At 35.6% G+C, this 51,512-nt stretch overlaps 9 non-coding genes across 9 annotated transcripts; all 9 read left to right on the forward strand.

Moving 5' to 3' along the window:
• Positions 1-13,937: 13,937 nt before the first annotated feature.
• TRNAW-CCA (transfer RNA tryptophan (anticodon CCA)) lies at positions 13,938-14,009 on the forward strand. Its single transcript has one exon. It is a non-coding gene; the product is annotated as a tRNA-Trp (tRNA).
• A 242-nt stretch (positions 14,010-14,251) lies between these two features.
• TRNAW-CCA (transfer RNA tryptophan (anticodon CCA)) lies at positions 14,252-14,323 on the forward strand. The gene has a single exon. It is a non-coding gene; the product is annotated as a tRNA-Trp (tRNA).
• A 255-nt stretch (positions 14,324-14,578) lies between these two features.
• Positions 14,579-14,650, forward strand: TRNAW-CCA (transfer RNA tryptophan (anticodon CCA)). The gene has a single exon. It is a non-coding gene; the product is annotated as a tRNA-Trp (tRNA).
• Positions 14,651-14,869: 219 nt separating this feature from the next.
• On the forward strand, positions 14,870-14,941 carry TRNAW-CCA (transfer RNA tryptophan (anticodon CCA)). The gene has a single exon. It is a non-coding gene; the product is annotated as a tRNA-Trp (tRNA).
• An 8,469-nt stretch (positions 14,942-23,410) lies between these two features.
• TRNAW-CCA (transfer RNA tryptophan (anticodon CCA)) lies at positions 23,411-23,482 on the forward strand. The gene has a single exon. It is a non-coding gene; the product is annotated as a tRNA-Trp (tRNA).
• Positions 23,483-24,019: 537 nt separating this feature from the next.
• On the forward strand, positions 24,020-24,091 carry TRNAW-CCA (transfer RNA tryptophan (anticodon CCA)). Its single transcript has one exon. It is a non-coding gene; the product is annotated as a tRNA-Trp (tRNA).
• A 2,237-nt stretch (positions 24,092-26,328) lies between these two features.
• TRNAW-CCA (transfer RNA tryptophan (anticodon CCA)) lies at positions 26,329-26,400 on the forward strand. Its single transcript has one exon. It is a non-coding gene; the product is annotated as a tRNA-Trp (tRNA).
• Positions 26,401-27,701: 1,301 nt separating this feature from the next.
• On the forward strand, positions 27,702-27,773 carry TRNAW-CCA (transfer RNA tryptophan (anticodon CCA)). The gene has a single exon. It is a non-coding gene; the product is annotated as a tRNA-Trp (tRNA).
• Positions 27,774-28,857: 1,084 nt separating this feature from the next.
• On the forward strand, positions 28,858-28,929 carry TRNAW-CCA (transfer RNA tryptophan (anticodon CCA)). Its single transcript has one exon. It is a non-coding gene; the product is annotated as a tRNA-Trp (tRNA).
• The last annotated feature ends 22,583 nt before the right edge of the window (positions 28,930-51,512 follow it).

Below are 51,512 nucleotides of genomic sequence, written 5' to 3' on the forward strand. Positions count from 1 at the left end.
ACTGTGCGACTCTTATTGATATTCCGAGATGTTTCAATTATCTGACAATTTAAACGCGTTTACGCTGTTATTTCGGCATCCGCGGAATTATTTATATGGTTTTATTGGTGAAAAATAATTAGAAAGCCCCGCTTTATCGACTGAAAGGAAATTCGGCGTTAATATCTCCACAATTCACGAAAATAAAATGACTGTTCTATCCTGATGAGCGAAAATAAATGCCTATTTTTCATAGTACTATCGGAAAAACGATCAGAAAATCATTTCGCGAAAAGCTAGAAACATAATTGTTTCTGTGATTGATACGGAACATCATAGGCTTTAAATCCCTTCAAGATTAAAATCGTAGATTCATTCGTTTTGGGAAAAATACGCTAACAGTAACAAAAATTTAGGTGTTCTATTCTACTGACGTGGAGTGTATATGAGGGAAATCAAAAGTTTCTTTTGGTTATCACTCACATTTCACACACATACAAACAGCATTGGATACAAAAACCAAAATGTGTTTTTGTGTGTAACAAAAACGAACGAATCGGAAAATTTGAGTTACAAAAACTGGCTGTAAAACTCCCAAGCGGATCAACCGATTCGAACCAAATATTGGGTATCGTAATATTTTGCCTAAACTTAGTTTAAGTTTCGAAAATGTTCAAAAAACTTGTGCGAACGATAACTTTTGCAGGGAGTAACCGATTTAGTCCATAGGATCCAATATGGACTAAATCGGTCCACTCCTTCGGGTACCTCCCACACAAAATTTCGGAAAAGTTCAGTTTAGGACCAGCTCACGAATCGCTTTGATTTTTGTTATATCAACTTGTATTCACTGCCCCCCATACGACGGTACAAGTTTCGTCAGGGGCAAGCCTATTCTGCCTGACAAAATAGCCTGAAAATTACAAACAACTCCTATGACACCATGTGTTGTTGTTGGAGCGTAAGATAACTCTCGAACGGATCTGCCGATTCGTCCAACATTTGGCCTTCGTAATATTTTGTCCAAACTTAGTTTAAGTTCGAAGATAAGCCATATCGGTTCACTCCTTCAGGAACCTCCCCCATAAAAGTTCAAAAATGGTCGGAAGATTGTGGGCACGATAACACTTGAAGGGAAGGACCGATTTAGTCCATACTTTACGCATACTAATATAGATATATATCAGGTTTGAATATGGACTATATTTGTCAATTCACAAAATTTCGGATAAGTTCACTTTAAGACCTGCTCTTGACTAACTTTGATTTCTGTTGAAGTAACTTGTAATCGCTGTCTCCGTCGCTAAGGTAAAAGTTTTTTTCAGTGGCAAGTCCATACTTCTTGGGAAAACAGCCCGAAAGTTGTAAGAAAACCCCTATGGCACCGTATGTAGTAGCTGGAGAGCACAATAACTCTCGAGCTGCTAAACCGATTTCGTCCAAAATTTGGTCTTCGTCATATTTTGTCCAAACACTTCTAAAATGTCCATATCGGTCCTCTCCTTAGGATACCTCCCCCACAAAAGTTCAACATTAGTGTCCAAGTGCAGTTTAGGGTCAGTTCGGAGATCCTTTGGAAATTTATACCGATGATGTTCTTTGTTGTCCTTTTTACAGCCATATGTTTTCCGTGGACTAGTCCATGCTTCCTGGCATACTGGTCAAACAGGTGTACTATAACCCACTGAAATGACTTGTGGGCGCGATATCTATCGAAAAGATATGACTCTCAAAAAAGATCCACTTCCGTAATGCGCTATGTCGGTCCATTCCCTCCTCCGCAAAACTTTTGAACTTTAATCCTAATCCACATTTAAAAAGACCCTAAATACAATCGATCTGTCCGTAGAAGAATGGCAAAGAATGGCAAAGCCGACTGATACTTGTTTTAATGGAAATCACGTGGGATGGCATGCTAATAAAGATTGCGATTAAGTATTAAAAAAGCTAAACGGGATAAGAAATTGTAGGTGTAGACATGTGATGTTTGTAAATTTTAAACGCAAAAAATAGGGTTTTTTGGAAAATGTACGCACCAAATTTTGGACTTTGAACTCCAATTACTAGGATGCTGTATGGAGCACACTTATGAGATTCACATCAAACAACGTGAAATCACTAGTTCTGTAATCCTATAATAAGTTTTGAATATTTTACGACGCGCATCCGCATTTAAAAAAAAAAAAGAAAAAACCGGCTCCGGCTTCAAACTGTCAAAAATCGTACACTAGTAACATGTTGCCCCTAGAGTATTCTTTGAGTCTTTCAGTGGTCAAGGAACTTCTACACTAAAAATTGTCAACAAGTTTTGGTAGAGCCCCAATATGACTGTACCTTCCGATTTTAGGCATTTTGAGAAGTCTAGATACATTTTTAACATAATAGCGGCACTTTGACATTTGAGGGTCCGAGTGGTAGCAACAAACAAATTGTCAACATAGCTCAATGTTTTGGTATAGCCGCCACATAACGGTATCCCCGATGTTAGGTTATTTGAGGAGATAAGCTACTTTTAGTTTAGCGAACTATCTGTAATTTGACATTTCAAAACATTTGACCCAGAGGTCGCAAAACTTTTCCTCCAAAATCTTTCAAAATGGGTCCGTCCATGTTTTGATACAGCCCGCTCTCCTGCTTTTCGGTATTTTAAGGATTTTAGATACAATATTCAACTGAACTAGCTGTGTATTTGCCATTTGAGGTTCATAGTGATCACAAAACATCTCCACTAAAACCTGTCAACATAGGTCCATGTTTTGGTATTTCACCCATATAATAATACCTCCAGATTTTAGGTGTCTTGACGACATTTTAGGTTAATTAGACATTTGAGGTTCCCGGAGGTCACAAAACTTCTCCACCAAAAATTGTAAACTTAGGTCCACACTTTGTTATATGCCCTATTTAAACGTGACGCCCGATTAAAAACATTTTTATGTATAGATAATTCAAGATAATGTGAAATTTTCCACTTATACATTAAAACACATCGTTATAGAGGGGTAAAAATAGGTGAAAATGGAAGAAAAAAAAGTTGTGTTTCCGAGTTTTATTCGTTGTAGAGAAAAATTAATTTAGGCTGAAAAGTTGCCTTTAAGAAAAGTGCAAAAAAATTTTTGCTATGTCCTGATTTTCACCTCTATCAGGGCAACGCCGTTAAAGACTAGCATAATATAGGGCAAGCCTGGCTTATACAGGGCTTTCCAAATAACATTAAATTGTTTGTACGAACCTTACTAGGCGTTTACACACAGACAGTATTGGCAAGACAATAGCAAAGTTACAAACCATTTTCACCAATACATTCATACTTTTCTCTACAAATATTTAAAAATTTATAAATGTATTTGTGAAAAAGGTTTGTATTTTTGCTATTGTCTTGCCAATACTGGCATTTGTAAACGCAGGGTTAGACATCTTAATGGTTTTTCATAGTAATTTTTTTGAAAATAACTTTAAAAACTAGAAATTTCTAGCCAAATTGCCTGCAAAGGGGCATTAATTACAATCATACAAAAATTACATCAGGAACGACATTTATTCTATAGAAATCAATATCAAAACTACTGATAACGATAGGAAACCAATTATTTCACCTTTCTGATTAATAAAATGGCATACAAAGTCCGTGTTTAGACACACAAATTTCTCGGGAAAGTAAATTCAGTTTTTAGGCAATAGGGGATAGGAAAGAGTACTGAGGAGCTCTTTCCTCTCCGCTCTCTCCCAAAAAAAAAACTCAACTTACTTTCCCGAGAAATTTGTGTGTCTAAACACAGACAAAGTGAAAAATTTGAAAATTATTAATCGATTATAGTGGTGCAGCCTTTTTAATGCTCATTTTAAAAATGCCCATTTTTGTTTTCTGGTAAAATTTTAGTATAACGGTACTGTAAATGGAATATTTTTGTATGCCATCTTAAAGCCAACTTTTCAGTCTACAATATTGTTTTTTGAATTGTTAAAAAATCTCAACTCGTTACCAAGTAATCCACGCCTACATGTTTTAATTCAGGTTGCATCATTTTCAGTGACAGTCACTGTAATTTTACGACAATTTTCTTGCAAATAAAAACTTTTATTTGGCAACACATACATGAAATACAATATGTAAAGTATTATTTAGAGATTGGGAAAGTAATTATTCAGCTAGACTTTGATATTAACGAAATAGACCTCGATGACTTCAGTGTTGTTGGTCAGTGTCCGTACGGCAAAACCGAACCAAATAAAAGACCCCACAATCATTGCACACTAATGTCATCTTAATCTGAAATTTTTTTTCGAACAATAAAGAAGAACCATTCCTTTGTCCATATTTGATTAGGCTATGACCTAATGGAAGAAGCATTCCGTCATCTATATTTAATTTGTCTATGAAATTAGTATCTACCAGCGACATCTATATGCGAAATTGTTTGTTTTCGTGGAACATGGTTTTTTCAATGTTTCCGCCTTAAATTATGCTTTACGGAAAATCTAATGTGTGGTTGTGTTCTGAATTTGTATTTAGCACGGACTTCAATCATAAATTATTTGTCCTACAGTTTGAAAGCAATTGGCTAGTATTTAAATCAAGGGATTACCACCAAAATGGAAAAATATTGTGATAAAAAAGTTGATTAGAACAAAATTGAAAGGGAAGGAACCGTTGTGTTTTGTATTTGATTTAAACGCGAACGTGAAATACCAGTTTCCAAAACCCCGTCCAAGTGGTATTCTTGCATTTTATCCTCCCACATATGCTAATTATATTGACCAACCAAACGATTATAAATTTTATTCAATTATTTTTTCTTAAATTAATTACAAATTGTTTGTTTTTATCAAAAAAAATTATAATGAAAGCTTCAGGTTGAGTTAGTCGAATATTATAACAAGGCAAATACGATAAACGCACCAAAGCTTGTACAGTGTACACTAACTAGTTTCATGAAATTTGAATAGTAAGTTTTGCAAATAGTATAAATTTAAATGGTAAAAAAACGTGTTTTCAAAGCGATGCTGAAACATTTTTTAACGAATATCTTTGGTAACTACGCCCATCTTTCACCTAATCAGTTGGAGCAAGTCGCAGATGAGATTGATGTTGAGTATGGCAATTCTTCATTCACCGGAATGTTTCAATTCCCAGGTTTACAAAGAAACCAAAACCCAGCTGTCACTCTTCATGGCATATTTCAATTCTATAGTTCTGAGATAACTTCCAATATTTGATTTATGAAGTACGTAAAATAGCTGAAACAGAACCACCTTCGTTAAAAAGTTCTAAAAGATCCTCAAACAACCCTTAAACCGCACTTAAGCGAGAATTATGAACTTTGGAAGGGAGTTATGTTGTAGGATGTAGGAAGAAATTTAACCATGTGGAATATTTTGGCTAAATCGGATACTCAATTCCTAATATGCTAGGGTATGCTAGACCAAGCAAATCCAGTCGATTTACGTTGTCATTTCCATACAATATACGTCAAATAAATCGAGATAATGCACTTAATCATCGTATAAGTTCATAGTCTAAACCAAGTTTTAGTTATCGTGCTCATCAGTCATTTTAGTTGGTGCCGACAGGGATATTTTTTGCATTTTTGGTCCATTATGTCAGGAAATATGGACTTGCTCCCGAAAAATTATTATTGTAAAACAATCCGAGAGCTTTTGCTAAAAATTTTGAAATGTGGTGTAGTTTCGAATCCAATCTGTGTCAGGGAGAAATATTACGATTTGCAAAACTTGGACCACATCGGTTACTCCCCACGTTTATAAAAGTACTAAGCTTTGTGGAGATTTTCTACCCATTGAGAATCTGAAATATCAAGTTACACTCAGTACAGTAAACTAATCCTTTAAAAGACAAATCTGAGAACCCGCAATACCTCTCAGATAGACAGCCCCTATCTATTGAAGCGTGCATCCATAGCCCACAGAGAGGGCATGCTTTATACCCATAGCGAATATTTAATACGAAATTTCAGTCATTTCAGTCAGATAATGTGGCTAAAACCTTCAAAGTACCGAAAATTGGGAGGTACCTTTCTATAGGGGCTATACCTATACCTACAATTCTCTGCTGGAATGTTGTACATATCCAACGAAGACTATATACGGAATTTTGCCCATTTCTGTAGGATAATACGATTAAATCTTGAAACTACCGAAAATCGGGCAGTATCTTTCTATGGGGGCTATATCAAAACGTGAATCCTATACTGACAAATTTCTGGGGGTAAGTTTTGTAAAGTGACGTCATATATGGAGAACTGTGCCGCTAATTCTTACAGGGGCGTCCTCATTGAACTTGCACAACGTTGAGCTGTGAATCTGCTCACCCAGCACTTTAACCCTCTGGTCATTCCCGCGGACGGAATGTCACAATTCATGATCAACATTGAAGACCCCCCAGGCCAATCGATTATGACTTTATAAAAGCGGGCTAATTTAGGTAACCGGGAGTACAGCTATTTATCGTCGGGATATATACATACGTTAAACAACTGTACCTCGGTAGTTCCACACCTGACCGCCGCCCCCATACATTCCATGTGCAGGTCACTAGAGCCATGATCAAGCGAGATAAGTTTCTATTGAACAGACTGGTGCATTAGAAACGATAATACCCCACCTTCACTTCTGGTGCGATACTGCAAAGAGGATGCATTTCAAGGATTGTTACTGCAACGAATGGGGGGCCGTGTTCACGCAGCATCACTTTTTGGTTTAAATGAAACAAGTGAGCAAAGGCTATAGTCGGGACGGGGCCGACCATGTGATACCCTACACCACTACCCCTGTGCATAAGCTTTTCAGTGGTAAATATTTCTTTTAGGGAATATAAACCGACTACCACAAAAAATAATATGACTCTTTGTCTTTGGGACCCCCATAAGCAACCAAAATTTCGTGACCATCCGATCAAAATTATGACCTGTAGCTTGATTGCAAAAAATGGAAGAATTGGATGCATTACCGACTATTGTGGTATCTCCCTTGTTTGACCACATTCGCCAACCTGCTTTACATCAATGTAAAGGTAATATTTTCTTCTTCCATTGACAGGCTTTGCCGTTGGAATACCCCTGCTAGAAGCCGATATATTCACAAAGAATAAAACTTTGAATTTGTCTCCAAATGAGTTTTTCCCCATTCCGACCCCTAAATATTATCCGACTATCACCAAAATCAGTAGGCTTCTTCCTCTGTGGGGCCCGCATCAACTTAAATTCGTGACGATCCGATTAAAATTGCGACCTGTAGCGTGATTACTAACAAATCGGAAAATGGGATGCATTACCGACTATTGCGATATCTCTGTTGTTTGCAGCTACGACAACCTACTTTACATCGTTGTAAAGGCGATATTTTCTACTTTCCTTGCCAGGTTTTGCTTTTGATATACCTCTTAAAGAAACAGAAATATTGGCTTTGAAATAAAACGTAGACCTTTTCTCCAAATAAGTTTTTGCCCATTCCGACCCTTGAATATTATCCTACCATCATTTAAATCAATAGGCTTTTTTCTTTTTGTGACCCCCATTAACCCCCAAAATTTCGTGACCATCTGATCAAAATTGCGACCTGTAGCGTGATTACAAAAAAATCGGAAAATGGGATACATTATCGGCTATTGCCATATCTTTGCTATTTGACCACCTACGACAACCTGCTTTACACCGTCGTAAAGGTGATATTTTCTACTTTCCTTTCCAGGTTTTGCTTTTGATATACCTCTTAAAGAAACAGAGATATTGGCTTTGAAATAAAATGTTGACTTTTCTCCAAATAAGTGTTTGCCCATTCCGACCCCTAAATATCATCACCAAAATCAATATGCTTCTTCATCTGTGAGACCCCCATTAACCCTGAAATTTTCGTGACAATCCGATCAATATTGCGACGATTTCCAAAAAATAGAAAAATGGGATGTATTATCGAATATTGCGATATCTCCGTTATTTGGTTACCTACGCTGACCTAATTTGCATCATTGTAAAGACGGGATCTTCTACTTTCATAGTGAGGCTTTGCTTTTGGAAATTTTACAACTATAGCTGTGATATTTGTCAATATAATTAAAATCGCAAAAATGAAAATTGGGGTTTTATTTGCTACTATTGCGATATCTTCGTTGTTTGATCACCTACGAGCACCTACTTTACATCATTAGAAAGGTGATATTTTCCGCTTTCATTGTCAGGTTTTGCTTTTGGTATACCCCATATAGAAGCTGAGATATTGGCTTTGGAAAAAAACGTTGTATTTTTATCCACCTAAGTTTTTTGCCCTTTCCGTCCCCTAAATATTATCCGACCATCTCCAAAATCAATAGGCTTCTTCCCCTCCGGGACCCCCATCAACATCCAAAAGGTTTAGATGGACAGACGGACAGACGGACTGACGGACGGACACACATAGCCAGATCGACGCAGCTCGTCGAGACATTCATTTTGATATATATGTATAAGTATGGGTCTAAGACCATTATTTCGATGCGTTACAAACTTTTTGGCCAAAACCAACTTATAATACCCTGCCCACATAGTGGTGTAGGGTATAACAAAAATATATTTAAACTAGATCCATAATTTAAGGGCAGATGACGTTCAGAGTTGAGGCAAACATCATATTCAAACACCTTAAGGTACTACATTTTTGTTTTTTTTTTTGAGGATTTTTCTAGGTAAAGTACGACTTTTTCGTACTTGAATATCCTTGCGGAGGCCTCTGTTGTTCAGAAACATAAAACTTAGTAAAGTTAACGATGGAAATATTTAACAAATTTAATTTATGGCTAATATTAGCTGTTCTATGACAAAATACGTGGTCCTTATTAAAAATAAATTGTGCCAGCTCATGAAAATTTAAGCCTGTCTAAGCTTATCGTAGGATATTTCTCATTTATACGTGTGAAAATGAACACGTATCCTTCACTAAGTGGTCCGAAATTCACGTCACTGCAATAATTATGGAAAATCAATAGGCAAATCCTGGGTTTAAATGTCGAAATGCAATCTAAACAAAACTTATTCACTCTGTCTGGGATCCAAGATATTTATTCGCAATTTTTTTCATGCTTATGAAACATTTATGTTTATTTTTTATTTTTCTGTATCTAATGAGTTCTATGTCCTCAATATTATGACCTGATTCCAATTGCAATAGTTCTTCGTCTGTATACTGTTCACTCTCTGAATTCAGCAAATTGACAATATCACTTTCGCTCAAATTTTCAAACCCGTGATTCACGGCTATTCCTAATATGTTCATGTAAATTTCAGAGCCGGAAGCAATATCGATTTCATATGTTACAACACACTCAGGCCAGGCTGATTTCCAAGCCCTGTTCAGTGTTGTTGATTGTACCTCGTTCCAAGACTCATTAATATTTTTAATGACATCCTTGAATGTATAATCTTTTTTTTTTTTGCAAACAGGCTTTCACTTCTGAACAAAAATAATTGTTGAACCAATCCTCAAAAAAATATTTAGTTATAGAGAAATGCCGTAAAAAGAGGGGCCGTATAAAGAGGTATGAGTGTACTCTAAAATTATAATGAGTTATAAAATTAAAATTTTAATGTGTTATAATGAGTTTTAAACCACTTAGTGAAGGAAACGTGTTCATTTTCATACGTGGAAATTAGAAATGTCCTACCATAAGCTTAGGCAGGCTTACATTTTTATGAGCTGACACCATTTATTTTTATAAGAACCAACTATTTTGTCATAGAACAGATAATATTAGCTAGTTTTAGCCATACCAATCCAAAATTTGCCATTACTGTTCATTTCTTTAACAATAATGCTTAGTTTTGTAGAAAATTTACAATATTTTTAAAACAATTACATTTTTAAAAAAGTTCCAACTTTACTAAATTTTACGTTTCTGAACATCAGAGACCTGCGCAAGGATATTCAAGTACAAAAAGCCTAGAAAAACCCTTCAAAAAAGCAAAACGGTAGTGCCTTAAGGTGTTCGAATATGAATTTTGCCTCGACTCTGAATGCCATCTATCCTTAAATGATGGAACTAGTAAAAATATAATTTTAGCTCTGTTCCAGAACTAAAAAGTTTTTAAAATTTTTACCACTTTTACACATTTTGCGTTCCGGTACACAAAATTTATATGAAAATCGTTTACGACTGTTACAACTTTTACGATAACTTCGCAAGTAATAAGTACTTGCAAGTACTCAACAAGTTCTGGGTAACTTCTCTTTACTAATTTTACTCTATTGAAGCTAAAAATTTGCAGAATTTTATCGAACAACAATTTGCAAAAACTTGCAAGATGTCAGAAGATTTGACAAACAAGAAGTTTGGAGATAAGATTTAATTTAAAAATCGAAGGTTGTTTACGAAAATTATTTGAGTATTCATTGCTACATATCATAAATTAACGGCTAGCCGTCCACATAGTGTTCCACCTGCTCCATGGATGCCCCGCTTTGTGCTGCGATCTGATACCTTAGAAATAAAACAATCACCACAAACTAAAAAATAAGTTATTTTACAAAATAAGTCGTTTTCCATAATTTATTTAGTTATCTCTTCTCTTTTTTATACCCTCCACCATAGTATGGAGGGTATATTAAGTTTGTTTTTCCGTTTGTAACGCATCGAAATACTCATTTGCGACCCTATAAAGTATATATATTCTTGATCAGGGTAAAATTCTAAGTCGATCTGAGCACGTCCGTCCGTCCGTCCGTCCGTCTGTGGTAATCACTCTAGCATCCACAAAAATGGAGATAGGACGCTGAAATTTTGGGAAAATGCGTCTTTTGTTTGCAGGCAGGTCAAGTTCGATGATGGGCTATATCGGTCCACGTTTTGGTATAGCCCCCATATAACGGTACCCCCCGATTTACGGTATTTTGACGTTTTTAGCTACATTTTCAGACCGATTTGGTTATAATTTGACATTTAGGGTTCTTAAGTATCAATAAACATATATAACAAAACTTGTGGACATGGGTCCACGTTTTGGTATAGCCCCCATATAACGGTACCCCCGATTTACGGTAATTTGACGGTTTTAGCTAAATTTTCAGACTGATTTTGCTATAATTTGACATTTAGGGTTCTTAAGTGTCAATAAACATATATAACAAAACTTGTGGACATAGGTCCACGTTTTGGTATAGCCCCCATATAACGGTACCCCCCGATATACGGTATTTTGACGTTTTTAGCTACATTATCAGACCGATGTAGCTATAATTTGACATTTAGGGTTCTTAAGTGTTAATAAACTTATATATTAGAAGTTGTGGACATAGGTCCACGTTTTGGTATAGCCCCCATATAACGGTACCCCCCGATTTGCGGTATTTTGACGTTTTTAGCTACATTTTCAGACCGATGTAGCTATAATTTGACATTTAAGGTTCCTAAGTGTCAATAAACATATATAACAAAACTTGTGGACATAGGTCCCCGTTTTGGTATAGCCCCAATATAACGGTACCCCCGATTTGCGGTATTTTGACGTTTTTAGCAACATTTTTATACCGATTTAGCTTTAATTTGACATTTAGGGTTCTTAAGAGTCAAGAAACATATATAACAAAAGTTGTGGACATAAGTCCACGTTTTGGTATAGCCCCCATATAACAGTACCCCACGATATACGGTATTTTGACATTTTTAGCTACATTATCAGACCGATGTAGCTATAATTTGACATTTAGGGTTCTTAAGTGTTAATAAACTTATATAGCAAAAGTTGCGGACATAGGTCCACGTTTTGGTATAGCCCCCATATAACGGTACCCCCCGATTTGCGGTATTTTGACGTTTTTAGCTACATATTAAGACCGATTTAGCTATAATTTGACATTTAGGGTTCTTAAGTATCAATAAACTTATACATTAGAAGTTGTGGACATAGGTCTACGTTTTGGTATAGCCCCCATATAACGGAACACCCCTATTTACGGTATTTTGACGTTTTTAGCTACATTTTCAGACCGATATAGCTATAATTTGACATTTAGGGTTCTTAAGTGTAACTAAACTTATATAAAAAAAAGTTGTGGACCTAGGTCCACGTGTTGGTATAGCCCCCATATAACGGTTTCCCTGATTTACGACATTTTGACGTTTTTATCTACATTTTCAGACCGATTTAGCTATCAATTGATATTTAGGGTTCTTAAATGTCAATAAACTTAGATAACTAGTGGACATAGGTCCATGTTTTGGAATAGCCTCCATATAACCTTACCGCCCGATTTCAGGTATTTTGAGAATTTTACCAACAAGTTTTAACCGAATTATCTGTAATTTGAACATTTGACATTTGAAATTCTTAGTGGTCACCTCACCTCTCCACTAAAAATTGTCAAGAAAGCCCCTATATAACGGTACCTCCCGATTTTCAGTAATTTGATGATTTTAGCTACAATATTAAACCGAACTAGCAGTAATTTGACATTTGAAGTTCTTAGTGGTCACAACACCTCTCCATCAAAAATTGTCAACACAGGTCCATGTTCGGATATAGCTCCCATGTAACGGTACCTCCCAATTTTCAGTAATTTGGCAATTTTAGCTACAATTTTTAACAGAACTAACTGTAATGTGACATTTGAAGGTTGTAGTGGTCACCACACATCTGCATCAACAATTTTCAACATAGCCCCAATATAACGATACTTCCCGATTTTCGGTACTTTGAGGATTTTACTTAAAATGTTTAACCGAACGTAGGTCCATGTTTTTGTATAGCCCCAAAACAAACCTCCCGATTTTCCGTACCTTAGCTTTATTTTTGGACGAACTTTCTGTAATTTGAAATTTAAAAGTCAACAAAAATTCTGCAACAAAAATTGTTCATTTAAGTTCATATTTTCGTATAGCCCAGATACCTCCGAACTAGCTGCTAATGGCATTTGAAGTTCCCACGTTATGTACCGATTTTTGATATTTTGAGGATTCTTGCTAAATTTTTTAACCGAATTAGGAGTTATTTGACATTAAAGGCTCCCATCAAAAACTCTCAACATAGACCCATGTTTTATTATAACCCCCATATAACAGTACCTCCCAATTTCTAGCCCACCAAAAATTGTCAACAGTTAGATATAGGCACCATAAAAAAGGGCCTCCCGAATGAAGCATTTTATGTACATTATCTGACATTTTAACGTACTCACTTAAAGTTGGGGACAGGAATGAATATTTTATGGTGGAGGGTATGAAAAGTTCGGCCCGGCCGAACTTAATGCTTTTTTACTTGTTAACTTTGAATTTTTGTATTTCAATAACTAAATGTTTATGGTTTTGCCAAAAATTGCAAAGTCCGCCACAAAACATTCGAATTTAAATCAACTGATCAAACTTGCAAATTCTTACAAGGAAAATGTTGCTTGCAAAATCTTGTAATAGTACGGTTACACTAGAGTTTTTTGCCGGGTTAACCCACTTCGAGAGGATTTATTTGACGTTTGCGCTATGGAATTGACATTTGAAATCCAAACCCACTGGGTTAATTCGGTTAAGTGTAACCGGGGTGTAAGTTCTCAGTCACAAAACTCTCCAAAATTATCTCCCATTCTCTACCCGATAAATGAATATTACAATTTTTTCTGCAATATCTGCTATAAATAACGATTTTACTCATTTTTGAAGGGTGTTCGAATCATCTTCGCTCCTTTAGTAAAAAATGATCATACCCAAAATATCTTTCTTATCTGAATACCTACATAAGTTTCAATTGGTGGTTTATTTAATCAATTCGAAAAAAAAAAAACATTTAGCTAATGGTTGAACGTAACGTACAGAATGGGAAAGAACCTCCGATTGATTAACAGCCACTCGCCAGTTGCAGGCAGTACAATCACAAGTGTGAGCTATAAATAGCACAGCGCACAACAGAACCCCCAACACAGCGACTACAAAAATAAGTAACAATGCATGTTCAACAAAACATAGAAGGTTTTCTTGGCGAACGTTAGACTCCGTGGCGCAACGGTAGCGCGTCTGACTCCAGATCAGAAGGTTGCGTGTTCAAATCACGTCGGGGTCAAAATTTGATTTTTGAGAAAAAGGGCGTTTTCTTAAAAATTGAGTAATGTTTGTAGCAATAATTTGCCGGTCATTTTGAAAAATATACATAAAACAATGTCTCTCTACTCTATAGAAATTCTTGTTCCGTGCAAAACCGAAAAGAAATTTGAAAATGGTTTTTTGCGATTTGTAACTTATTTTTAACCTGGGTTTGGTAAAAGGTAATTTGTATGGTGTTTTTTGAAATACATGTTTTTGTATGACTCCGTGGCGCAACGGTAGCGCGTCTGACTCCAGATCAGAAGGTTGCGTGTTCAAATCACGTCGGGGTCAAAATAAAATTTTTGAGAAAAAATGCGTTTTCTTAAAAACTGAATAATGTTGGTAGCAAGCAATCATTAGCCGGACATTTTGAAAAAATATACATAAAACAATTTCTCTTTCTCTCTACTCTATAGAAATTCCTGTTCCGTGCAAAAACGAAAAGAAATTTGAAAATAGTTTTTTTTTTGCGATTTGTAACTTATTTTTAACCTGGGTTTAGTAAAAGGTAATTTGTATGTTGTTTTTAAAACAATTTTTATGTATGACTCCGTGGCGCAACGGTAGCGCGTCTGACTCCAGATCAGAAGGTTGCGTGTTCAAATCACGTCGGGGTCAAGTTAGAATTTTTGAGAAAAAAATGTTTTATATAAAAACTACATACGTACATAATTAATAAATTTAATTTCATTAAAAATGTGCAACGAAATTCCTCTTCCCTCAGAATTGGCAGCCCGTACAGAAACGAAAATATTGTTTTTTTTTTTGCAATTTGTAGCTTGCTTACAATACAGGTTTGATTCAAAACAATTTATATGATATTTTTTTAAATCGTGTGACTCCGTGGCGCAACGGTAGCGCGTCTGACTCCAGATCAGAAGGTTGCGTGTTCAAATCACGTCGGGGTCAAATCGTGTTTATTTTAAATTGTTTGTTTTCTTTTTAATAAACATTAAAAAATCTTATTACTGTCGTATTACACTATGAAACACTGAAAATGCAAACAACTTCTAGTATGCATTTTTGAAAGTACATATTGAGACTACAAAAACCCTAGTAGGGTTTTGTCCTGTCAGATCCAGTTCGGATTTTATGGCCTGATATAAACCGGGGTAAAACTACAGTTTTTTTTGCATTTATCGGACCTTTATCTCAGAAACGATTAGGAATTTGGCCATGCTGTCTTTGGCAATATTGTAGCCCTAAACTAGTAGAACTTACATATATTTTAAACAGACCACATAAAAAAGGGCATCAAAATCTAAACAATATAGACAATTTTACATAATTGATGAAATTCTGGCCAGTATGAGCTGAACTATTGGGAGTTTAACTAAATAACCTTTTGCAAAAATATTCCAAATAAAGTTCTCAGCAATTCTTCAGAACATTCTGAAACTCAAAAATGCTTATTTCATGTGGTTTCAGCGGTATTTTGCATCATATCTTTTACAACACGTATTTCAAACAAAGTTCACACCAACAGTTTATTCTCGCATTTCGGTTTTAACTACATTTTTGACATATTTATTAAGTCGTCGTTGAAAAATATACTAAAATCAACGTGATAGAGCATTACAAAAGTGGTATGTTCTGAAAAGTTGTGTATTACATTCCAGCGAACATTTTCCCAAAAGAAAACAGTAAGAAAAAATTAACGGTTTTAAAGATATGGTGCGAAATGTATACAAATTATGGAAATTTTATAAAATTTGAGACAATAAATGTAATTTTTCGAGTTAATTATTTCTGCAAATATTTTACTCTTGCACTTATCTACAAATTTGCTTCAGAGGTCAAATGAAGATTCACATAGATTTCAGAGATATAGCCCAGAATTGCTTTAAAATGTCAATATTTAACCATGTTTAGATGGGGCCATAAAATCCAAGCTGGACCTGACACAACAAAACCCAACTAGGGTTTTTGTAGTTTGGGTCTGTACTTTCTAACAATACTCAGTTCAAATTGTTTGTTGCACAATGTTATAAACGGCATGTTTTTAAATGCAGATAACGAAAAATTACTGTACCTAAATGTGAAAATAAACATAAAAATTTGTTTAAAATTAAATAGAAAAACAGAAAATGTTTGTACGATCTGCAAGTATACTAAAATTAACCATTTTTCATTGAGATTTGTGTTATAATAGTGTATAACACTCATTACAAAACACATTGAACAGAGAAATTTTGAAAGTTCCCTATTTTAATAATAAAAATAGTAAATAAATAATAAAAAACCAGTAAAGAAATTTCAAATTTTCCAAATTCCAACAAATGTCTGCCTAATTTTGTGTTTGGTGCATCAAATTCTTCAAATCTACCGAAAATACATATATATACCAAATTTTTCAACCTTAATTTTTTCCGACTTTCATGTGTTTGGAGTAAACTTAGTCATTCACTGTATTCAAATACTATTTATATAAGAATTATACAACGAATGCAAAATAAAGTCAAAAAATGGCTCATTTGAATAGAACCCTCTTTTAAAACTTGGATATGTATATAGAAAGATTGTATGATACATATTCACTCCATATTGAAAACAAAATACTTCCAGTTATTTTGAGTACAAGTAAATCCCACCTGATTAAGAATACACCCGGTATATCCTGCTCTGGCAAGAATCAATGGAGGTTGAAAAAATTTCGTAGGGGGTTCTATTCAAGTGAGCGGCAGTGTATATCCAAATCTGAAACGATTTCAATGTAATTGCCAAATTTATTTCCAAATTGGACAGATATACATACATATCTTGTTTGTTGCATCCAATAACTCAAATCGGATGGCAGAAAAGTTTTGTTGACCACTAAATGGTTGGCCCGGAACCCGTAAATGAAAAAAATGGCAAAATACCTTCTAGAGCAATGAAATGAAATAACTTTTTTAAATTAATTTAACTTAATCGAGCTATATGACCTTAGGAGATTACATTGAAAAATTTATATGTAGCAAAGTCCTACATACACATCAACCGTTATGCGACGATCATTTCGGTAACTGGTTGGGCTAACATCATCAGGCATATTAGATGTTGTTGTTGCTAGACAATTTTCATCATTTGGAGCCTCTATTTATGCTTAAAAGATTGTGAACTTTAAATTGAAGCTTTTTATTACCGAAGACGAGTCATTTGATGTTAACCTAACTGATGATGTTTAACCTAACCAGTTAACGAAACGATCGTCGCATAGCGGTTTATGTGTATGGAGGAACTTCAACTTCAAGGTAAAGGAATTTTATATAGTGGTTACAAAAAATTGGAATTGGCAACCTTATGGTGTGAGGCTGATTTTCCTGGTATGGTCTTTACGCAATATATCACGTTACAAATGCAGGGATCTGTTTCAAATACAAAAACATATTGGAAAACACAATGTTGTCATAAACCGAAGAAAATATACACAGTCTTACATAAGTATACGTACGCCCCATAAATCTCGGGTTTTAGAAAAAGTAATGATATTTATGAAATTCCAAGTACACAGGTTTATTTCGTCTCACTAATAAACAATATTTAATACAACAAAAGTATATTCCATAATATAAATAACGGTAAATTTTACAAAAACCAAAAAATGATACTTACAAAAGTATACATACGCCCCAAAGAAATATGGGTATTATCGTACAATTTATGGAATTAGCAGCAAAATTTATACATTTTATTGTTTTGGCGAATGTGTCTGGGTGTCCGAGATATATTTTAGAGAAAAAAAAAAATAATTTTTGGGTGTTAAGTGCCGTTATTTAATGCCAAACTTCTTGTACAGCTCGTTAAAGCGGACCCTTGCTGATTTCTTTCCGTTTTAGGTATTTGAGTATACAAAAGCCACAATATTAGTGTCAGATTATAGATTTTGAGATCCTAGAAAGCTTTTTAGTTGACCTTGTGCATAACACACCTTCCTGGGTGTCGACAAATTCACATTTTTCCTAGGATATCTCAGGAAGTTAATAGATTCCTCGGAATTCTTGGCTCAAATTACATACAGAAGACCTTGAATTGTGTTTTAATATGGTGTTATATAATCCTTGGACACCAATTGAATTGTACTTATGTAAGACTGTGTATCTCCACCACCGTTTAGTACGTTAATTACATCATTATCAGATAGGACGTTTTTTTTTTAAATAGCGTTTTCTGATGTTGGTAAATATTGGACATCTCCCAATAAAATGCTGAGTACTCTCTGCTTCTCGTAAATTGAATATTGAGCATAAACTATGTATATCCGATCTATAGTTGTTGTAGTTTAACCCCAGCATCCCAGCTCTTGTTGCTCCTGCCTCAGGGTTCAGAAATTTATAGATGCGGCTTTCGCTTTCTTGAGATTTCCGATAGTGTGAGTTGTAGTTATCATTTTTTATTTCCATTATCAGTTTTTGACTTACTTTGTACCAGCTGTCTTTACTATGGTCCATGCCTTGCTGGTCAATATTATAGATGTTTAACCGCTCATTAAAATCTCTGTACCAAGATTTGTTTCTTTGCTTTATTTTTGTTGCCAGGATATGTGGAAGCCGTTGGCTGTTGAGCTCAATGAGCAGCTTAGCCATGTATTTCAGGTGAAGTGTGTATGTGTAAATAAATCCTGCTTCATAACCTGTTTCCAAAGCTATGATGTAGTTGGGTGTATTCTCTGACAACTTGAGGATACGTTTATTTTAAAATCTGTACAGTTTTTCAACGTCATCAAAGTGTAGGTATCCCCATACTTGTGACCCATAACTCTGTATTGAACGACATACTGCTAAAAACATTTTCCACTTCGCTGATAAAGATATTTTAGGTTTTGCAATAAAATTTCTCCAAGTAGCATTGAGGCAAGATTTAGCAGCTTAATTTTTCATTGATATATGTTTTGAGAATGATAGTTTCGGGGTGAGTAACATGCCGAGATATCTATACTCGTTCACCACTCTGAGAACGTCACCTTTATAAAACCAGTTATCGCTTGTCGTTAATCTACCTCCTTTTCGGAAAACTATGACTTCTGATTTTGTTTGATTAACTTGCATTCCCCATTTGTTACAATAAAGAGTCAGTTCGTTTATCATTTGCTGTAATAGACATAATCACTATATCGTCAGCATACATCAACAATCTTATATTTATTTCATCTATATATAGACCACCTCCAAGAGAATCGTGCATATCATTTAAATATAAGGCAAACAGTATTGGTGATAACAAGCAGCCTTGCTTCACGCCAGATTTAGTTTCAAAATAATCAGAAAGCGTCTCTCCTGTCCAAACTGCCGATCTCGTATTCATGTAAACTATTTCAATGAAATATAGCATATTGTTAGACAGTCCTACTTCGTGTAGTTTGTAAATAAGAAAGGCTGCCTTGAAATCGACAAAAAAGCGTATACTTTCCTGTCTTCATTTAATTTCAAATTTACTATTGGCATTAAGTTAAATACGTTGTCGTCGAATACCCTTTTCGGAAGCCTCCTTGGTATTCATTGAGTATTCGGTTTTCATTTATCCAATCCGTAATTCTATTATTAACCATTCCCATCATAAGTTTCGCTATGCAATTCATAAAGGATATTCCTCTGTAGTTGGTAGGATCATTTGGATGTCCTTTCTTAAAGATTGGGAATATGATACTTCTACGAAACATATCGAAGTCATTGTATCCATTTAAGATATGTGTATATGCGTTACATAGGTGAATTAAAAATTCGTCTGATACATGTATAAAAAAGATCACGCCTTACCTCCATCAGCGAAAAGTTGCTACCAAGGTTATCGTTTCGAACCAAATTTCGCACATAATGTATATAATGTATTGGATAGATGGGTTTAACAGTAAATCAAAATAGTCCTTTAGGCTATCTGCGGTGATGTCGCATCCAATATCATTATGTTTATTCCTTAATTCTTTTGCCAATTCCCACCACGCTTTACTGTCTGATATTGTCTCTAACCTACTCTCGATGCTTTTGTAGTACTGAATTTTCTTGTCTGCTAACATCTTTTGATATAGTTTCTTTTGTACCGCGTAGGATTCCCTATCTTTAGGGTCTTTCGATATTCTGAACTTATTCAATTTGTTCATTGTCTTTTGCCTTTCCTTCAGGCATTGCTTATCATACCATCTGTTATTGAACTATTTTTATGTGGGCTTCTAGGATAGGATTTTACGATCACTGAGGTGAAATCTCGCAAGTTAGAACATTGTTGAAGAGTTCTCATATTTATATTCAATTGTTGTTGGTAAGAGTCTTTGTTGCTTTGATTCCATTTCAATTTTGGTGGTAGGTTCAGCTTCTCGAATTCATTCATATTTCGGTAGTTCTCATAAGAATACATGTGTTCTACTTTTTTCACCAAACACGCCCTGCAATGTAATGCAATTATCCTATCCACAACGTTTTAGAATCTACAGTGAGTCAATTAAGTATTTTGCCTCTTTAGAAAATTGAAAAATTGTCAATAAATTCGTTTGAAACCATCAAATTAGTGGTCAAAAAGTCGAATATTTATGTGTAGTATGTTTGTGGGTAGTTTAGTATCCAATATCTGCAAGAAACGCAGCGAAAGGCTTAATGGTCTTCTAGATATTGACCAAAATCTATAACAACATAAAATATTTTACCTCAAAAAAGTATTTTGCCTTTTACATATTTTTTGAGAAAAAGACATTTTTGTTACACTCTAAAGGTTTTTATTGTAACCGTTGGAGATTATGACATTATGCAACTGTTTCGGCACCAGTTCTACCACCTTGCGACATGTTTACGCGGTTATTTTCTCCAATTTTCCTACATTAATTTCTTTGACAATATGTTTTATTAATTTTGGTCATTACCTACATTAATCTCTAAGAAAATCAGTGAAAAATGATTCGCCGCTACCTTCAAATCCTAACAAAAGCGTAAAATATAAATAAAAAGCTAAGACGCATCGCGAATAGTGAAAGAAATTATAGTTTGGAACTATGAAAATCAAGAACAGAGACAAAAAATTATTTAAAAAATAGCGAAGATCACTCCTGACCGCTTCCAAAAATTAATCGTGTCTTCAATACTAATCTCGGAACCAATGTCTTGGATGAAGTGTCCACAAGGTTCCAAAATCCAAAGATATTGACGGTGTTATAGAAAGAAAAAACCATATTATTTTTTAATAAATAAGACAAAATAGATCGCTCTTTATTGGTATTTTCCCGCAACATGTGAGGGTCATCCGATGCAAATATATTTAAATACATTCGCCACTTAAACGCACCAGTTTTAAAATACAATTTTATAACTTCAGAGGACTTGGCAAGGGATGATTGTTTCCCTATATTTTCCAATTATTTTCTAATGTTTTATTTGCTACAAAACCGTCAATATCTCTGGATTTTGGAAACTGGTGGGCAATTTATGCAAGACATTGGTTCCGAGATTAATATTGAAGACACGATTAATTTTTGGAAGCGGTCAGGAAGGATCTTCGCGATTTTTTAAATAATTTTTTGTCTCTGTTCTTGATTTTCATAGTTCCAAACTATAATTTCTTTCACTATTCGCCATGCGTCTTAGCTTTTTATTTATTTTTTACGCTTTTGTTAGGATTTGAAGGTAGCGGCGAATCATTTTTCACTGATTTTCTTAGAGATTAATGTAGGTAATGACCAAAATTAATAAAACATATTGTCAAAGAAATTAATGTAGGAAAATTGGAGAAAATAACCGCGTAAACATGTCGCAAGGTGGTAGAACTGGTGCCGAAACAGTTGCATAATGTCATAATCTCCAACGGTTACAATAAAAACCTTTAGAGTGTAACAAAAATGTCTTTTTCTCAAAAAATATGTAAAAGGCAAAATACTTTTTTGAGGTAAAATATTTTATGTTGTTATAGATTTTGGTCAATATCTAGAAGACCATTAAGCCTTTCGCTGCGTTTCTTGCAGATATTGGATACTAAACTACCCACAAACATACTACACATAAATATTCGACTTTTTGACCACTAATTTGATGGTTTCAAACGAATTTATTGAAAATTTTTCAATTTTCTAAAGAGGCAAAATACTTAATTGACTCACTGTAAAAAAATGTGAAAATGTGAAATTTTCTTTGCCAACAATTTTAACATTTTAAGTTGTTTACATTGAACAGCTAATTGAAAGTCAGCTGGCCAAACTTACAAATTTTTACGGGACAAATTTTCCCAGCAAAAATTTGCAAGTTCTCAGTCACAGAACTGTCAGAAAATCTCTCTCAACTCGGTCTCATTTACTGGACAATCGAACAGCATTCAGTAAATTGCAGTACACATTGTCAGTTTCGAATGTCGATTTTTCGCAATTATCGATAACTGTTCAACCGTTCAGCAACCACAAAATATTTTGTGGTTGCATGATGAATGACAAAAATGAACGGCCACACTAGCAAGCATCCGCAAAGCTGTCATTCAAAACTGACAATGTGTACGAATTTGTACAAATTGTTGGGTTATCGTACAAACATTATTTTGGAAAAAAAAAAACAAAATCTAAACACAAAATTTTAGTCATTTCAGTTTAATATTTTGTCTGTACGATAACCCAAAAATTTGAACAAATTCGTAAAAATTTTTACTGAATGTTGTTCGATAACAAATTTATTCAGTAAAAGAGAGCGTGTTGAGGGAGATTTTGTGACTGAGCTTACAAATTTTTGCTGGGAAAATTTATCCCGTGAAATTTGCTAGTGCGGCCAGCTGACTTTTAATCAGCTGTTCGATGTAAACAAATAAAATGTCTACGTTTTTGAGCAGGAAAATTTCATAATATAAAATATTTTAGAATATAAAGCATTGTACATAGGATTATCGCATTAAATAACAAAACTACAATTCTAAAATTGAGGTTTTTGTTCCATTTGATTCCAAATATCATATATTTGATACATTTTTGGAAAGAATCTTCAAGTTTTACCACTTTTTGCGTTCCTTTACTTCAGACACCATACAATTCATATGGGAACAGTTTATAACTTTTGCAACTTTTGTCGGTTTTACCATTTTCAGAAGTAAAGGAACATACCATTTGTTGTACGTTTTTTCAAAATGTTGTTCGATAGCTGCAATTTTTCTAGCTTGAGAGAGTAAAATTCACAGGGATAAGTTGCTGGGAGTCACTGAGTAATTATTACTGGGAAAGTTATCGTACAGACCTAATGTGGGTAAAAACTTCAAAATACCGAAAATCAAAAAGTGAACCTATACCGATAATTCTCTGCAAGAGCGTTTTACACCACCCGAATCCAATATAATTGAACATTTTCACTCGGAAAGGCGAGGGCTTGTGGCTTTTCCAAGTGTTGTTCTGTTTAGAATCGAAGAAAAATTCAGATTTTTTCATTTTTCAAATCGAGGTTTGGATATGACTCCGTGGCGCAACGGTAGCGCGTCTGACTCCAGATCAGAAGGTTGCGTGTTCAAATCACGTCGGGGTCAAACAATGTTTAGTTCTTTTGTAATTAAAAAATTATTTTCTAAGACAACAATGACATCACAAATGCCTAACGAACGTTCAATTCGCTTATTAGCGTTCTAAATATTACAATAAATTAAATTGCAAATGCATTAGAATGTATATTAATTTTCAAAATTAATACGGAATTATAATAAAGTGTGTTCTATATTTAATGTACAATGCACGAAGTTGTAGATAAATCAAGTTAAAAAAGTATCGATCGGTTTTACCGACAGAGATATACCCTCAGCATTGTAATGGATACTGCGAGAACTATCCGCGAACTATACAACACTATTTGTTGGACTAGCTAACGTACCAGTCCTTTTTCGTAAGCTTAATATCGTCGTCATCCACAAAAATGCCCTAACCAATTTCCGTTTTTCTCACAACTTGCCCCACTGACGAAGCCAGGGAGTCGGCCCCGGGATCATTTAGATATCTAACTGTTAAAGCCTATCATAATTTGTAAGGAGTAAAGTAATAAGAATTCGATAAGAAAAACATTGCATGAGCATGACTCCGTGGCGCAACGGTAGCGCGTCTGACTCCAGATCAGAAGGTTGCGTGTTCAAATCACGTCGGGGTCAAGGCGACATTTTATTGAAATAGTTTTCAGATCAATTTCGATATTGAAGACATTCAATGTATTAAACAAAACAACAGAATGTTAAGTTCAGCTGGTATTGAACGGTTCTCAAAACGTAAGTCGATTTTCGTCGATTAATAGACTTTTTCCAGTCAAAAGTCTAAAAATCGTAGTCGACTTTTGTCTGGAGGGAAAATCGATTATTTTGTGATCGATTTTCGAGTTTGACCACTATCGATATTATCGATTATTTTTTATAAACTCAACATCGACAGATAGTTTTTTCTATCGATATTATCGGATTAAAAATCCCTAACCTAAAATCTATTGAAACAAATAGAAATTAAGCGGCTTTTCGATTGTGTGGATGTGAAAAAGTAAGTCCGCTGTTCCACATACAATTTTTCGGGAAAGTAAACTGTCAAAATGTCTCTCTCGATTCGCTCTCTTCTGCTGGCTTTTTGTGTTAACAGACGACTTCCAGCAGAAATTATACCATACTATGTTTACATTTACGAAATCCACTCGATTTCAACTGTCAATTCCATTGGTCAAACGTCAAATGAAATCCAATCGATTTCAGATGAGTTTTCATTTGACGTATACACAAAGGAATTGACAGATGAAATCGAGTGGATTTCGTAAATGTAAACATAGTATAAAACTTGTAACAATTTGTACCAATTTCTGCTGTTAACACAAAAAGCCAGCAGAAGAGAGCGAATCGAGAGAGACAGACCTGTTGCTGACTTGGCGGTTTTACACTTTTGGCGGTTTTACAGTTTCAAAAGAAAACTCGGAAATCGACGAATAGTTGATTATAATCGATTTTCTGCGGTCGAAAGTCGCGTTTTAAGTCAACTAAAATAATCGCCAGATCGAAAAATCGCATTTTTAGTTTTAGACCAAAATCGAAAAAGTCGAAAAATCGATTATTGCTTTCAATTACCTATCCCTAACATATACAACAGTGGCTTGCAGTCCGCCAACATCAAACTTTGTCGGATTTTTCCACCCAATGATGCTGTTTTAGTGTTGATAATTGTCCTCGGTTCGTTAGTTTTCGACATATAGCATATACATACATATATTAAAAAGGTGGCCGTGGTCGGGACTTCGAGCCTCAACTAAGAACATTTGATTGGGGGTGCAACCACCGTTGTTTCGCAAATTAATTTGACAGCCGATGCGTTCATGAGTTTAGCAAATATAGCGATTTTAAAACAACAGACATAAAAAACAAGTAAGAACGGCGTTAAGTTCGTCAGGGCCGAACTTGCTATACCCTCCACCACGATTTGTATTGAAGTAAAATGGAACAATTTCCCTTCGTGTATGGAAGACAAAATTCCAAATTTCAGCAATTTCGGTAAAAAATGTGGCTAATTTTCACAATAACCACATTCGGGAGGTACTGCTCTAAGGGACTATATTCAGATATGAACCTGTACCGACAAATTTATGGGGTAAAGTTTTATACCCCCAAGGAAGACTAAGTACAAATTTTCAACCATTTTGGTGGATTATAGTGGCCACAGCCTTTAAAATACCGAAAATCGGGAGGTAACGTTCTATCGGGGCTATATGAAGGCGTGGACCTATACCGACAAATTTCTGGGGGAAAGTTCTATACCCCCAACGAAGACTAAGTACTAAATTTCAGCCATTTTGCTGGATTATTGTTGCCACAACCTTCAAAATACTGAAAATCGGGAGGTACCGTTCTCTGGGGGCTATATGAAGTCGAGGACCTATACCGACAAATTTCTGCAGGAAAGTTTTATACCACCTATGAAGTCTAAACACCAAATTTCAGCCCTTTTGGCGGATTATTGTGGCCACAACCTTTAAAATACCGAAAATCGGGTGGTACCGCTCTATGAGGGCTATATTCAGGTATAGACCTGTACCGATAAATTTAAGGCGGAAAGTTTTATACCCCCAACGAAGACTAAGTAAAAAATTCCAGCCATTTCGGTGGATTATTGTGGCCACAACCTTCAAAATACCGAAAATCGGGAGGTACCGTTTTATGGGGGAAAGTTTTATACCACCAAGTTTAAATGTTCGTCGAAGGTAATAATTTTTTAAACCTGATCCATCCCACCCTGATCCATCGACCGAATAAGTTGCTAAGTTGAAGTTGATGAAGCTAAGGCAAATAATTGCATTAACCATTATCTGGATTCTACTGTACGTATTGTAGATATGATTACATTTTGAAATCCTTATTTATATGACTTCGTGGCGCAACGGTAGCGCGTCTGACTCCAGATCAGAAGGTTGCGTGTTCAAATCACGTCGGGGTCAAACCGGATTTTTTTTTTTTGGAAAGGTCATCCAAAATTCGGCAAATGGGGCTTGATATTGGCGCATATTATGCTATTTCAACCTGCTTGATAGGCTTGTTGATCTACGGTTACGTTGGATCTCTCTTTCTAGATCATGAAGAAACCTCTTGACATGCGTGGGGGGGTCCTATCCACCATATGGTGATTAGGATGGCTCTCACTGAAACAGCTTAACAAGTACTGCAACGAAAGCATGCCATTGTGTTGCTGTACCGAAAGAATGTTTGTCTCCTCGTGTAGGTGGTCCACTGAAGACATAAGGAGGCACCCTGTTACAGATCTCAGGGCGGCATTCTGACAGGGTTGAAAATTTTTCCATAGCGTTGCACAATATGGTTTCTTTATCTGCACCACAAGTGCTGCCGGTAAGGGACTTCTTCCCACATCTCAACTTATCGCAGATAGCTGTGGCATGGCCGGACACCTGAGCATAATATCGAATGTGGTCCCTAGAATTATGGGGTAGTTTGTGGTTTGAATTCTGCTACTAGAATTCCATGACATTCAACTCTGTTCTCACTTCAGCAGTCCATATGGTGAACAGAGTGGCCGTACATTTAGTGACGTATATTTGCATACTCCTCGCGTGGAAGAAGGTGAAAAGATCAGACAAATAAGAGTTCAACATTTTACAAACGACATTAGGGAAGGTTCCTCACGCCAAGATCGTACAATCATTCGTACACGTAACGATCTTAATGCCATCTGGAGAGGGCGGAATACTGAAGATGTAGAGGTTAAACAGTGTCGGAGATGTCACTGCACCTTGCGGACCTCTCCGTTTCACTCTACGGGACTTGGACCTATATTTCCTGAATTCCAAATATGATTAGCGTCCATGCACATAATAGATTATCCAACGTTTTAAACTTGGCCGGAGTTGTCTGCTCGATGTCCTCAAATGATGTCACACGGCTTGCTCTGGTTTAGTCTTCCACTAATATAGGTGGATATGGGGTGCTGCGCTGCTTATGGAACCCATACTGATGATCGGAAACTGGATAGCTTTTTCTGACGCAGGGAAGGATTAAAGCCTCAAGGGTCTTTGCTACGGCTGCTTACAAAACTCATGGATAGACTGGATAGATATTTTTGATGTTGGGTCTTTGATATTTTAGGGGTGACAAAAGCGAAATCGCCATGTACGATTCACCTTTTCAGAAAATTTGGAATGATCCACGATTATAGTTCTGAATGACCCTTAAAATATACTTCAACATGCAATTCTTTTTATTTGTTATATCGTATTGAAAAGTGCATGACTCCGTGGCGCAACGGTAGCGCGTCTGACTCCAGATCAGAAGGTTGCGTGTTCAAATCACGTCGGGGTCAAATTAAGGGTACTTTTTAAAATTATAATGTTGTGATAAAATTCAATAGGAAACTCGAAAATAAGCCGCCCCGCCCTCCCCTTGAGTAGAGACCAATATTAAACCAAACCTTGAACAAGAGAGGAGGGGCATGCCTTTCTCAAGCCGGTGTACTTCTAGCGCAGGCTTCTGTTTGAAAATGTTTTTAACGCATTTATGAGGCTTTGACATATAGGTTGAGAAAATCCTTCAATAGATTTTTTTGGATAATTTCTACTCGTTCATATTTATATATGTAGAACAATAAGGAACAATTAGGAATTAGTATTCTTCTATAACTAAAACTTTTCTAACAGTAATCTATAGACCATTTACCGCCGTCAGAATTCTCAACTTTAATTATTTTCAGTGTCTATGTATTTATTACTATCACAATGAGAAATATTTCTTTCCTGCCGATAACAGAGGTTATCTTTTGTTTATGTTTATAGAAATTAATAAATTGGTTAAATAAATATTCATATTTAATACAGTCGAAATCGCTTATAACGATGGTCAAGGGATCGACGCACTGTGGTTCAGAATCGATACATTAAAAACATTTGAAAACGGATTAGCAGTTGCAGAGGAATTCAAGATCAAAGTTAAAAATTTGAGTTTGTTTTTCATATTTTGTTGAAAATACCAGTGTTTTGGAGTTATTCAAATGTATTCAAATTGATATTTGCAAAAATCTTTAGGAGGACACCTCGCCCACACCTTCTAATAATTTGACCTAATTTTTTGGTTACCATAGTTTCAATAACATATTGAAACTATCGAATCCTGTATAGAGATTAACAATCGGTGACGACATAAATTGGGGGTTTGGCCAGGAAAATGGATTCCTGAATCACTGTGGGACAGAATTGGTCGCTATAAACGATATGTCGGTATAAGCGATAGTTTTTTTGTGTAGGTTATAGAGGAGCCGCAGAAATTTGGGACTTTTGGATTTCGAGTTATAACGAGATGTTGTTATAAACGACGATGTTATAAGCGATTTCGACTGTATTTACAGTATTTAAAATACATAGACACTAAAGTGCGCGTGTATTATCCCAGAGGACTCCGTGGCGCAACGGTAGCGCGTCTGACTCCAGATCAGAAGGTTGCGTGTTCAAATCACGTCGGGGTCAGAATCTACCTTTCTTTTTATAATCATTATTTTTTTATAATTTAAATTTAATGGAATTTATTAAAATTTTTAACATTTAAAATGGAAAACCTTATTCAGCCAGGCTGAATTAAAGTTTTCGTGTGGAAAACCTTATTCAGCCAGGGTGAATTAAAGTTTTCGTGCGGAAAACCTTATTCAAAAAGGTTTTCCATAGGAAAACTTTAATTCAGCCTGGCTGAATAAGGTTTTCCATAGGAAAACTTTAATTCAGCCTGGCTGAATAAGGTTTTCCATAGGAAAACTTTAATTCAGCCTGGCTGCATAAGGTTTTCCATAGGAAAACTTTAATTCAGCCTGGCTGAATAAGGTTTTCCATAGGAAAACTTTAATTCAGCCTGGCTGAATAAGGTTTTCCATAGGAAAACTTTAATTCAGCCTGGCTGAATAAGGTTTTCCATAGGAAAACTTTAATTCAGCCTGGCTGAATAAGGTTTTCCATAGGAAAACTTTAATTCAGCCTGGCTGAATAAGGTTTTCCATAGGAAAACTTTAATTCAGCCTGGCTGAATAAGGTTTTCCATAGGAAAACTTTAATTCAGCCTGGCTGAATAAGGTTTTCCATAGGAAAACTTTAATTCAGCCTGGCTGAATAAGGTTTTCCATAGGAAAACTTTAATTCAGCCTGGCTGAATAAGGTTTTCCATAGGAAAACTTTAATTCAGCCTGGCTGAATAAGGTTTTCCATAGGAAAACTTTAATTCAGCCTGGCTGAATAAGGTTTTCCATAGGAAAACTTTAATTCAGCCTGGCTGAATAAGGTTTTCCATAGGAAAACTTTAATTCAGCCTGGCTGAATAAGGTTTTCCATAGGAAAACTTTAATTCAGCCTGGCTGAATAAGGTTTTCCATAGGAAAACTTTAATTCAGCCTGGCTGAATAAGGTTTTCCATAGGAAAACTTTAATTCAGCCTGGCTGAATAAGGTTTTCCATAGGAAAACTTTAATTCAGCCTGGCTGAATAAGGTTTTCCATAGGAAAACTTTAATTCAGCCTGGCTGAATAAGGTTTTCCATAGGAAAACTTTAATTCAGCCTGGCTGAATAAGGTTTTCCATAGGAAAACTTTAATTCAGCCTGGCTGAATAAGGTTTTCCATAGGAAAACTTTAATTCAGCCTGGCTGAATAAGGTTTTCCATAGGAAAACTTTAATACAGCCTGGCTGAATAAGGTTTTCCATAGGAAAACTTTAATTCAGCCTGGCTGAATAAGGTTTTCCATAGGAAAACTTTAATTCAGCCTGGCTGAATAAGGTTTTCCATAGGAAAACTTTAATTCAGCCTGGCTGAATAAGGTTTTCCATAGGAAAACTTTAATTCAGCCTGGCTGAATAAGGTTTTCCATAGGAAAACTTTAATTCAGCCTGGCTGAATAAGGTTTTCCATAGGAATAAGGTTTTCCATAGGAAAACTTTAATTCAGCCTGGCTGAATAAGGTTTTCCATAGGAAAACTTTAATTCAGGCTAAATAAGGTTTTCCATAGGAAAACTTTAATTCAGCCTGGCTGAATAAGGTTTTCCATAGGAAAACTTTAATTCAGCCTGGCTGAATAAGGTTTTCCATAGGAAAACTTTAATTCAGCCTGGCTGAATAAGGTTTTCCATAGGAAAACTTTAATTCAGCCTGGCTGAATAAGGTTTTCCATAGGAAAACTTTAATTCAGCCTGGCTGAATAAGGTTTTCCATAGGAAAACTTTAATTCAGCCTGGCTGAATAAGGTTTTCCATAGGAAAACTTTAATTCAGCCTGGCTGAATAAGGTTTTCCATAGGAAAACTTTAATTCAGCCTGGCTGAATAAGGTTTTCCATAGGAAAACTTTAATTCAGCCTGGCTGAATAAGGTTTTCCGTAGGAAAACTTTAATTCAGCCTGGCTGAATAAGGTTTTCCATAGGAAAACTTTAATTCAGCCTGCCTGAATAAGGTTTTCCATAGGAAAACTTTAATTCAGCCTGGCTGAATAAGGTTTTCCATAGGAAAACTTTAATTCAGCCTGGCTGAATAAGGTTTTCCATAGGAAAACTTTAATTCAGCCTGGCTGAATAAGGTTTTCCATAGGAAAACTTTAATTCAGCCTGGCTGAATAAGGTTTTCCATAGGAAAACTTTAATTCAGCCTGGCTGAATAAGGTTTTCCATAGGAAAACTTTAATTCAGCCTGGCTGAATAAGGTTTTCCATAGGAAAACTTTAATTCAGCCTGGCTGAATAAGGTTTTCCATAGGAAAACTTTAATTCAGCCTGGCTGAATAAGGTTTTCCATAGGAAAACTTTAATTCAGGCTAAATAAGGTTTTCCATAGGAAAACTTTAATTCAGCCTGGCTGAATAAGGTTTTCCATAGGAAAACTTTAATTCAGCCTGGCTGAATAAGGTTTTCCATAGGAAAACTTTAATTCAGCCTGGCTGAATAAGGTTTTCCATAGGAAAACTTTAATTCAGCCTGGCTGAATAAGGTTTTCCATAGGAAAACTTTAATTCAGCCTGGCTGAATAAGGTTTTCCATAGGAAAACTTTAATTCAGCCAGGCTGAATAAGGTTTTCCATAGGAAAACTTTAATTCAGCCTGGCTGAATAAGGTTTTCCATAGGAATAAGGTTTTCCATAGGAAAACTTTAATTCAGCCTGGCTGAATAAGGTTTTCCATAGGAAAACTTTAATTCAGGCTAAATAAGGTTTTCCATAGGAAAACTTTAATTCAGCCTGGCTGAATAAGGTTTTCCATAGGAAAACTTTAATTCAGCCAGGCTGAATAAGGTTTTCCATAGGAAAACTTTAATTCAGCCTGGCTGAATAAGGTTTTCCATAGGAAAACTTTAATTCAGCCTGGCTGAATAAGGTTTTCCATAGGAAAACTTTAATTCAGCCTGGCTGAATAAGGTTTTCCATAGGAAAACTTTAATTCAGCCTGGCTGAATAAGGTTTTCCATAGGAAAACTTTAATTCAGCCTGGCTGAATAAGGTTTTCCATAGGAAAACTTTAATTCAGCCTGGCTGAATAAGGTTTTCCATAGGAAAACTTTAATTCAGCCTGGCTGAATAAGGTTTTCCATAGGAAAACTTTAATTCAGCCTGGCTGAATAAGGTTTTCCATAGGAAAACTTTAATTCAGCCTGGCTGAATAAGGTTTTCCATAGGAAAACTTTAATTCAGCCTGGCTGAATAAGGTTTTCCATAGGAAAACTTTAATTCAGCCTGGCTGAATAAGGTTTTCCATAGGAAAACTTTAATTCAGCCTGGCTGAATAAGGTTTTCCATAGGAAAACTTTAATTCAGCCTGGCTGAATAAGGTTTTCCATAGGAAAACTTTAATTCAGCCTGGCTGAATAAGGTTTTCCATAGGAAAACTTTAATTCAGCCTGGCTGAATAAGGTTTTCCATAGGAAAACTTTAATTCAGCCTGGCTGAATAAGGTTTTCCATAGGAATAAGGTTTTCCATAGGAAAACTTTAATTCAGCCTGGCTGAATAAGGTTTTCCATAGGAAAACTTTAATTCAGGCTAAATAAGGTTTTCCATAGGAAAACTTTAATTCAGCCTGGCTGGGAAAACCTTATTCAGCCAGGCTGAATTAAAGTTTTCCTATGGAAAACCTTATTCAGCCAGGCTGAATTAAAGTTTTCCTATGGAAAACCTTATTCAGCCAGGCTGAATTAAAGTTTTCCTACGGAAAACCTTATTCAGCCAGGCTGAATTAAAGTTTTCCTACGGAAAACCTTATTCAGCCAGGCTGAATTAAAGTTTTCCTATGGAAAACCTTATTCAGCCAGGCTGAATTAAAGTTTTCCTATGGAAAACGTTATTCAGCAAGGCTGAATTAAAGTTTTCCTATGGAAAACCTTATTCAGCCAGGCTGAATTAAAGTTTTCCTATGGAAAATCTTATTCAGCCAGGCTGAATTAAAGTTTTCCTATGGAAAACCTTATTCAGCCAGGCTGAATTAAAGTTTTCCTATGGAAAACCTTATTCAGCCAGGCTGAATTAAAGTTTTCCTATGGAAAACCTTATTCAGCCAGGCTGAATTAAAGTTTTCCTATGGAAAACCTTATTCAGCCAGGCTGAATTAAAGTTTTCCTATGGAAAACCTTATTCAGCCAGGCTGAATTAAAGTTTTCCTATGGAAAACCTTATTCAGCCAGGCTGAATTAAAGTTTTCCTATGGAAAACCTTATTCAGCCAGGCTGAATTAAAGTTTTCCTATGGAAAACCTTATTCAGCCAGGCTGAATTAAAGTTTTCCTATGGAAAACCTTATTCAGCCAGGCTGAATTAAAGTTTTCCTATGGAAAACCTTATTCAGCCAGGCTGAATTAAAGTTTTCCTATGGAAAACCTTATTCAGCCAGGCTGAATTAAAGTTTTCCTATGGAAAACCTTATTCAGCCAGGCTGAATTAAAGTTTTCCTATGGAAAACCTTATTCAGCCAGGCTGAATTAAAGTTTTCCTATGGAAAACCTTATTCATCCAGGCTGAATTAAAGTTTTCCTATGGAAAACCTTATTCAGCCAGGCTGAATTAAAGTTTTCCTATGGAAAACCTTATTCAGCCAGGCTGAATTAAAGTTTTCCTATGGAAAACCTTATTCAGCCAGGCTGAATTAAAGTTTTCCTATGGAAAACCTTATTCAGCCAGGCTGAATTAAAGTTTTCCTATGGAAAACCTTATTCAGCCAGGCTGAATTAAAGTTTTCCTATGGAAAACCTTATTCAGCCAGGCTGAATTAAAGTTTTCCTATGGAAAACCTTCTTCAGCCCGGCTGAATTAAAGTTTTCCTATGGAAAACCTTCTTCAGCCCGGCTGAATTAAAGTTTTCCTATGGAAAACCTTATTCAGCCAGGCTGAATTAAAGTTTTCCTATGGAAAACCTTATTCAGACAGGCCGAATTAAAGTTTTCCTTTGGAATACCTTATTCAGCCAGGCTGAATTCAAGTTTTCCAACGGAAAACCTTTTTTAGCCTACGGAAAACCTTATTCAGCCAAGCTGAATTAAAGTTTCCCTACGGAAAACCTTATTCAGCCAGGCTGAATTAAAGTTTCCTAAGGAAAACCTTATTCAGCCAGGCTGAATTAAAGTTTCCTACGGAAAACCTTATTCAGCCAGGCTGAATTAAAGTTTCCCTACGGAAAACCTTATTCAGCCAGGCTGAATTAAAGTTTCCTACGGAAAACCTTATTCAGCCAGGCTGAATTAAAGTTTCCTACGGAAAACCTTATTCAGCCAGGCTGAATTAAAGTTTTCCTATGGAAACCATTATTCAGCCAGGCTGAGTTAAAGTTTTCCTATGGAAACCATTATTCAGCCAGGCTGAATTAAAGTTTTCCTATGGAAACCATTATTCAGCCAGGCTGAGTTAAAGTTTTCCTATGGAAACCATTATTCAGCCAGGCTGAATTAAAGTTTTCCTATGGAAACCATTATTCAGCCAGGCTGAATTAAAGTTTTCCTATGGAAACCATTATTCAGCCAGGCTGAATTAAAGTTTTCCTATGGAAACCATTATTCAGCCAGGCTGAATTAAAGTTTTCCTATGGAAACCATTATTCAGCCAGGCTGAATTAAAGTTTTCCTATGGAAACCATTATTCAGCCAGGCTGAATTAAAGTTTTCCTATGGAAACCATTATTCAGCCAGGCTGAATTAAAGTTTTCCTATGGAAACCATTAATCAGCCAGGCTGAATTAAAGTTTTCCTATGGAAACCATTATTCAGCCAGGCTGAATTAAAGTTTTCCTATGGAAACCATTATTCAGCCAGGCTGAATTAAAGTTTTCCTATGGAAACCATTATTCAGCCAGGCTGAATTAAAGTTTTCCTATGGAAACCATTATTCAGCCAGGCTGAATTAAAGTTTTCCTATGGAAACCATTATTCAGCCAGGCTGAATTAAAGTTTTCCTATGGAAACCATTATTCAGCCAGGCTGAATTAAAGTTTTCCTATGGGAACCATTATTCAGCCAGGCTGAATTAAAGTTTTCCTATGGAAACCATTATTCAGCCAGGCTGAATTAAAGTTTTCCTATGGAAACCATTATTCAGCCAGGCTGAGTTAAAGTTTTCCTATGGAAACCATTATTCAGCCAGGCTGAATTAAAGTTTTCCTATGGAAACCATTATTCAGCCAGGCTGAATTAAAGTTTTCCTATGGAAACCATTATTCAGCCAGGCTGAATTAAAGTTTTCCTATGGGAACCATTATTCAGCCAGGCTTAATTAAAGTTTTCCTATGGAAACCATTATTCAGCCAGGCTGAATTAAAGTTTTCCTATGGAAGCCATTATTCAGCCAGGCTGAAATTAAGTTTTCCTATGGAAACCATTATTCAGCCAGGCTGAATTAAAGTTTTCCTATGGAAACCATTATTCAGCCAGGCTGAATTAAAGTTTTCCTATGGAAAGCATTATTCAGCCAGGCTGAATTAAAGTTTTCCAGGCTGAATTAAAGTTTTCCTATGGAAAACCTTATTCAGCCAGGCTGAATTAAAGTTTTCCTATGGAAAACCTTATTCAGCCAGGCTGAATTAAAGTTTTCCTATGGAAAACCTTATTCAGCCAGGCTGAATTAAAGTTTTACTATGGAAAACCTTATTCAGCCAGGCTGAATTAAAGTTTTCCTATGGAAAACCTTATTCAGCCAGGCTGAATTAAAGTTTTCCTATGGAAAACCTTATTCAGACAGGCCGAATTAAAGTTTTCCTTTGGAATACCTTATTCAGCCAGGCTGAATTAAAGTTTTCCAACGGAAAACCTTTTTTAGCCTACGGAAAACCTTATTCAGCCAGGCTGAATTAAAGTTTTCTACGGAAAACCTTATTCAGCCAGGCTGAATTAAAGTTTCCTACGGAAAACCTTATTCAGCCAGGCTGAATTAAAGTTTCCTACGGAAAACCTTATTCAGCCAGGCTGAATTAAAGTTTCCCTACGGAAAACCTTATTCAGCCAGGCTGAATTAAAGTTTCCCTACGGAAAACCTTATTCAGCCAGGCTGAATTAAAGTTTTCCTATGGAAACCATTATTCAGCCAGGCTGAGTTAAAGTTTTCCTATGGAAACCATTATTCAGCCAGGCTGAGTTAAAGTTTTCCTATGGAAACCATTATTCAGCCAGGCTGAATTAAAGTTTTCCTATGGAAACCATTATTCAGCCAGGCTGAATTAAAGTTTTCCTATGGAAACCATTATTCAGCCAGGCTGAATTAAAGTTTTCCTATGGAAACCATTATTCAGCCAGGCTGAATTAAAGTTTTCCTATGGAAACCATTATTCAGCCAGGCTGAATTAAAGTTTTCCTATGGAAACCATTATTCAGCCAGGCTGAATTAAAGTTTTCCTATGGAAACCATTATTCAGCCAGGCTGAATTAAAGTTTTCCTATGGAAACCATTATTCAGCCAGGCTGAATTAAAGTTTTCCTATGGGAACCATTATTCAGCCAGGCTTAATTAAAGTTTTTCTATGGAAACCATTATTCAGCCAGGCTGAATTAAAGTTTTCCTATGGGAACCATTATTCAGCCAGGCTGAATTAAAGTTTTCCTATGGAAACCATTATTCAGCCAGGCTGAATTAAAGTTTTCCTATGGAAACCATTATTCAGCCAGGCTGAATTAAAGTTTTCCTATGGAAACCATTATTCAGCCAGGCTGAATTAAAGTTTTCCTATGGAAACCATTATTCAGCCAGGCTGAATTAAAGTTTTCCTATGGAAACCATTATTCAGCCAGGCTGAATTAAAGTTTTCCTATGGAAACCATTATTCAGCCAGGCTGAATTAAAGTTTTCCTATGGAAACCATTATTCAGCCAGGCTGAATTAAAGTTTTCCTATGGAAACCATTATTCAGCCAGGCTGAATTAAAGTTTTCCTATGGAAACCATTATTCAGCCAGGCTGAATTAAAGTTTTCCTATGGAAACCATTATTCAGCCAGGCTGAGTTAAAGTTTTCCTATGGAAACCATTATTCAGCCAGGCTGAATTAAAGTTTTCCTATGGAAACCATTATTCAGCCAGGCTGAATTAAAGTTTTCCTATGGAAACCATTATTCAGCCAGGCTGAATTAAAGTTTTCCTATGGAAACCATTATTCAGCCAGGCTGAATTAAAGTTTTCCTATGGAAACCATTATTCAGCCAGGCTGAATTAAAGTTTTCCTATGGAAACCATTATTCAGCCAGGCTGAATTAAAGTTTTCCTATGGAAACCATTATTCAGCCAGGCTGAATTAAAGTTTTCCTATGGAAACCATTATTCAGCCAGGCTGAATTAAAGTTTTCCTATGGAAAACCTTATTCAGCCAGGCTGAATTAAAGTTTTCCTATGGAAAACCTTATTCGGCCAGGCTGAATTAAAGTTTTCCTATGGAAAACCTTATTCAGCCAGGGTGAATTAAAGTTTTCCTATGGAAAACCTTATTCAGCCAGGCTGACTTAAAGTTTTCCTATGGAAAACCCACCCACGTAATTTCTATTCATAGTTATGGGCGTATTTACGACTCCTAATCATGTTGTATTTGAATGAATGGTATTGTTCCTTGTAGAATGCTTCTATGGCATTCATGATGCCATGTGTGTGCATCATATTCTGTGTATTAACTCTCTATATTTTCTTGTATTCGTCTTTGTGTTTGAGAGCATTAAAAGGGTTACCCAGCTGTTCATTCATTTGTCTGGTTGAGGAGGGCTATGCTGCAATTTATTTGCCATATAATTGCTAGCTATCTTCGTCTGTTGGCTAGTTTATTTTTTACCACTTTTTGTTCTACGCTGTCGGGGTCTTATGTGCGCATTTTAATATAAAATGGTTCTATAATCCACTTAAAATTGTGGTACTTGAGTTTTGCAATTGTTACCATTGCTGATGTTGTCGTTGTTGTGGTTGGCACCAAACAATTGTTGGTTTCTCTGCCATCAGCCTTATGGGTAAAAAAGTGTAACGTAATTTCTTCTTTATATACAATTTATGTTCTTTTATTTTAGGGGTTAGAACGTCGTCACACAACAACAACATCGGACACCATCCATCCGCAGCGTTTGCCTACAACTATAGGGGTTATAGTTCTCCATTCAGTTGGTTGTCGTCTCGTATTGTTCTGACATTGTTAATATTTAATGCTTGAATCAATTTTGAACGAATGAAAGACGAACTAAATACCAAAATACGAAAATTTATTCCAATATAAAAATAATAACAATAATAGTGGGTTATTACAACATATGCCTGGTTTTCTCAGAAACCCAAACCTAAAGGGGTTGATGCTTGCTGGAGAGTGTCTTTGTTTGAAAATCACAAATATATAGGGGTAAATTAATATTATTCATATTCGCAATAATGTTTATAAGTATGTATGTAATCTCATGGCTAACTGCCCTTTAATTTTGTTTCATTCAACGTGACTTATGATAAAGGATATTTTGGAAAACACTTTCTTAAGAATTACAAATAATTATTAGAGGGGTTGATTTTAGGACATGATTGATTCATAAATTTATGATAAACAACCAGTTTTTTACAGGCGAACTTCAGGAATTAGTTTTTAATCTAGTAAAACTTTTATTCAGGCTGGCTGAATAAGGTTTTTCATAGGAAATATAATATTGAAGTAGTTTGGTATTCAATATCGATTTTGATATGCAAACAGTAGATGAGCATTTTTGGATTCCCAATGCATAGACAATTTATATCATTTCTCGAGACAAGTCAACAATAATACATTTAACATTGCATACTTTTAGGGAGGAACATTTTTAGTTTTTAAATAATTTTCATGACAAAGAATGAATGAACATAACAATTGTAAATATGTAATATATGTATTTTCAGGCCATATACATACATATATGTATGTATATATTTGTGTGCATATTTCTTCTTTATGTTAAAAAACTAAATCCATATGTTGTTGGTTACACTGGCATTACACAGTACTTTTTTTTGCATTTTTATCCATATATTATTTAATTAATGTGTTAAAAATTAACATAAAACACTTTGACAAATTTTTAATTAAATATTTTTGTAGCTTTTTTTTCTCAAACGCAAAACGTTTTTATGTTGACATTGTGGTTTTTCTTTACTTATTTTATTAATTAATTTACTATTTTTTATTATTTGTGTTTTTTTGCAACATTCAATCGTTACGAAGGAAAATTTTTCAAAATAGTGGAATTTAGATGTGAAATACAAAAACATACTCATTTGCATAGGGAAATGTTTTCATAGCAATTTGTATGGAGCAAAAGGTGAATATGCGAAATTTTTCTAAAGGCCACATTAATTGTCCAATCGATGAGACATTTTTACCAGTTCAGAAAATGAATGCTGAGATTTTGATATTGCTCCAATAGTATATTTGGCCAATTTTAGGTAATTTGGGCCCTATAATATAGCCTCATATTAAAACCCATCCGATTTTCACAATTGTTTGTCGAATTAATTTTTTAGCCACAGAAGTGAAGTGATAAAATTTTTTAATTGATTAGACAAAGTTTATGGTTCACAGTTCACAGTTGGCCCCATACAAATTATTATGCAAACTTTGAGGCCCCACTACACTGTGGTCCCAACTTGTGACAAAAATCGAAAATCGATATCAGCAAATATTAGCGACAATTCAGCAAATTGTCTATAAACATGTCATATTTTAATATTCCAGCAATGTTTCTGTAATTTATAACGATGCAAAAGAAAGCGAAACATTTACGTATTATCTCTTCAAGACTTCAAAAAAATCAGTAAGGTTGTGACTTCTTCTTCTTCTTTTCGAAATGGAATCTTTTGCTAGAGGTACTTTAATTACTTAAACATACAATTTACAAATTATTCGCATAGAATGTGCTGGAAATTACATTTTTTATACCCTCAGCATTTATGCTAACGAGGGTAGTATATACTTTCATACGGGTATATAATCATCGAAATAACGTTTTTAGACCCCAAGTATGTTTGGACGACATCCGTTTCAGACAATTTGGAGTTGATTTAGCCATGTCCGTCCGTCCGTCTGTCTGGCTGGCTGGAGCGCACGATAACCCTCAAACCGATCAACCGATTCGGTCCAAGATTTGGCTTTCGTTATATATTGTCCAAACTTAGTTTAAGTTCGAAGATGGGTCATATCGGTCACTTACTTCCGGTACCTCCCCCACAAAAGTTCGAAAATGTTCGGAAAACTTGTGCGCACGATAACTCTTGAAAGGAGTAACCGATTTAGTCCAAACTTGGCACATCGTGAAATTTCTACCAAATATAAATGTGGTTCCAATATAAACTCAATCGGCCCACTCCTTTGGGTGCCCCCCATGGAACGGTACAAAGGGACAAGTCCATAGTTCCTGTGCAAATGATCTGAATGGTGCAAAAAAACTCCTACGACACCGTGTGTAGTGGTTGAAGCGCAAGATAACTCTCGAACGGATCTGCCGATTCGGTCCAAAATTTGGCCATTCATCATATTTTGTCCAAACTTAGTTTCAGTTCGAAGATGGGCAATACCGGTCCACAACTTCCGGTACTTTCTCCCAATATTTAAAAAATGTCACTAAAATGGTATGCACGTTATCTCTTGAACGGGGCAACCAATTTGGTCCAAACTTTGGATCTTGTAATATTTTTTTCCAAATTTAGTTAAACTTCTAAAATGGCCCCTATCGGTCCTCTCCTTAGGGTACTTCCCCCACAAAAGTTCAACATTTGTGTCTAAGTGCAGTTTAGGGGTCAGTTCGAAGATCCTTTGGAAATACATACCAATGTTTTTTACTTGTTGAAATACTTTCCTCTGGATTTTTTTCCAAGTCCTCAAAATTTAAGTTGAGTTTTACTATGTATGTCATACTAGACCACTCTCATTATTTTTCTAGAATGTTCGAAATAGTGTCAAGTTACAAAAAATGTGGTTCCAGCTGTATATACACTCCAGTTCATCCGAATAGAACCAACCAATATTTGCCTACAAATGCCGTCTGACGATAACAGAGGAATTGTAAATTATATTTTTGTGGACATGTAGAGTATATAGTAGCCGATATTTTCAATACCTAACATGTTATGCGTTTTGCGAAAAAAATCGGTAGAAACAATTTACAAAGTCAAAATTTTATACTGAATTATGTTCAAAATCTTCAAGACTACAATAAAAATACAAAAAAGTCACATTTGATAGGTTTATAAGTCCGAAACAGAGAAAATATGGTAAAGATAACATTAATTTCTATCTTTCCAGTCCAAAAATTTATATATTATCTCAGGAAAGTGAATGCAAATCGATGGGTTCGACCCAGTTTCGTTGGCTGTGGACATCTATAGTTCCAAAAAATAAAGAAAACCCACTGCCGAACGCTCCAGCGCTCTTTTTTGTAATAACGAATCAGAAATATTTTTCCGTATGTTATACCACGAGTAAAATATTTGTGAACACCATAACCATCACAATTAAAACCTTTCCTTTAGAGAAAATTAACGTCTGCCTTCCCCTCTCGCGAAGTTGTTCCTTTACATCAAAGATCTTAGAACCTTTTGCAATTCCAAAGACTTGATGGTGACAGGTTTTTGCCAGGTTAACCTTCTTTTTGAGGATTTATTTGACGTTTGCGCTATGGAATTGACATTTGAAACCCAGTGGTTTTTTAATAAATCCTGTTAAGTGCAAACGGGGTATTATGCATACTCCTTATCAGTATGTCGCCACTAGTCTTGCACAGTTCTAGGGGAGCTCCTGCTGACTTATTGTTCTTCAGCCGATTAATTGATGTCAGGACCTCACTTTGGCTAGGTGGTAAACAGCCAATTACGACGTTTTGGAGTGGTTGATGCCCCACAAATTCATCGCCGTTCATATTCGATACCAAACGCTTGATGGTACCAAATCCTCAGTACGATATCTGTTCATTTCATTATCTTTAGAGGAGAATGTTCCCGAAACATACCTTCAGTCAGGTATTCCACACTCATCTCGATTTTCTCACGCTCACGTTTTTCATGCTCTTTATTTCTTCTGAACATACTCTTCTTCTCTCCTTCCGACATTTTTTCTTGGCAATTTGTGCCGCGTTCTTCTCTTCAGTAGCCTTATGACACTCGTGATCGTATCATTGATTTTTTGGTGGTGTTTTTGGAACTCGAGTATACATTTAGCGATAGTTTGAAAAAGAGAGTGGACTATTGTTTGCCACATCGCACAGTGGTGCCTCTTCCTTGTAAACGTGGACAAAAATAGAAGGAGTTGACCTAGGATGATGAATTTTTGTACAAGTACTTATGAGGGATAGGAATGAAAAATATCAACTTTGCTCCATATCGGTTCAGATTTGGATATAGCCCCATATATATCTTTCCCCGATATTGATATTACTCGGTCAATTTTAAGAGAATAGCCTTGAAATTAAATATCTGATATCTTCTTAGGCCCCTAATCAGTTTTATCGATTTTGACAGAAATCGGTTCAGATTTGGATATAGCCCCCATATATGTATATCAAAAATCGATCAATTTTAGTTGAATATCCTTCACATTTGATATGCTATGTTTTCTTAGGTCGTTGATCAGTTTAATCGATTTTGACAAAAATCGGTGCAGATTTTGATTAGTTGATTTTATTGATAAGCATAAAATTCTATGTCGATTTGACCATGTCCGTCCGTCCGTCTTTCTGTTGAAATCAAGATACAGCTCGCAATTGTAAAGACAAAGAGTCAAAATTTTGTACAGAAGTTTTTATTACTTGCAGGATGGTTGGTATTGAAAATGGGATATATCGGTCCACGTTTTGATATAGCCCCCATAGAACGGTATCTCCCGATTTTCGGTATTTTTAAGGTTTTAGCTTCATTATCCTACCAAAATGGCTGAAATTTGGTACGTAGTCTTCCTTAGGGGTATAAAACTTTCCCCCAGAATTTTGTCGGTATCGTTCCACACCTTCATATAGCCCCCATAGAACGGTACCTCCCGATTTTCGGTATTTTGAAGGTCATAGCTTCATTATCCTACCAAAAAGGCTGAAATTTGGTACGTAGTCTTCTTTAGGGGTATAAAACTTTCCCCCAGAATTTTGTTGGTGTCGGTCCACACCTTCATATAGCCCCCATAGAACGGTACCTCCCGATTTTCGGTATTTTGAAGGTTTTAGCTTCAATATCACACCGAAATGGCTGAAATTTGGTACCTAGTCTACGTTGGTGGTATAAAATTTTCCTCCAGAACTTTGTCGGTATCGGTCGATGCATTCATATAGCCCCCAAGAACGGTACCTCCCGATTTTCGGTATTTTGAACGTTGTGGCCTCAATAGACTTCGTTGGGGGTACTCAAACTTCCCCTTTAAATTTGTCGGTATAGGTCCACGCCTTCATATAGCCCCCATGGAAAGGTACCTCCCGTCTTTTCGTATTTTGAAGGTTGTGTCTTTAATATTCCACCAAAATGGCTGTTCGCCAGAAATATGTCTGTACAGGTCCACGCTTTCATATTGCCCAATTTCTGACTAAAATTCGTCGATATAGGTCCACGTTTCGATATAGCCCCCATAGAACTGTACCTCCCGATTTTCGTAATACTGAAGATTGTGACGTCAATAACCGAACGAAATGGCTGAAATTCGTTATTTCGTCTTCCAAGAGTTATAAAATATTCCAGAAGAGTATTATCAGTATAGGTCCACGTCTTCCTATATTACCATAGAATCGTACTTCTTGATTTTCGGTATTTTTTTAAGTTTTAGCCACATTCTCTTACGGAAATATAGGAAATTTGGTACTTAATCTTCTTTGAGCCTAAAAACTTTCCGTCATTTGTCGGTATAGATCGACGTTTTGAAATAGCCCCCATAGAATGGTGCATCACATTGTTTTACTGAAATTGCTGAAATTTAGTATTAAGTCTTCTTCATACTCGAAAGGAAACTAATTATTCCATTTTACTTCAATACAACTTGTGGTGGAGGGTATAACAAGTTCGGCCCCGAACTTAACGCCGTTCTTACTTGTTAATGCTTCGATTTACATATTACCCTCTTATGAACTGCGGACACCTTCCCCTCCAACTGCAAGAGTAGGCTAATACTGTGTTAGGTAATTTGATGCATTTTTAGGTTTGGTGGACTAGAAAGCTTCGACTTTTCATATTAGTCCAATTTATATTATATTTTTCGGGAATGAAAAAGCCGTTAATAACCACACGTTATCCACCATATTTGAGGAATTTTGAATATTGGGAATAATAGTTGGTCCAATAACTCCCCTACTCAAGACTTAGTCTTGACCGTGCCTGTAAATTAATTAAAACTTTAACTAATCACCTTGATTTTACATACGAAGTACTTAAATAGCAAGTTACTAACATAAAGGTACCTATGTATGTAGGTATACAGAAAAAAAAACAACAAACAAATTTAAAATTAAGAAATAAATTAAATTCCATTATTAAAGAAAGTGCCATCATACAATGAAATAAAAAATGCGAACAAAACAAAAAACCAATATTAATGTTGACATTCGCGAAAATGTAGAGAACAAAAAAAAAAAGAAAAACGATGACAAAGACAACGAACGCCATGGGAAATTGCATAATGGTGTCGAGGGTAGGAGCCGAAAGACAGAGACAGAAAAGCGCAAAAAAAAAAACAAACAAAAAATTACAACAGCAACCTTTGGAGAAAAATGACAAATTAATCATTTAATTAAAATGTTAAGAACATAAAGAGAACCTCTGAGCCCGCCGCAATAAACGAAACAACGAACGAATGAACATTATTAGTAGGTACCTCCCCCCTCCATCCATTGCTAACAATCCGCTATGCTCTAGCCAACGAATAACAAACAAACGTCAGACGCGCCGCATTGAATGACAGAAAAAGCCAAACTTATTCCATCCACAACATCAGAGTAAAAGAGAGCGAGCGAGCTAGATACAATTCCACAAAAGAAAGAAATATTTTATTTTTATTTTCATTTCAAATCAAAATAAAAAGGAAATTCAAACATACATACAAACAAACGCCGCTTATATACAAACGTTAATACAATGTGAAGAAGACCAGTTCAACGAAAATTTCACATAAAGCACAACAATTGTCATTCGAGTCATTCGTTGCATTGGTGTGAGTAAGAGGAAATCAAAGGAAACGGCGGCACAGCAAAACAAAAAATAAACACCCTCCCACTTTCATTCATTTGCAATACCCATTTCTTTTTGTAGTTTCCAGAGAGTTGAGAGAGCGCACCACTCAGACTAAAAGAGAGAACATTCCATTTGATATCTCCTATGTTTTTTTTTTCAATTTTTCTTCATTTCGAATATAAAATACAATTAAACCTATCCAACTCAGGCAATTGTACTCCAAAAACAGAAAGAGCAGCAACAACAACTATAAGAACAAAAAGGAATTCGCATTGTACGAATGTTTGTATTTGAAATGTGACTGTGTATGCTGCTACCTTTACCATAAGTAACTGAGACGTCGACTGTGCTGCCAACGGGGCGCTACTGCGATATATGTGTGTGCTGCTGAGCACCGGCCAACGTTTATTGGTGCAAACAACACAGCCCACCTGCAATGGCCGTAAACAACAATTGTAACAACAAAGACACAAAATACGATTACCATTCGAATGAGATGGAATGATTTTGGATGTGTGAGCAGCTACAGCATGTAGAATTGTTGTTAATGTTGTTGGTGTGCCATTGCTCCTGTCGTTTTTGAATGTTTTATTTATTTTTCATTTGTAATTTGACCAGATTAGGAGGAACGCATGGAATGAAATATATGGAATTGAAATGGCTTGATATTATCTGGCTCCTTGATTGGAGAGATGAATGGAATATGGAATGTGTTATCTGTGATGTGCATTGTAGCTTTGAAGTTGTTTCCACACACTTTGTAGTGCGATTCGATATTAAATAAATATCCATTCACATTTTATTTTCAGTCAGATAATGGAATGTCGTCTGGTGAATCAAACTTACTTTTTCGAACAGGTGTAAGGTATTCATTTTATCTCAAAACAATAATTATTTGTTAGGGCAATTTAACAATATTGTAATAATATTGAATTTAAGATACTAAAATGCAATACCTAAGTAGGTATATGTTTATAGTTTAAATAAAAAAAAAAAACAGTTTAACGAGAAACTACTTGATTCCATAATGGAAAAACTTATGACGAAACCAATAATTTTGACGATATACATATGTAGGTATGTGGACGAGGAAAATGCAATAATAGATAGGTACTTTGACAAAATTTAATAACTTCGATAGCAATATAAAGTTTACTATGGGAGAAGAGAAAAATTGTTGCATTTCATACTTGCACACAATAGTAATAAGAAGAGAAGGAAAATTGGATATAAATTGGTATCAAAAGCCAACGGCATCTAAACGTATTAAACTTTTACGCTAAACACCCAAAAACAAATGATTACACTGGTCAGCACGACTTTTGCTTCAACCGTTTTCGTTTCTAACTGAAATCGATGAGTTATTTTCAAGTCTGGTCGCGATCCATCAGCTCTTGTTCTTGAGATGTAGCTCAAAATATTTTTTACTAGTTTTACCCATAATTTTTGGGATGCAAACAAATATTAAAGGAGACGTTGTACGCTCGATACAAAAAGTTTTTGAAATAATTATGGTGAATATACCTACATACAGTGACTGCCACTGAAAATTATGCAACCTGGAATAAAACAAGTAAAAAGTCGATAAATTCGGCCGGGCCGAACTTTTTATACCATCCACCATAAAATAGTCTTAATTAAAATTGAATAATTAGGGTCCTTTTACAATTTTAGGTGGAACAACTTTTCGACAATGGATAGACTCCTACTGCCTCCCACTATAACGCTAATTCTTGATGGCCCACAGGGTCGCTAACAAAAATTTCATCACGCCATAACGCGAAAGTTCGACTCACGGCGGATCTGTCCTTCGGGGTTCATAATATGCTCACCAAGGCCTTTCTTCCCTTAGAGGAATTTTCCGTGCCCCAGTCTTTCACTTCCATTTTGTTGCACAGTGTTATCTAATCTAAAAAAATGTGTTCAGCTAGGTGAATGGTACCACCTAAGGTATATCAAAGAGACAACCTATCTTTAAATTTTTTGGCGGAAAAGTTTTGTAGCTGCAGGGAACTTCAAGAGTCAAATTGAGGGTAGTTTCATCAAAACAATGTAGACCCTCAAAAATGGACCCATGTTGACGACTTTTAGTGAAGAAATTTCGCGACCACTGAGAATTCCCGAAAATCGGGAGGCACAGTTATATGGGGGGTATACCAAAACATGGACCTATATTAACGATTATTTTTGAATAGACAAAATTTTAGCTAAAATTCTCAAAATACCGATCATTACAGCTAGTTCGCTTAAAAATTGCAGCTAAAATTCTCAAAATACCGAAAATCGGGAGATACCGTTATATGGGGGCTATACCAAAACATGGACCTATGTTGACGATGTTTCGTTGGAGATGTTTTATGACCACTGAGAACCTCAAACGGCAAATTACAGGTAGTTCGGTTAAAAATTGTGGCTAAAATTCTCAAAATACCGAAAATCGGGAGGTACCGATATATGGGGGCTATACCAAAACATGGACCTATGTTGACGATGTTTCGTGGAGATGTTTCATAACCACTGAGAACCTCAAATGTCACATTACAGCCAGTTCGGTTAAAAATTGTAACTAAAATGCTCAAAATACCGAAAATCGGGAGGTACCGATATATGGGGGCTATACCAAAACATGGACCTATGTTGACGATGTTTCGTGGAGATATTTCATGACCACTGAGAACCTCAAACAGATAGTTCGGTTAAAAATTGTAGCTAAAATTCTCAAAATACCGAAAATCGGGAGGTACGGTTGTAAGGGGGCCATACCAAAACATGGACATATGTTGACGATGTTTGGTGGAGATATTTCATGACCATTGTGAACCTCAAATGTCAAATTGCAGATAGTTTGGTTACAAATCGAGGCTAAAATTCTCAAAATACCGAAAATCGGGAGGTACCGTTATATGGGGGCTATACCAAAACATGGACCTATGTTGACGATGTTTGGTGGAGATATTTCATGACCACTGAGAACCTCAAATGGCAAATTACAGCTAGTTCGGTTAAAAATTTTATCTAAAATTCTCGAAATACCGAAAATCTGGAGGTACCGATATATGGGGGCTATACCAAAACATGGACCTATGTTGACGATGTTTCGTGGAGATGTTTCATGACCACTGAGAACATCAAATGTCAAATTGCAGATAGTTCGGTTAAAAATTGTGGCTAAAATTCTCAAAATACCGAAAATCGGGAGGTACCGTTCTATGGGGACTATACCAAAACATAGATCTATGCCCATATCCTTTGGGGTATAAGTTTGTTGATCACTATGAACTCTAAGTGCCAAATTATAGCTAATTCGGTATGCAAATGTGGCGAAGAACGTCAAAATACCTCAAATCCGGAGGTACCGTTATATGGGGGCTATACCAAAGAGTGGTCCGATATAGCCCATCTTCGAACTTGACCTGCCTATGGAAAAAAGACCCTCGGGTGCAAAATTCCAGCACTCTACCTCAATTATTGCGGACGCTAAAGTGATTACAACAGACGGACAGACGGGCATGGCTAGATCGTCTTAGAATTTTATCTTGATCAAGAATATACATATATACTTTATAGGGTCGCAAATGATTAGTTCGATGTGTTACAAACGGAATGACAAACTTAATATACCCTCCATACTATGGTGGAGGGTATAAAAATGTAAACGTTGATAACTTTGAAACGAGTTGAGATTTTTTAACAATTCAAAAAATAATTGTGTAGACTGAAAAGTTGTCTTTAAGATGGCGCGCAAAAATATTCCGTTTACTAAATTTTTAAATTAAACTAAATTTTTAAATTGAGCATTAAAATGATGCACCACAATAATCGCTTAACAATTTCCAAATTTTTCGTTTTTTATGCCATTTTAGTAATCAGAATGGTGGAATAATTGGTTCCGTATCGTTTTCAGTGTTTTTGCCATTGATTCCGATTGAAAAAAATGATGTTCCTGACGTAATTTTGGCATGATTGTAATTAATGTCCCTTTGTAGGCAATTTGGCTAGAAATTTATAGTTTTTTAAGTCATTTTCCAAAAATGAGTATGAAGAATCATTAAGGGTTATGTCTAGAGTACGTACAAACAATTTAATGATATTTGGAAAGTCCTGTATTAGCCAGGCTTGGCTAATATTAGACTAGCCTTTCACGGCATTGATCTGATAGGGGAAAAAATCTAGGCATAGAACAAAAGTTTTCGCACTTTTCTCTGAAAATAGTTTTTAGAAACATTGTTAATAATGTCGTGATCTTGTTTGCATTTATAAAAACAAAAATTTCAACGTCCATTATTGCCATTCAAGCCTAACAATAGTACTCCCTTAGCATCACTCCAATTCTTTTTTTGTGTGGTATAAAATTCATAGTTCGGATGAAAATCAGCATATCTGGCGTAAAATCGATATTTTACTCGTGGAAGAAGCAAAAACACACTTGATTTTAAATAAATAAACTGTCGCTATCAAAACGCTTCGTCAGAAGAATCATTGTTTGGCTTGTATGGCAACAATGGGCGTTGAAATTTTTGTTTCTATAGAAGCAAACATGGTCAAGACATTGTCAACAATGTTTCTAAAAACTATTTTCAAAGAAAAGGGCAAAACTTTTGTTGTATGTCCTGATTTTTCCCTCTATCAGGGCAATGCCGTTAGAGGCTAGTCTAATATGGGGTAAGCCTGATTGATACAGGACTTTCCATATATCATTAATTTGTTTGTACGTATTCCAGACATAACCGTTAATGATTTTTCATAGTGATATGTTGGAAAAAACCTGCAAAAATTAGAAATTTCTAGCCAAATTACCTACAAAGGGACACTAATTACGATCATGCCAATATTACGTCCGGAACATAATTTTTTTCTATCGGAATCTATGGCAAATCTACTGAAAACGATAGGGAACCAATTATTCCACCATTCTGATTACTAAAACTGCATAAAAAACAAAAAAATTTGGAAATTTTTAATCGATTATTGTGGTGTATCATTTTTAATGCTCAATTTAAAAATGCCCATTTTTTATTTTCGGTAAAATTTTAGTATAACGGTACTCTAGACGGAATATCTTAAAGCCCATCATCTTAAAGACAACATCTCAGCCCCAAAAATTGTTTTTTGAATTGTTAAAAAATCTCAACTCGTTTCCAAGTTATCAAAGTTTTCATTTTTTATTTCAGGTTGCATCATTTTCAATGACAGTCACTGTATATCAAAAAAATATAGAAAACATACGACGGACCTTGAAAAAAATTGCATATTTTGAGTACTTTAAGCTGTACTTACGTCATCGAGGCAAGTCATAGGGTCGTCATATGACATACCGGATATGCTTAGGGTGCCAACTATATAGTCCAGTATTCAAATATATAATAGGTATAAAGTTAATAGCGCCCATGATTAGGCTATAACCTAAAAATCGTCATTTTGTGGTAATTTAAAGCTCAGATGGTTCAGTTTCATTATCAAGTTCTCTCCTTGGAATATGTCCGACAGAAGCAGAAATATCTGACATGGAAATAAAATTAGTTTAGCTGAAGAAAAATACAGCTGAACGGCCAAATATCCGTTATTGTATAAAAACACATTTGCATTTGGAAAACCAAAAGTTCTAGGACAGAGAAGCCATTCCACAGTCGATATGTCTGACTCTAACTCTAAACGAGAAATTAATAAAAATCATTAAAAATGATCTTCGCCCCAACAGGCAAAATTTCAAAACAATTAGCTTAAATTGGGATATCTCAGAGTCTTTTTCAACATCACAATCATTTCACCAATTGTTGGTAAAGCAATTGGGAACATATCTTCATTGTTGAAACGCATCCAACCAAAGCTGAGATAGGTACTCGTCAGTACAATTCAAATAAAAAGGGGAAAGTAGGATGTGCACCAACCTATTGTGCATCATTATAAACGTGATATTTTCCTCATCCATTGACGAGCTTTCCTTTTTGAATAGGACTACTAAAAGCGGAGATACTCGCATAAGGATAAAACTTTGAATTTTTTTGTCAGTTTTTTGCCCATTCCGACTCTTGAATATTATCCGACCATCAATTCGATCAAAATTCAGACCTGTAGCGTGATTACAAAAAAAGAAATGGAAAAATGGGATGTATTACTCACTATTGCGATATCTCCGTTATGTGGCCACCGCGCCAACCTATTTCCATTATTGCAAAGGTGTGATTTTCTACTTTAATGTCAGGCTTTTTTTTGGAAGGTCCACAACTACAGCTGCGATATTCTTCATTATATTTAAAATCGCAAAAAAGTAAGTTGGAATTCATTACCGACTATTTCAATATATTCGTTGTTTGACCACCTACGACAACCTACATTACTTCATTAGAAAGGTAACATTTTCTACTTTAATTGTTAGGTTTTGCTTTTGGTATACCCCTTATAGATGGTGAGATAGGTATCTGCTTTTGAATAAAACGTTGACT

The sequence above is a fragment of the Musca autumnalis genome, unplaced genomic scaffold, assembly GCF_047663935.1.
Source record: "Musca autumnalis isolate F117 unplaced genomic scaffold, ASM4766393v1 scaffold_2, whole genome shotgun sequence".
NCBI classification, from domain to species: domain Eukaryota; kingdom Metazoa; phylum Arthropoda; class Insecta; order Diptera; family Muscidae; genus Musca; species Musca autumnalis.